The sequence below is a fragment of the Eutrigla gurnardus genome (assembly GCF_963514095.1).
Source record: "Eutrigla gurnardus genome assembly, chromosome: 4".
In the NCBI taxonomy this organism is placed as follows: Eukaryota; Metazoa; Chordata; class Actinopteri; order Perciformes; family Triglidae; genus Eutrigla; species Eutrigla gurnardus.
In genome coordinates, this window is record NC_139918.1 from 8,518,988 (window position 1) to 8,587,073 (window position 68,086).

Here is a 68,086-nt window from a genome sequence, read left to right on the forward strand (position 1 = left end):
AATCCCCGCCGCCATCTTAAGGGCTGTTCCATTTCCCTGAACAGCTGAAGTGAACTCCGTGAGATCAGCCCTTGAGGGCTGAGTGATCGAGTGAACAACGATGGTCACTTCAGAGCTGTATATCACCCACAATGCATTGCAGTGGTGCACGAAAAATATGTCCATGCGGTGGCGATAATGAACCTCAAACACCATTGTCTGCTGTCTATTCACCACCAAGGAAGAAGAAGAAAGAAGAAAGTAGAAAATGAATTAAAATTAATTCATTTTCTTAAATTGTGCAATTAGACTGTCTGTTGCAGAGTTATGGCAGAGCCCACCGTTTACAAGTGTAAGTATATAAGCCGACGTATTGCCATCCAGCGTAATTTGGAATAGGCAGTATAGCGCTACTCCAACAACGTGTCGTTGATCCATGATTGTCTGGGCTGTTAGTGAACGAGGGCAGGTGTGTTCCATTTACCTCTTTCACTCCCCCTCCGCCCACTTTCCCTCCGCCCTCCAAGTGGCCTCTGTGTGACGTCATAGCAAGGGCTGAGGGCAAGTGAGCGAGGGCGACTCAAACTGTTATTGAAACGCAGCTCGGGTCTATGCGACAAGAGCAGCGCGACTGGTTACGCTAAGTACGCAGAACAACGTGACTGGTTATACTTACGCAAGTTACGCGACTAGTTACAACTAAACAGAGCAACGCTACTTAAACAAAGCGAGGCTAATAAAACAGAGACTAAATACACAGAGCAAGGCTAATAAAACAGATGCTAGAAGAGAGAGAGAGAGAGACTAAATAACTGGGGGGTATATAAACCACCCCGCATTAGCGGCCGAGGCCACGGCGGCACTACAGGTGACGGAAAGGGGCGTGTCACACCTGCCGCGATTGCTGTCGCAAAACAGACTAACGAGGACACCAAAGAACCGAAATGAATAGATACCATATATCATCCGGTTACACTCATATGGATGGAACTGGTGGCACATCTTTGAGCATCTCCATAACTGTTTCCTCGTTGACAAAAACTTGATTGTGTCTGTCTTTTGCAACACAGCAGCTCTGTGGCGTCAGGAATATCTGTCCCTTTGCTGACCAGACCAGCCCTCCTCTTCAGGGCCACTCCCACACCGTCCGGGGGACCCTTCCCGTCGCTCGCCTCGAAGAAGATCCACGTTCCAGCAGTGAACCCTCATCTGAACAGCTCAGTACAAAACAGGATAAAAATCCCCTCGCTGTTTATACTGAGAGAAAGGGCCGTCCCTGTAAAAGTGGATTGTGGAGACCTCTGGATGTGCACTCTATACGTAATCAAGCACTGGTGACAAGTGCTGTCAGATTGCTGGTTGACACTGCAGAAGGACATTGGGCTGGAGGATGTGTGCACATAGAGGACCCCCGTGTGCAGTGTCGCCTGCTGGTGTGATGCTCTGAAGTGAACAGCCTGTATTTCTGTGCTCTACGTGCAGAGGTCATTTTCTGAAAAACCAACATGATTTAAGCATTCATGTGCTTCCTAGCCATGTCTCAGTGCCCTGTAGTGGACAAACTGATGTTTGATGTTGTCTGTCTTTTAAACCCTTTGCAGCAGCAGGTTCAGCTGTTTAATACTGTTCAGTACTGAACAATACTCAGTCCTGTTACTCACATAAGAGTAACAGGACTGAAAGTAACAGGAGTTTTTAGCATAGAATTAGAAAATTCACAAAAAATAGCCACATAGCATCTCTGCTAAAAACATGTGGACACAGAGCACAATGTAGTCGTTGACCAAAAAACGCTATTTTTAAAATGAACAAATAATATCTAAAAAATAATTTAGGTAACAGGAATGTACACTATTAATGACACCCTCAGTCAACACTAAAATATCATTAAAAATACAGAAAAGTGACTGTGAGAACTTGCTTTTGGTCTTCCCATGGCCTTCAGAAGATTCAAATGAACCAACTTCCTGTTGAACATGTGACTTGGGGAGTTATTTTCCAGAAGGGATTATGTGTCAGGGTAACAGGACTGTGTGAAAACCTGGGGACACGAATAAAATCTAGATTTTGATTGAATTAAAATGGACTATTTGGGAATTAAATGTGGACGGAAATGGCACCCATTCAATAGAATCCTTCATCTAACAGTAACTTTAAAGACGTCGTTTTCACCGAGCACTTAACTTCAGGGGAAATCAAGCTAATTTAGCAACGGTACTAGCTAGATAATAGTGACTTCAACACAGTTTCACTTTGGTAGCTGAATTAATTCACGTTCATTTACATCAGACACGTGAAGTGTTGACACTGTAAAGGTAAAAGGTTAAGTGTCTCCTTTTGTTCTAACTTAAGTTGGTGTCATTGAGGTCTGGTCAGCAACAGTTGCATTGCTGGTCTGTTCTGAAAGTGAACCTGGGATAAATGTATTTTACTTGATGTTTTTCAGTTTCATGTGTGTCGTGTTGCTGTTAAAGCCTTAAAGGTATTTTTGTTTGAGGCAGGCGTCTCTGAGAAAAGGATGAGGATCTCTTCAAAGAACACTTGGTAGGTAAATCAGATGCTTAGTTCTGACACACTGGACTTTGTGTTACACTCAAATACAATACCATGTTTTCAAATGGGATGACTTAAAACATGTTTATTCTGATCTACTTCCAACAGGATGGAGAAGTGCAGGTTACAGATGAAGGACCATGATGAGGGGCCATCATGTTGATCCAGCCAGTGCAAGGATAGTGACAGAGGGAACAGAAGTCCTGGAGAACCTGGATGTTCCAAGTGCCTTCACCATGTTAATGGTGCTGATATACGCCATCAACCTCAACTACCAAAACAACTGATGAAAACGTTTGAGGTGTTTCAAAAAATACTCCTTGAACTTGATGGACTGAAAACCAGCCCGAAGGTAATGTTGCAAAGGAATATACTGCTGTCCTAAAAAGTGTAATTATGAAGTGGAAGTTTTAAGTTTAGTTAACATACTAATAGAAATAAATGTGTTCATTGATCACATCCATCATGTGTACCTGCAGTTTGTTTGAAAGACACATATGGACGCTAGATGTTCACGCTGGATTCTCACACACTTGTTGGCACTAAGTTGCTCGTCTACTGGGTCCACGAAGCTAAAAGTACTGCACGTTTAGAGAGGTGTTGTTTACACTTTATGACCCTCCAATGCCGAAAGACTCATTCACGCCTTCATTTCCTCCCGACTGGATTACTGCAACTCAGTCCTCCATGGCATCAGCTCCAGCTCCATCAACTGACTCCAACTCGTCCAGAACGCAGCCGCAGGACTCATCACCCGCAACAAAACCTGGGACCACATCACCCCGGTCCTAAAGAACCTCCATTGGCTTCCCATCTCCCACTGCGTCACCTACAAATCCTGGTCCTCACTTTCAAAGCACCCCACCATCTGGCCCCCCCTTAACTGACTTTTGTTTGTTTGTTTTCTGTAAAGCGTCTTTGTGTGTGGAAAAGCTCTCTACAAATTAAATGTATTATTATTAGTATTATTATTTTGCAGAATGTCCTGATGTTGAACTGGTATTAAGTTCTCTGAGGTGTTGGACACAACATCAGAAGCACCTCAGTATAACGCAGTACAACTTTAGAACAAGCACAAACAACATTTGAACAAAGCGAGGTTTTGACCGATGGTGAGGTAAATTTCATCACAACAAACCTCTGAAGGCGCGTCTGTTCTCCACACTATGTGAGGAGATGGAGCTGAACATTCAGCTGTGGTGTTTCACAGCGAGGCTAGGTGGCTCTCAAGAGGGAAAGTGTTGTCCCGAGTCTTTGAGCTCACAGAGGAAGTTTGTGTGTTTTTGGAGGAGGAGCAGATTCATGACGTTGCAAACAAGTTTAGTGATGAACAATTTCTGATGAAACTGGCCTATCTCAGCGATATATTTAGAAAACTCAATGAATGAAATCTTCAGCTTCAAGGCAGAGACAAGCGCCTTCCTCACCTGGCAGATAATATTAGCACATTTACAGGAAAGCTTGAGATGAGGGGCAGACCACTTTCTCAAGGAAATACTGGTTCCTTAGAGAATCTGAGGGGTTTTGCTGAAACCAGTGATTCTGGAGCCACCACAGTGATTCCCATCTCTTCCCTTACCTGTATGACTGAGTGAGGGATCCATTCAATGCAGCAGCACTCACTGATTTCACCTCTGATGAAGAGGACCAGTTCATTGAGATGACATCTGCCTCCACCCTGAGGCTGAGGTTTACAGGCCAGACATGAGTGAGTTCTGGCTTGGTGTGGAGGGGAGCATTCACTCTGCTTCCCTTCACCACATCCTCTCTCTGTGAGATGGGCTTTTCTGCTGTCGCCTCACTGAAAACACAGATCTAAGACATGACTTGAGAGTGTCAGTATCAACCTGCAACCTCGCCTTGAAAAGATCCATCCATCCATCCATCCATCGACTACCGCTTATCCTGTATTCAGGGTCACGGCTTTGTTCTCATTCTAGCAAAGTGAAATGTATTCCATTTTTCTGTTTTGGAAAAAGCTCACAGACTGATGGAGCAATGACCAACATTACAAAAAGTTTAAATAGAAGTTGCTTTTTCATTTGTACAACATTGACAAATATCTGCATTTTTTTCTTTTGTACGTTATTTCAATTAAGTGAAACTTTGTTTTGTTGGGGGGGGGGGGGGGGGGGGGGGCATGACTGGAGACGCTTGAGAACCACTGGATTAGAGAAACATCGTGGAGATGGTTTTTGTATCACTCTGTTTCACTGTGGGGTGGACAAGACTTTATCTTTGGCTCTGGAAGTAAACTGTACGTAACAGGTAAGGAGAATATTTCATGTCCCTTCAGTTGTTTTATAGAACAAGTTGAAAATGTGTTTTAATGAGTTTCTGCTGCTTCAGGCTTCTCATGTTAGTTTTTCCATCATTAGTAGAGAATTCTTGTGGCCGTGAAGCTGTTGTTCTATTAAAAGGTTCATAATTCCTGAAACAACGACTCAAGTTATTTTTTAATTCTGCAGGAGATTAAACAGATTTTTATATATAAAGTAAGTATAAAGTATAAAGTATTTGATCCCCTCAATAATTCAGCAGAATATAATATTAGAAATGTATTAAATTACGTTGTAGAGGATCAAAATTCAATCATTTTTAATAGTAAAATTGACCTCATGACATTCATGTTATGTGATGGTACGGTATGTTTGTGGAAGACATATTTATACATAACAGCAAACAGATACTGCAGGTGATTGTACAATAAATCTAATTCATGCATATTAATTTATGTTTTTTAATATATGATTCAGAAAAATAAATGACACACGTATTTCGAGGCACTATTAATATAAATAGTATATGATACTCAACTTGATTTCAAATATAATATTGTAAATATAATTTTGAAAGTATATATTATATTATACTATATTATATTATATTGAATTTGCCCAAGTTATAAATAAAGTTACGAAAAAAAATGCATTGCGTATGCATATTTTCTTTTGTGTGTGTGTGCAGTTTGAGTATTTTTGTAAATATATATTATATGTAATATATATTGAAATCATTTTAATTACTTAGAGATGAAGGTAAATATGTCTAATATTATTATATCTATATTAACACTACTGAATCAACAAAATGTGATAACTATGAAGATATATAAATGTATCTTAAATATCATATTATATTATATTGTACCATATGATATATCAAAATTGTTATGAAATAAGTAAATACATTATTATTTGTATCATTTTCTTAAGCAAGATTAAAATAAATGGTGGGAAACATAATATTATCATATTAGCAACTATATTTTATGTGAAGGTGAATATGGAACTTGTAGTAATATGTAGATAAGCCCTAATATAGGAAATACAATTCAACTATATTAAGATACTTTTCATAGTTATAAAAGCTATATAAAGATATACAAATGTATCTTCATAATTATATTATATCATATTTAATGATATTATATGTAAATCCCCCTCATAGGTTAATAACATCTAAACATTTGTATGTAATAATATACAGCAGTCATTATTCCTATTTGACATTTCATTCATTTAAAATTATTCTGACAAACGTCTAAGTATATGATGGTAATTAAATAATATGTTATACATGTTGAAATCATCACAATTACTGTGATACGAAGGTGAATATTGTTATAATACGTGTATTAGTCCCTTCTGAATACACAAAGTGGTATAACTGTATAAAGGTATCTTCATAATGATATGATAGTATATGATAGTATGTTATTGTTGACTGTGTGAATGTGTGTCTGTGCTGCTTGTTGCTGCTGTCAAACTTCAGATGAGCAGGTAATGAAGCCCGTGGTGAGCGTGTACCCAGCAGCATCCAGAGCCCACCTGGAGGGGAAGAGCTCTCTGCTGTGTCTGGCCTCAGACATGTTTCCTCCTCTAGTCCGGTTCTCCTGGAAAAGACGAAAGGAGAATGGTTCTCTGGAGGAGGAGGTGCTCCCTGCTGTGGGAGAGCAGCTGGAGATCAGAGAGTCGGGACACGCCGCCGCCATCTTGCTGCTCCATCAACAAGAGATCAGCACATATAAATACCGCTGCTCCGTCCAGCACGAGGGGGGCACAGTGGAGGCCCAAGCAGAACAAGGTACTGAAGGCTTGGTGACTGTTCAGCAGTGATTCAGCATCATGTGGATGCACTGCTGTCCAAGATATCAGAGGAGCAGACGACTGACGTCGCTCACTGTCACTCCTTTTCCCTTCCAGAGGTTCCAGCTCCAGCTGCCTCCTGTCCTCCAGAGAGAGAGCCAGCAGACCTGCCAGCTCTGCAGCAAGCTGACTGTAAGATCAACTGCTGCCCCCTTTAATATAATATATATGATATGTTAGAATAATAAAAAGCTGCTTGGGGTCGCTGCAGTGAGGACTTAACCTCGATACATGGGGTGCCAACTCTACCGACTGAGCTATGCGGCGCCCCGTTATGCTGCTATTTAAATCATTGTCCTGGCTCCATCCCTACAACGCTTGGTGGGCCCTTATTGGTTGTTTTTAAGGAGGGCCTTTGAACTTTCATTCAAATTGTAGCCGACCTCTGACTTCATGCAAAGCTGGTTTTAAATAAAAGTTACTCTGATGAGAGAAGAGATGGGCATGAGGACTTAGGACACCAGTTCCAAATATCAAGCAACCACATTTATTGTTTAGCTTTTTTGCTCTTTGTTACTGTCTTAGTCGTCAGACCAAATGTTCTTCAAAAGAGGATAAACCCGATTGGCCTGACATTTCCTCCTCACATGTTTCTATCTAACAAAACATTCTGCTTCAATCCATATTTGTTGGCATTTAACCTTCAAACACTACATTTTCACTGTTGTGAGAAAGACAAAGGGAGGCAGCACCTGTATTAACGGGGAAGTCTAGCAGCCATCAAACAGCACCAGAAATTACATTTATAGAACCGAAAAATCATAATTCACCCACTTGTTTAGGACAATGACATCATCAAATTAACAATAGACATTCAAAACTTCAATCTACAACCTTAATAGAAGTAAAATATGAATGTAAAAATGTCTTATGAGGGCTGATCTGGGACAAGCTGTTACTACAGACTTGTGGACAGCTCTTACCACAGAGTCATATGTAACCATCACCTGTCATTTCATTCAGAACGGGGAGTTGAATACTCTTTAATCATTAAATAAGAGTACTGGAATATGGAAGTTACTTACGTGTGTGTGTGTGTGTGTGTGTGTGTGTGTGTGTGTGTGTGTGTGTGTGTGTGTGTGTAACAGTGTCCTTCCAGTCTCAGTGCAGGGTGAAGCTGCTCTGCCTGCTGTACACAGTGCTGATAGTGAAGAGTCTTGTGTACTGCTGTGGACTCAGTCTGCTGATGATCTCCAGAAAGAAGGGACGCTCCACCAACTGCTCACATGCTGACTGATCACCATCACATCTCATCAATTCATCTCATTCATCACTTTAATTATATTCACAAATATACATGATGACTTGATGAGGTTGGTTGTATGATGTGTCTTTTTATACAGGATAGATACAGTCATCCTAAAAATATAAATACATATTTAGACATTATATTTACAGTAATTCAGTGTAAACTCTTTGTAGTGTTACTTTGATAGTTAAGATGAATAGTTAGCTGACTGGTTGATGTTTTATTCTTTACAGTATTTTTCTGTGCTTGTGTTTGTTTTTAATACATGATTCAGAGTGTGGCAGATTTGTCAAATTATTTCACTGTAAGATTCTTAATAAACTGAAAATTCACAGTGTTTTATGGACATCCTTGTTTTTATGGATTTGAGTTTGGTTTCATAGCAAATAATCAGGAACAGAATCAAGTTTGTTGAGTTTGTTGGCACCAGTAATGTGACTGTGGATGTAAGTCGCTGTGAATATACTTTCACACAGCACCAAGAACAAATGTACAGGAAAATATGCATATAAGCACACAGCTAAACAAGGACAACAGAGCTAAACAAAGAGAAGCAAACATATACACACGGCTATTATATACAGCTATTATAGTCAATAGGTGTGGCAGTCCCACCAGGTTCAGTGCTGACCCCCTTTTATATTGGTGTCAGTGTGGATGTTAAACTCTATGCTGACGACACTGTCCTTTAAACACAAACAAACAGCAGAAGTTTTAGCTTTGAAGCATTTGATTGAAGCATGTATTTTTTGACACTGAACTATTACAGCTTCATCAGGATGACATGGATCGGCAGAGCTACTGATTATACCTAAACTAACATTCATATTCATGTACATTTCAAGACAGAATCACAGAAGTGAGCTGAGGATTTGAGCTGCTTCTCTCACAGATTCCACACACAGATCAAAGCAGTGAGTACTGAGCGCTGAGCTGAAGTTCCCAGAATGATTGTGTAACCAGAGTGGATGGTTGTAACTGTCGTTGTGTTATTAATGTGAGAAAGGATGCAGAGCAGAAACCCACACAGCCCGTCTGCTGCAGGAAAGGAAGTGTTGCTAGGCTGCCAACCGTCCTAATAACCACTGAGAACAGATTCCTATCTGCTGCTGTACACAAACATCAGTGTGTGACCTCACAAATACACTTCTGGAAGAATGGTGCAAAGGGTGGACTGACGTCATATTTAACCCTATGGATTAAGAATGGGACGTCACTTAAGTTCATATGCGAGTCGAGGCAGGTGAGCAAATACTTTTGGCAATATAGTGTACCTGGATGGAGATCTGCATTCATGCAAACACATTAATGTTCAGGTTCAAATAGTCTAAGAAGTGAGGAGGTCCAGGAGCTAAAGTCAGGATCTGAATCAGGAGCTCTAATTTGTTCCTGTCAGCATTTGGAACAAATACAAGATTCCAAAGCAGAAGCTTTGTTGTAATATGAATGTTTGCAGTAAATGATTATTGATGCATGTTGACAACAAGCTCAGCCAGTTGTCCTGAAAGAATTGAGACTGAACACTGAAATAAACTCTGAATTAATAAATAAATATAAAATAAATTGACTCCCTGATGTTCTGAAATTATTAAAGTTGATACTATAACACCATCTGACAGAAGTTTGATTTGCTAATTTTATTTCTCTGTATGTAATTGAAGACATGAATTATGTACTTGAGCACAAATATGTATGTTTATTTTACATAGAAAAAAAAAACTTTTAAAAATAGATTGTTTAATAAAGTGAATTCATCTTTTTTTTTAATCTGTACGTATATTGTAGTTTTAAATATAGTTGTGGTTCCTTTTTAATGAAATCCACATAGAAGATGTTCAGCAAATAATTTAGTTTGTCTTATCTGGAAAATAAAAGTGAAAAAAGGTTTTTGTTTCATTTATTGAAATTGCTTATAGACTCAAAGAACAACACAAAGACACAAATACAATTGTGACTGCTATGACTAATTAAAAACAAGAATGAGAAAACCACATTTTATTTACAACAGATTATATGAAATTTCAACAAAAGTCAATAAAATAGAGATTAAGGCAAAAAACTAAATTTTGAATAAAAACTAACTGATAACAAAATGAAAATTAATAGAAATAATAAATTATGTATAAAATAAGTGTGATATAACAGAATAATTGAGAGAGTTCTTAGTAAGCCAGTTATCTTCTGATCATATCTCATATAAATGTGTTTAATGAAGTTGACTATTTTCTATCATCAACATTTGTAATTATCTCCTGAGATCATTGAGATATTTTAATTGAAAATGTTTTAAAACATGGTGTGATTATTTCCAAATATATCTATGTATATTTGTATTTATATTTTTTAGACATCTGTATCTGAAAGACTTGTATACAGCAGACTGGTCACTATCAGCATGTTTACAGCAGACTGGTCACTATCAGCATGTTTACAGCAGACTGGTCACTATCAGCGTGTTTACAGACTGGTCACTATCAGAGAGACGGGACGGACGCTGCTGAAGGTGGAAGAGCTGGAACCTCTGAAAGAGAACAGGAGTGACAGTGAGCAACGTCAGTCCTTTCCTCCTCTGATCTCTCATATAATTATGAAGATACCTTTAAACATCTATACCATTTTATTAATTCATAAGGTAAATATACATATTATAATAATGGACATATTTACCTTTATTTCAAAGTAATTTTAACGAATTAAGTATATATAATATAATACATAATTACCACCATTTACTCACAAAATAATCAATTCCTTGGCAGAACTATTTTAAAATTCATACAGTTACAATATTATTTCATGAAATGTCAAATATAAATTAAGACTACTGTATATTATGATATAAAAACGATGAGACTATATCAACCTATGAGGGGGAATTTAAATATAATATAATGTGTTGTAATATAATGTATATGAAGATACATTTTTAAACCTAATTATATTTATATCATCTAAGAAAATATATTTATACGGTAGAATGTATTTCCTACATTAGAGGTCATATACATGTTACAATAAGTTCCATATCCACCTTCATATAATTGTTAGTATGATAATATTATACATTACCCACCAGACATGTTATTCTAATTGCTAAAGAAACAAAACGGTACATTAATAATACAATTTTGTATATTATTTAACTTAATATTAAAAATACGATTGAATATAAAAAAGTTTATCGACAACCAAAATATTCCAAAATATATTAATTTTATTATATTTGAAATTCAGTTAAGCAACATAAACTATTTCTATGAATAAGTGCATTGAGATAAAAAAAAAAGATAGCTCATGTGTGTTTTAATTATTTCTTTATGTTATATTGATTCATATATTTCAATATATGAATCAATAAACATGTAATCCATCCATTCATCGTCTACCGCTTATCCTGTATTCAGTGTCGCGGGGATGATCATATCTGTTTGAATTCATGCATACACACATTTTCCACTGAAAGACATATTTACCATTATATCAAATAAAAAGGTCATGAGGTCAATTTACCATAAAAATGATATCAATTAATTATCCAGCATATTTAAATGATATGCTTTTCAATATAAATGTGCTGACATATATTACATTTATTGAAATACAATATAGTTTCTAATATTATGGTGCTTTATTACTGAGATGATCAAATACTTTATACCTGTAACATTTCCAACATCATACTTTTTATATAAAAATCTGTTAAATCTGCAGAATTAAAGAATAACTTGAGTCGTTGTTTCAGGAAATATGAACCTTTTAATAGAACAAAAGCTTCACGGATTCTCTACTAATGATGGAAAAACTAACATGAGAAGCCTGAAGCAGCAGAAACTCATTAAAACACATTTTCAACTTGTTCTATAAACAGGCCTGGACTGGGACAAAGATTCGGCCCTGGACTTTTTGGTCCAGACTGGCCCACCACAATCCAAGCGCAGATACTGTACCAACTCGGCCCGTTGATGTACTGTACATATAATCACACAAGCCCTTAATAACACTACTATACTGAATAATACCCCTTTATATTCGGGATCCTTGAATAAAATAAATGATGACTACACAGTATGTTGCTCATTTGCTCTTAAGAAGGATACTGGAGAAAGTATTTAAGATTCAAGAGTGTTGTTTATTTAACTCACTCATATGTGGTGGAACTGATCATGGCATTGGCAGGCTGATAGCAAGGTACTGTGGTCAAACCACACCACATTGCAACATGTGAGTTTTAAGCTTGTAGATCTGCAAATGTGTGGCATGCTTAGATGAAAATATAAAATAGTGGTTAATAAAAGCAACTATTAAATAATCAGGATAGTATATTATTTTCCAACACCTTAGATAACTAGATTTAGTTATAACACCACACACTATGCAGAGATCTATTATGTCAAGTAAAGTTCATAGAAGGTTCTGAACATTTAGTGAATGAGTGTTTATCCACAACATGTTATCTAGCACACACACCTGCTATCACCACCACCATCTCCTCCTCCTCCTCCTGTACCACCATGGCAGCGGGAGCCTCACTTTCACTGTCCGCCTGCGACTCCTGCCTAGAGGGCCCCGCCGCAGCCGCAGCTTCGGAGCCGGAGGCCACGCCGCCGCCGGCCCCCGCCGCAACAAACATGTTTAATATGTTTCTGCTCTCAGCGGCATCAGCAGCGAGAGCATTTTTTTCTTCTTTTCCCTCAGTTTTTCTGCACCACCTGTTCCTTTTTTCTCCATTTTCGCTTTGTTTTTCGTGTGTGTTTCTCTTCTCTCTCATAATGATTGATCATCATTAAAGGTGATTGGACGAGGGGGGGGGGGGGGGGGGGGTAGTCTGGAAAATGGGTGGGACTACTGGGCCTCTGTAGCCTATCATAGGGCCACTGGGCCAGGTATTCTTTAGACAGACAAGCCACTGGGCTCTAATGTGTCTGTGGGCTGCAGCTGAGCTCTGTGGGCTGGTGCATGTCTCTCTCCCTGGGCTGCAGCAAAAAAATAAAAAAATAAATAAATTGTTAAAATATGTTTATGTCCTCAGTTGTATGTGATGTGATGCTGTATTGTTCTTATGTGTTCTGTACTGTGTATATGTTTATGCCACAAGGAGGCGCTAATGTGCAGGCTATAGAGGCAGGGCGCAAAAGCGTCATTCGTTTTTTGTTCCAGTTGATCTGCCGTAGTTTTTGAGACGAAGCTGTATGACCGTGAGACTGATGTGTCTACAGTTCGCAAATAAATATGCCAAGAAAGGCTGAAGAAAACCCGCTGACTCTTTTCATCCGAATGCAACGTTAAGCTGCAACAGTTAATATACAATAACTCAACAGGTTATGGGCCCAGGAGTCGTTCGGATGATAAGTTTGCTATCACCGTTTAGAAAGTCGCAACGGACCGCGTGCTGACGGGATTGCTAACTAGAAAAAGAGCAAGCTAACATGGCGGAACAACGAAGGAGATTACCTCGACTGACGTTCGACGGAGATGAGACTAAGTATGAGCTTTGGGAGACCAAAATGTTGGGACATTTTCATTTGTCAGAGCTAAAGAATACAGTGTTAAGAGAACCGCGGACAGAAGCAGAGATAGCAGCAGATCCAAAGAAAAATGCTGACGCTTATGCGGAGTTGATTTTGCTGTTAGATGACAAAAGCCTCTCTTTAGTTATGAGGGATGCGCCCAACAATGGAAGACAAGCTCTGAAAATATTGAGAGAGTATTATGCAGGGGGAGGAAAGCCCCGTATAATCAACTTGTACACCACGTTGACATCGCTTCAGAAGGCCATCGATGAAAGTGTAATGGACTACATCATCAGAGCTGAAACCGCCATCACAGCACTGCGAAACGCGGGTGAAACATTAGGAGACGGCCTGCTAGTGGCTATGGCCTTAAAAGGATTGCCTGAGAGTTTTAAGCCATTCGCAATACATGTGGCACATACAAACGATAACATCACGTTTGCAGAATTCAAGACTAAACTACGTAGTTTTGAAGAGACAGAGAAGATAAAAGCAGCCGACTCCAGCGACAGTGTGATGAAACTCAAGGGAAAACCGGATGGCGGCCCGCCAAGACGAGCGCGCGTGGCTGGAACAAAGACGACACAGAAATGGTGTGCTTCAAGTGTGGCACCAAAGGCCACAGAGCGAAAGCGTGTCGTCAGAAGACACACACAAAGACGCCACGTGTAGGCGTAAGGACAAGGACAGTAAAGACAAAAAGGATGGTGTGAGTAAAGCCTCAGAAGATGCTGAGGAGGACTACATGTTCAAGGTGAGAGACGGAGGGACCCAGCGGCAGCCGGCACGCAGCATTCAGGAGAGGGGCCTGATGGTGGACACGGGGGCTACCTCTCATATCGTCACCGACATCACCATGTTTAATAGTTTCGACTGTGCGTTCAGGCCAGAAATGCACACAGTCGAGCTGGCAGATGGGACCCGGTGCAGCGGGGTCGCTCAGCGGAGGGGAAACGCTGAGGTTTCCCTCATCGACAGCAGAGGACAACGACGCAAGGCGACGCTGAGAGACGCTTTGCTCGTACCGTCGTACCCCCAAAGCATCTTCTCGGTGAAGGCGGCGACTACGAGTGGGGCTACGGTTGTCTTTAAAGAAGATAAAGACGCCTTGATAACCAGAGACGGTACCAGATTTAACATTCATGTTTATGACAGGATGTATTATTTGCATACTGAAGCTGAGCCTAATGATAAGTGTAATGCATGTCACGACATACAAGCATGGCATGAGATATTAGGCCACTGTAACTATGAGGATGTCCTTAAGTTGCAAAATGTTGTTGAAGGTATGCAGATCAAGGGTAAAATGGGTAGACCTGAACAAGAGTGTGAGGTGTGTATTCAGGGGAAGTTTGCCCAAACCAAAAATAGGGACCCTGATACCAGAGCACAGGCTCCCTTACAGATGGTACACACAGACCTTGCAGGTCCTGTAGCCACAGAGTCGATAGATGGGTACAAATATGTGCAGTCATTTACTGACGATTACTCAAGCGCAGTGTTCGTTTATTTTCTGAAGAAGAAAAGTGACACAGTACAGGCTACGGAAAAGTTCCTAGCAGATATATCCCCTTACGGGAAAGTGAGGTGCATGAGATCCGACAACGGAACAGAGTTCACATGCGGTGATTTCCAAGCACTGCTCAGGAAAAACAATGTAAGACATGAAACGTCAGCTCCGTATTCCCCACACCAAAACGGAACTGCAGAGAGGGGTTGGCGTACTCTTTTTGAGATGGGTAGGTGCATGATAGTTGAAAGTGCACTGCCAAAGCAGTTGTGGCAATATGCAGTTCAAACGGCAGCAATGGTACGCAACAGGTGTTATAACAGGCGTACAGGGCAGACTCCTTATGAGCTGCTGACCAACAAGAAGCCCAATGTGTCTAAAATGCAAAAGTTTGGGTCTGCATGCTACACCTACAAACAGGACAAGGGAAAACTTGATTCCAGATGTGATCAGGGGCGTTTTGTAGGTTACGACAAGAACAGCCCGGCGTATTTGGTGTATCATCCAGATACGAATAAAGTACAAAAACACAGGCTAGTGAAGTTTGTGAGCAAGGCAGCTGTGGAGAAACAGACACAGACAGGTGAGCCAGATCCAAGCGATGGCGATGATAGTGTGAGACCCAGGACTAGTGAGATCACGCAAGGGGTTAGTAGGGGTACAGAAAATGCTCCAGAGCCAAGTGTACGAAGTAGAAGTGCACATAGTGATAGTCCAGGTACAGTACCTAGGTCTAGTGACCATAATCACACACAGCAGAGTGATGAACCCGAGAGTAGAAGGTATCCAGCTAGAGAAAGGAGAACACTGAGTTACTTAGGTGACTTCATAACTGATGACTGTGATAGTGATGGGGTTCATATCACGGTAGACTACTGCTGCAGAGCGGTGTGTGGCGTCCCACAGACATTTGGGGAAGCAATGGGGTCAGCTAACTCAAAAGAATGGGTAAAAGCCATGGAGGAGGAAATTCAGTCTTTAAACGAGAACAAAACCTTCACCCCGACAGCGTTGCCAATAGGCAAGAAAACAGTGGGGGGTAGGTGGGTTTACGCTGTTAAGACTGATGTAGATGGAAAGGATAAATACAAAGCACGGTTTGTGGCCAAGGGTTACAGCCAGAAAATGGGAGTAGACTATGGGGAGACGTTTTCACCCACTGCAGACCTGACGAGTGTAAGGGTAGTGCTACAGAAAGCGGTACAGGAGAATTTACTCAAGCACCAAATGGACGTGAAAACGGCGTACTTGCACGCTCCCATAGACTATGAGATCTACATCAATCCACCAGAGGGTTATCAAGAGAAAGAGGGTATAGTGTACAAACTAGAGAAATCACTATATGGTCTTAAACAATCCGGGCGAAATTGGAATAGGGTTTTGCATGATTGTCTAACTGAGAATGGGTTCACGCAAAACCCAGCCGACCACTGTGTTTATGCCCAAGAATCAAAAGAAGGGAAGGTGATCATAATCATATGGGTCAATGACTTGATTATTGCGGCAAGCAATGAAGAGAAACTGAAAAAGGTGAAAGAGACGCTTGCAGAACAGTTTAAAATGAAAGATTTAGGCAAACTCAAGCATTTTCTGGGAATCGATTTCAGTCAGTCAGATGGATGTATAAAGATGTCACAGGAAAGGTATACTAACAAGATACTACAGCGTTTTAATATGCAAGACTGTAGGATCAGATAGACACCCTGTGAGCAAAAGCTAGAGTATACTGAGGATGCAGTAAAGATGGAAGACGTCAGGCTCTATAGGGAGGCCGTAGGAAGTCTTATATACCTAACTACTTGTACCAGACCAGATTTAAGTTTTGTAGTGAGCAGGTTATCACAGTACTTTGCTGAGCCTACAGAGGAGCAGTGGGTCACTGTGAAGCACGTACTAAGATACCTCAAAGGCACTGCAGAGAAAGGGTTAAGTTTTAGGAGAGACGACAGTGAGAAGCTAGGTATACAGGCCTACAGTGATGCCGACTGGGCGGCTGATACCAGTGACAGACGCAGTACCACAGGCTACTGTGTGAGCCTTAGTCAGAACAGCTCCCTAGTCTCGTGGAAGACTAGAAAGCAACCTACCGTTGCGCTATCCACATGCGAGGCAGAATACATGGCGCTGGCATCCACCATACAGGAGTGTCTATACCTAGAGCAGTTATTGGGAGGCATAGATAACTACAGGTACACACAAACTGTAGTACATGAGGACAATCAGGGAACAATCGCTCTTGCCAAAAACCCTGTAAATAGAAGGAGGTGTAAACATATCGACATAAAATACCTCTTCATCAGGTCTACTGTGAATGAGGGAAGAGTGACTTTGATGTATTGTTCTACTGACAACATGGTTGCTGATGTAATGACCAAACCTGTAAATAAGTTGAAACTGGAGAGGTTTGCAGGTGCTCTTTTTGGGGAGTGATGTGTGTATGACAGGGGTCCACATTCATTCTGTCTTTGTTTTCTTTTTGCTTAAGAGTGTAGCAACCTGAGTACAAGTGGGGGTGTTAAAATATGTTTATGTCCTCAGTTGTATGTGATGTGATGCTGTATTGTTCTTATGTGTTCTGTACTGTGTATATGTTTATGCCACAAGGAGGCGCTAATGTGCAGGCTATAGAGGCAGGGCGCAAAAGCGTCATTAGTTTTTTGTTCCAGTTGATCTGCCGTAGTTTTTGAGACGAAGCTGTATGACCGTGAGACTGATGTGTCTACAGTTCGCAAATAAATATGCCAAGAAAGGCTGAAGAAAACCCGCTGACTCTTTTCATCCGAATGCAACGTTAAGCTGCAACAGTTAATATACCATAACTCAACATAAATAATTAGATGAATTTTTTTAATCGAGTCCCGGCCCTAATTTTATAAAATGCATTTTTGTATGCTTTCATTTTTAAATCAGGATCTATTTTCCACTCATCACCATGACAGTCAGCTGGACAGCTTTCTATAGTCACTTCAGACTATAGGATTACCACCATAATAGAAAGTCACAAAGATCAACTTATTGTGAGTGTTTTTATTGCAATCTGCAAAAAATATCGTCCCATCCATACATGTGACTGTGGTGTAGTTAGTTTAAAGCCAATCATCAACACTTCTACCGATTGCATTCATTTATTTCTTCATTAGCGTTTATTTTCTGCAATAATCCAAAATCCAATGGAGAAATCCCATTGGTGCTTTGTGGAGGGATCCAGTGTGAAGCTAACTGCAGCTCTATTTGTGACCGTGTTCCTGTAATGTGCCTTTAGGCAGCAACCTTCAACACAAGCCACATTTGAGCCGTAAGACTGTCGTCACCAGCAGAGGCCACACACGAGGAGTGTTGTGACAAAAGACAATAAACTGTGACAAGAGTATTATGGGCAAAGTCACTATGAAGTCATTTTGGATCAAACGTTTTAATATTCAGGTCCAATAAAGAAAACTGTAAGACACTTACAAGGATACTATCCACTTCTGAGTTGGGAATTAAATGACACCAGTATTGTAATTTGTCTTCAGTTTTTCCATTTTCTACTTCTACCAATAATGTACTGTTTACTCTAACACTACATCTATCTGACAAATGGAGTTACTTGATTACACATTTTACATGAAAGTACTATGCTGTTGCCAAGTAACCAGCAAATCAATATTTTCATGCATTTCAATGGTCAAAAGCCCCATTTGTTTGCCAAACACAAAATCAAAGCATCACATCTGTGCAGCTGCAGCTTCACCCTTTCAGGCCTCGAAGTATAAAACAGAAACAATCTGAGGAGAAGTCTTTGACTGTGAACAAACATGCAAACTGAGGCCAGAAGTGACCAGGAGAAGTTGCTTCATGTTAAAGAGCGTTTTCTTGGAATTAAATCAAGTTTAGAGTCAGTGTTTCTCACAAAATGCATTGTGTGCATCCTGCTCAGCACAATGGCGCCACCAGGGGGTGGCCTGGGGTGGCCGTGGCCACCCCTATAAATTTGCTGGCCACCCCACTGGCCAGTCACAGATATTGATATTGGTACTGATGATATTCTTCTATCGCCAGTTAAGCCCCTTTCACATTGAATGCACAAGCGCAAAGGACTCCATGTACTCCCTAAACTCCGTCATCACATCACTGCTTCTGTGACCTCCAATTATCCACACACACACACACACACACACACACACACACACACACGCACACACACAAACACACACACACACACACACACACACACACACTCACACACACACACACACGCCGAGCACGCGCACGCAGACGGCGCACCCGACACTGTGGTGGAGTGCTGTCAATCACGTTTTCACCTGACTGAATCTGATCCGCACCGAGCTGCACCGATCTCAAGAGTCAAGAAAACTATCTGTGAGTAAGTCAGTTATAATTTGCATCGTGACGTGTGATTTTTAAGTTTCAGAAGGTGCTCGTAACCGTTACAGCACTGCTATGTTGTTGTTTTTTTGGGACATGAGTTACGTTGCTAATGCTAACGTTAGCTGCTGCGCTGCTTGTGTTATATGAATTTTCAGACAATGAAGAGAAAGTCGACAGACATATCGACAGAGAGAGAGACGACAGGGGAGCAGCAGAGGCTTAGTGAGGAGGAGACGGAGGAGGATGGAGGAGAGGAGGAGCAGACAGTAGAACAGCATGGCAATACTCCAGCATCAGTTACAGAGGAGGAAGAACACGAGACAGCAGCAGACGAGGGTCAGATAGCAACAGTGGTCACAGAGGCGAGGCAGGAGGCAGCAAAAGCAGGTGTTCAACCTGTTTCTGGACCAACAGGTACAATTATGACTGTGTGGCCCTACTAATGAAATTGATTGCTAGGCTAGATATCATCTGGAGAAATTATGTGTTTAAAGTGTGTGTCCATTAAGTTACAAATCATGATATACTGGTAATCACTTAAAGCTTTTTGATTCATGTTTATTGGTGGTGAGTTTGATTAGTCTGTGTTGAGAGTGGTTTAAGTGTATGAATGCATGTAACTGTATTTGTCCATGGGGAGGCGCTGTTGCGCTGGATGTGGTCATGTGTCGCGTGGCCTGAAGGGAAAAACACTGCATTTTTCTCTCTCTCTTGTACCTGGCTCTCACGGAGGGCAACATGTTCTTGGGCACCGAAATAAAGTATGCCGGTTGGCTGAAGAGACACCGTTCTTCTATAGAATTATTATTCCGCTGTAGTAGGCAGTGAAGCCTACCAGTTAACAGGTTATGGGCCCAGCAACCGAGAATAATTCTAAAGTTTGACGGACACATGCGGCGAAAGCTAGCAAGGTTGCGCTAGCATACAGAAGTGTAAAAGAGCTAGCTTAGCATCGAGTACCCGGGAAGCTAAAGCTAGGCTAAAAACAAGTAAGAGCTACAAACACAAAAAGCCATGGCGACAGGAAGCAAGACCAAATGGCCCAAGTCCGACGGGAGAGCAGAGGAGTACGAGCTCTGGGAAGAAAGGATGCTGTGCTGCATGCACGGAGTGGGGCTGAAGCAGACAATCCTCACAGAGCCAGCTGGACCGCTAACGGAGGAAGAAAAGGCTAAAAACTACAAGCTAAACGCGGACGCCTATTGTGCATTGGCGCCGCTACTTGACAATACAAGCTTGGGACTGATATTCAGAGACACAAAGGACAATGGCAGAGAAAGTCTCAAAGTGTTAAGAGAACACTACATCGGAAAAGGTAGGCCCCGGATTGTCTCCCTGTACATAACCATGACTGCGTTGAAGAAGGCTGAAAGCGAGACTGTAACCGAATACATTATCCGAGCTGAGCAAATCTTCACAACGCTTAGGAGTGCGGGTGAAGCACCGAGTGAGGGACTGATGATGGCAATGGTGATGAGAGGGTTACCGGAGAAGTACAAGCCGTTTACGCTGTTGGTGACGCATGGCTCAGCGGACATGAGGCTGGCAGAGTTCAAGACAAAGCTGCGAAATTTCGAGGCTTCAGAAGATTCAGACCCTGTCGTGGAAGAGCCGGGAGAGAGGGTGCTCAGGGCTCAAGCGGCCCCCGCGGAAAAGGACCGGGCCAGCGGAGATGGTGTGTTGGCGTTGCGGAGAAAAGGGCCACAGAAGGGATGACTGTACAGAGAAGGTTTGGTGCAGTTTTTGCAAAAGCAGGGGGCACACAGACAAGGTGTGTAACAAGAAGGAACGTGAACGTAACACCCGGTGTGCGTGTGTCCATGATGGCGGGGGCGGCGACGGCGGTGGACGTAGAGCAGGTCGTGGACCAGATGGCGCCACGGGAGAGGACTACACCTTCCGCTCGCAAACAGGAGATGCCAGCCTCTCAGAGCAACCGCAGGAACGGAGAAAGGGACTGATCGTGGACACGGGCGCGACGTCCCATATCATCAATGACCGGAGCAAGTTTAAGAACTTCGACAGCACCTTCAAGCCAGAGAGACATTGCATGGAGCTCGCAGACGGGAAGCGTACAGCCGGAGTGGCACAAGGCAAGGGGGATGCACAGGTATGTCTCATAGACAGTGAGGGGCGCCGGTGTGCAGTGACTTTAAAGAACGCTCTCTACATCCCCTCATACCCCCAAGAACTCTTTTCAGTGAAGTCTGCTACTGCTCACGGTGCAAAAGTGTTCTTTGATGAAGGTAAAGATGTCATAGTGATGCCAGATGGCACTAGGTTTGATATTTATGTATGTAAGAGGATGTACTACTTACAAACCGAGTGTGATGTAGGTGATGTGTGCCATGTTAGCTATGATATCCAGACCTGGCACGAAGTAATGGGTCACTGCAATTACGATGATATCTTGAAGCTGCAGAATGTAACAGAAGGCATGCACATTAAAGGTGCAAAGCGTAAGCCTGATAAAGAATGTGTAGTGTGCATAGAGGGAAAGTTTACTCAAACGAGGAACAGAGATCCTACTGATAAGGTAAAGACACCACTCGAGTTGGTGAACACAGATCTAGCTGGCCCAGTAAGCAATCCGTCCATAGACGGTTACAAGTACATGCAGTCTTTCACAGATGTGTATACAGGGACAGTGTCCACTTACTTCCTGAAAGCAAAAAGCGATACAATCCAGGCCACTGAGAAGTATCTGGCAGACGTAGCGCCCTACGGCACTGTGAAATGTACAAAATCAGACACGAGACTTCCTGTCCTTACTCCCCGCACCAGAACGGGATAGCTGAAAGGGAAGGGCGTACTCTATTCGAGATGGCAAGGTGTATGCTTATTGACAGTGACCTACCTAAAAGTCTTTGGCACTATGCCGTCCAGGAAGCAGCCTATACCAGGAACCGGTGCTTTAACAAGCACACTGGCACTACCCCATATACTGCAATGACAGGTAAAAAGTGTGATCTAGCCAGGATGCATAAATTCGGGTCAGTGTGCTATGCTTACCAACAAGACAGAGGAAAGCTGGATTCTAGGTGCGAGAGAGGACTTTTTGTAGGACATGATAAGGGCAGTCCCGCCTACCTAGTCTACTACCCTAGCAGAGGAAAAGTGCAGAAGCACAGACTAGTAAAGTTTGTTACCAAGACAACTTGTGAAAACGAGACTCAGACACTGGAGCTGGGACTGGACCCCAATGTAGGTTGTGACGAGAGAATAGAGACCCCACAGCCTAGTATACTGAGTACAGATGTACAGACTGACGGTTCACAGTCAGCACCGCAGGATGATGGTGAGAAGCACACTAGGGCGACGCCACATGCCTCAGACAGTGGGAGATATCCCAGCAGAGAGCGTAAACGCCCAGGGTACCTGAGAGATTATGTGTCAGAAAAGACTGATGACGATGATAGTACACTCACTAGTGTAGATTATTGCTATCGAGCAGTCTGTGGTGTACCCCTGACCTTTAAAGAGGCCATGACATCAACTGAGTCAGAAAATTGGAAGAAAGCGATGGACGAGGAGATGAAGTCCCTAGAAGACAACCAGACCTTTACCCTGACTAAATTACCAGAGGGCAGTGAAACAGTGGGAGGAAAATGGGTGTACACGATCAAAGGTGACATTGACGGACACGACCAGTACAAAGCTAGGTTTGTAGCGAAAGGATATAGTCAGAGGGCAGGGATAGATTATGGCCAGACCTTCTCCCCAACAGCCAATCTTACAAGTATACGTGTGGTAATGCAGATAGGAGCCCAAGACGATTTAATCTTGCATCAAATGGATGTAAAAACAGCCTATCTGCACGCCCCCATTGATCGAGATATCTATATGGAACAACCTGAAGGTTACGAAAAAGAGGGAGAAAAGCTAGTGTGTAAATTAGAGAAATCAATTTACGGCCTGAAGCAGTCAGGGCGTAATTGGAATGAGATGCTCCACACATGCCTAGTAAATGACAACTTCATTCAGAACCCAACAGACCACTGCGTCTACACAAAGGAGTCGAAGGACGTAGGAAAGGTAATAGTAGTCATCTGGGTGGATGATCTCATCATCGCGGCCAGTAACAGCAACAGCCTAGAGGAAGTGAAAAACATGCTTTCTACCAGATTTAAGATGAAGGACCTAGGTAGTCTGTAGTGTTTTCTGGGCATGGACTTCAGCCAGTGTGATGGCTGTGTGAAAGTGACACAAAAGAGATATATTGAAAAGATACTGGAACGTTTCGACATGCAGGAGTGTAGAATTAGAGAAACACCATGTGACCAAAAATTAGAATACTCAGAAGATGTGCCCAAAATGCTTGACGTGAAGAAGTACAGAGAGGCTGTCGGCAGTCTCATTTACTTGACAACCTGTACACGTCCTGACCTATGTTTCGTAGTGAGCAAGTTATCCCAGCATTTTGCTGACCCTACAGACGAGCACTGGGTTACAGTGAAACATGTTTTGCGTTATCTCAGAGGTACTGCAGACAAACAGCTCTGTTTCAGAAAGAGCGACGAAGATCTAGGCCTACGGGCTTATAGCGATGCAGACTGGGCTGGGGACGCTAGCGACAGACGTAGTACCTCCGGGTATTGTGTGAGTCTGGGTAAAGACAGCTCCTTAGTCTCTTGGTAAGCCAAGAAGCAACCCACGATAGCGTTATCCACATGCAAAGCCGAATACATTGCCCTAGCCCTAACAATACAGGAGTGTATTTATCTGGAGCAATTACTGAGAGGTTTAGGTACCTGTGAGTATAGGAAAACTATTGTCTATGAGGACAACCAGGGGACAATTGCACTTGTTAATAACCCGGTGTGTAGACAAAGGTGTAAGCATGTGGACATTAAGTATCACTTTATTAGGTCCATCATAAGGGAAGATAAGATGTCACTTGCTCACTGTCCCACAGACAACATGGTGGCGGATGTCATGACAAAACCAGCCTCCAGAGTTAAGCTGAGGAAATTTGCTGGAGTCATGTTTGGTGTGTAAAATGTTGACACTTGACATTGTCATGTTTTTGTTTTGTTTTGCTTTGTTTATTTGAATTATGTAAACTCTGTACAGTATCCATGTCATTCATAAGTGGGAGTGTTGAGAGTGGTTTAAGTGTATGAATGCATGTAACTGTATTTGTCCATGGGGAGGCGCTGTTGCGCTGGATGTGGTCATGTGTCGCGTGGCCTGAAGGGAAAAACACTGCATTTTTCTCTCTCTCTTGTACCTGGCTCTCACGGAGGGCAACATGTTCTTGGGCACCGAAATAAAGTATGCCGGTTGGGTGAAGAGACACCGTTCTTCTATAGAATTATTATTCCGCTGTAGTAGGCAGTGAAGCCTACCAGTTAACAGTCTGAATAGAAATGCCTAGGGTATTATTAATTACTATAGAGAGGGGATAAGTATTATATTACTATCATTTTTATTATTGTAATGTCAGAATAATTGTTTGTGTCTCTTGTTTCTTAATAGATATCTCCCAATCAAGAGCAGAGCAGCCCAAGCAGCCACATCTCAAAGCCTTCCCTCGAACCCTTCAAGGGGACAGAAGTCGGTGCTTCTCTAAAGACTGGTACAACACACATAAATGGCTGGAATACTCACAAAGTAAAGACTCGGCCTTCTGTTATGCCTGTCGGCACTTCAGTCTCCCTAACTCAGGTGATTCAGTATTTACATCCGAAGAGGGGTTCAAAAATTGGAAAAAGGCAACCTTCAAAGATGGGGGACTTTTAGGCCATGCCAAATCCGAAGCGCATACTAATGCGATGTTAGCATGGGTAGAATTTGAAAAGTCCACTGCAAGCACATCCTCTCTCTCTGCCTCCTTAAATGCAGAATATAACAAGTTAGTGAGGGAAAACAGAGAGTACATCAAAATAGTTGGAGAAACCCTGCTCCTCACAGCTACACAGAACATTGCACATGAAGAATCAGAAGGTGAGAATAAAGGAAATGTTCTCTCTATTATGGAACTGCTAGCCAAACACAATCCCATTGTAAAAAAAAAATGACAGGTCAAAGAAATGCAACATACCTTGGGCATGATACACAAAATGAAATACTTGATTGTAGCTGAAATGGTCCGCAACTCAATAACTAGTGAAGCTGCCCAAAGTGAGGCTTTCAGCATTTTGGTTGATGAGACTAAAGACTTGAGCAAGAAAGAACAAATGTCCTTTGTAATTAGATACTATTACAATGGGTCAGTATGTGAAAGCTTCCTTGCCTTTGAGGCAGCACAGCGCCTGGATGCTGAAGCACTTTCACAGAAAATAGTACACATTTTGCAGAAACATGGTCTTGACTACAAAAAAAACCTTGTGGGGCAAGCATATGATGGAGCCTCAGTTATGAGCAGAAAGAACACAGGTGTGCAAGCACGCATTAAATCAGAGGCCCCATTAGCTTTCTATGTACACTGCAACGCGCACTGTTTAAACTTAGTATTAGTTGACAGTGTCGAATGCATCCCTGAAGCTTATTGCTTCTTTTCACTTTTGCAAAAACTGTATGTCTTTGTGTCAGGTTCATATGTGCATCAAAGATGGCTTGAGATACAGAGGGAGATGTTTCAGGGGCCCCCAAGAGAGTTACAAAGGCTGATAGACACATGGTGGGCATGTAGGCATAATGCTTGCAAGACAGTGAAAGACAGACTGCCAGCCATCGTACGTCTACTAAAAGAAATATCAGAAGAGCAAAATGGTGACAGAGCCACAGAGGCAAGGGGTTTATTAGCCCAGATAGATTTCAGATGTGTTGCTCACCTGGTCACATTCACTAGTGTTCTTGCTGATATAAAATATCTATGTGATATTTTACAGTCCCCGCAACTCGATTTGGGCACAGCTGTCACACTGGTTGATGCTCTTGTTGGCACATTGGAAAGTTACAGAGAGGGCTCTCTCTTTAATGACATCTGGGACAATATTCTGAGTCTTGCTGAGAAATGCAGCATAAGTGTGACACCTCCAGGCCGTCAGGTCAGACCAAGCTCAAGGCTTGAAGGACATTACATGTTCACTCCAATAGTTCAAAGACAAGTCAACACAGAGAAGGAGTCATTTCGGACAGGTTCATTTATTCCAGTCATTGATGTGCTTCTCTCTGAGGTGAGGAGAAGATTTTCTAAAGAAAACTGTGTCATCATGAAAGGGATACAGGCCCTGAATCCCTGCAGTCCCACATTTTGTGAGAAAGATGTTGTGTTTCCATTTTCATCACAATATAACTGCAGCTCTGAGGATCTGCAATATATGATCCCCCAGCTTAAGCGCATTAGAGGAAGCGAACTAGTGGTCAGGAAACACCAAAGAGTTTAATAGAGCTCACTGTCTTTCTGGAGCCATATAGGGAGGTCTTCCACGAGATGTTTCAACTGTGCAAAATTGCGCTTGCATTACCTTTAAGTACAGCATCCTGTGAGCGCAGTTTTTCTATGCTTAAGTTGATCAAAACTGCCTTGAGAAGTACCATGACTGATGAGCGTTTAAGCAACTTGGGGGTGCTAAGTGTGGAATCAAGAAGGGCTTAGGCCATAAATCTTGATGACTTTGTGGATGTTTGCCAAAAAACACAGCAACAGGCAAATAAAATTGTTCTGAAACATAATGTAAGCCTGGTAATCAGAAATACTATTGATCCCTGATGGGAAATAGCGAATCTATGACTGTTTCTGAAACATACTGTATAAGTCAAGTCAAGTGTTTCTGTTTGTATCTGAAAGTGCCTGCTTTTTCTGTTTTGATTACAATAAATGTGCACCTTTAAATTAAGCAGTTCATTTGTCTTTTTAAGGTAAAGAATAATTAGCCTATTTTAAAAAACAATGAATCACCTACAGTATCACACATAGCACAATGAAACGGGATTGTTGTGGGACTCAAAATGTTAACTGTACTATTATTAGTCTATGCACATTAGATCATTATTAATATTAAGTGTAACACAATCAAAGTATATCAGTAGGCATTTCCTCAAGTCTTTCTCATAGTTTTCTACTAGCCTATATACTCCAGTATAATAAAATATTATTAGTAATCGTACTAATATAATAAAATTCCTGAAATTATGGCTTTTTAGTTGTGGTGTGCCACCCCAAAATTTTAAGTGGCCCCACCTGGCCACCCCTATGAAACGTTTCTGCAGGCGCCACTGGCCAAACATAGAGAAGAAATCAATCAGAGCCTTCACAATGGCTGGAGCCTTAATTTTCCGTAAAGGGACAGCATGAGGGAACCGTGTTAACGTACACATAATTGTGAGTAAATGTTGACTGCCGGACTTCGTCCGAGGCAACGGACCAACACAATCCAAAATGACATGTTCAAACGGCTCGGAGGAGACAGGTATTGGCTGTAAAGGCGCAGGAGGAACAACCTTAGGTTTGACCTGACACACATGACACGTACGACAGTATTTTGCAACATCACGGTTAACACCTGGCCAATAAAAATATCGGGTGATACGATCCAGTGTCTTTGTCACACCCAAATGACCAGATAAATGGTGATCATGAGCAACGCTCAATATGTGATCACGATAACACACGGGGACAACAATTTGTAGAAAACCCTCCACTCATCTTGCGCCGAGGACGTAAGAGGTCTCCATTTGCGCATCAAGACACCCTCTCGCAAAAAGTAGCCGTGAGGAGAATGCTCAATATCTATTTCGGCCACAGCCTCGACAAAGAGCGAAGCGAGAGACGGGTCGTTTCTCTGTTCCTTAATTAAGTGCTCACGACTCACAGACACTTTAGGAACCTTGGACAGTGATTCAGAATCAGCCGGCAAATCATCGAGTGAGGGTTTTACAAAAAATGTATCGCAAAGACCAAATGATTCATCCTCAACCTGGGTTTCTTTTGCACGCTGTGCCATAGCACGCGTAACGACGCTAGCTTGAAAACCTCCAGGAAAATGTTCATTTAAATCGTCCGGACATTGAGAGATTGGAGAGTTAGTTACTACGGGTGAAGGAAACACCATGCCTCCCATAACATCATTGCCCAGCAACACTTGCACATTTTTAATTGGGAGAGTACGACGTACACCCATTTTAAAGTCACCAGCAACTAAATCCGAAACAAGCGCAACCTCATGGAGAGGGACATTCACAAAGCCCATTTCGAAACCTTGCAAAAGGATTTTCTCGCCAGCATAAGACTTTTCACTAAATGGCAAAACACTCTCCAGGATGAAACTTTGCGAAGCAGCTGTATCCCTAAGTATGTTCACAGGCACACGCACCTCGCGGTTGCCTGTTAAAGCAATGTAGCCCGTTGACACAAACGGAGCAAAGACGTCACTCACTTTCTCGTCTTTCCGAGACGTCGGAGGAAACCTGGAAACACAAAGACCTAACTCTGAGCCAGTCTTAGGCGTGAACTTAACCTTATTGTCACGTTTCAATTCAAAACAATTAGCGATAAGATGCCCACGCTTATGACAGTGCCCACAAACCATTGGATCCTTTGGACGAGTCACACGTTATCATCATTTTGAGCATGTTCCACTACAGTTTCTTTGGCCACATTAAAGTTCCGTTGCTGACCATAATTCTGAAACTTAACAGGATAAGAGATTGCATCTCTTCTTGCAAGCACATATTCGTCAGCAAGTACACGGCGCTAGACAGCGTAAGATCTTGGGTCATGTGTTGATTCCCGAGTGTCAAATAAACATGGATAAGAAGACGAGGTCAAAGCCATCAGGTGCCCAGTTCAGAAAAAAGAGAAAAGAAGAAGAGGAGAAACATGCTAAAGATAAAGGTATGGAGCCATGTCACCTACTCTTCATGAGTATCATCATGCATGTGATGAAATTAAATTACGTTAATTAGTACAGGCTAACTCCTGGCTGTTTGTTAGCCTCTTGACGACAGAATCTGTTTTCAGTCCAACTGACTAGCAAACATTATATCTAATTAATTTCACCCTAATAATGTGTATGTAACACAATGATGACTAGCTCACATATTGTTTGGTAAACTTGTTAGATCATGTGCTGCTCAGTAAAGTGAATTATCAATTCTGTAAGCTAATTCAAAAGACGTATATTGCACTGATGTTTTGTGATATAGCTTTCTGAGTCATTTGGAGTGTGTCATGTATATAATTAGCCATTAACCAAGGAGGTTGTGATATTAATTTGTTTCCTATTCTAAAAGTTGGATAAATTATGCGTAATAACATGTTTATTTAATTGTGCTATTCATGCATTGATCATTTATGTTATATTTTAATGCAAATGCAGGGGCACTATTGATACAAGGTGGGAAAGCAAGGTCAAGAGTGTGGAGCCCCTGTGATATCAGGCAGCTGCAGTGAGAGAGGCACTGATCGAGGTGAGGGACCACACCAAAGACACTGTTATAAAGATTGAGGCTCAATCTCTGTCAGAGGAGGTGGGGTCATACCGCTTCACCATTTGTTCAGTGGTGTGGTATGACCTGTTGTGCCAGATACAGCATGTGAGCAAGCAGATGCAGTCTCCTAGCATGCATGTTGATGTTGCGGTCAATCTCCTCAACAAAACCGAGAGAGGTCTCCGCATTATAGGGCAACAGGCTTTGTGGCTGCACAAATGGCAGCCACAGATATCTGTGAAGAAATGAATGTGGAGGCTGTCTTAAAACAAAAACGGCTGAGGTCCACAAAACGGCACTTCTCCTATGAAGCATTTGATGAGCCCTTCACTGATGCTCTGAAGAAACTGGAGGTGAGCTGGAGGTGGAGCTTTTCAAAGCTGAAGCTCATCAAAACGTACCTCAGGTCAACCATGTCACAGGAACGCCTTACTGGTCTGGCCATCATCAGTATCAATCATACAGTTGCTGAGCAGATTTCATATGATGATGTAATTGATGACTTTGCATCAAGGAAGGCAAGAAGAGTCAGGCTATAGATGGTAGTTGTGCTATTTATTTTGTGTTTCTTGTTCATGTTCAAAGTGTAATAAAATGATTACACTCTCTTAAGTGTGTTATTGTATTTGTGTGATATAGGTTTTGTGCAATTCAGAAATTTGATACTCTATTTTATTTATATTTTATTATAAATAAAATAGGGGGGGGGGGGGCGCTGGAGGTGAGGTTCGCCCAGGGCGTCATGAGACCTAGGACCGCCACTGGCTCACCCACATATGTAGCTACATTTTTAGGTAGGGAATTCCTGAAATCCTCAACAATGAGTAAATCACGGAGACCCTCAAAAGTCGTTACATTCTGTGAATTTAGCCAACGATTACACAGCAAAACAAAACAAAAAAAAGATGAACAAGGTGGTGATTTATGTAGTTGTAGGGGGTGTATGCTGTGTGAAACAAAACAGAAAATAAACCTAAGACTACCTAACTCAAAAGAAAAGCAGCCTGGCTCCCGACCCTGAACAGAAAACACAATGGAGTTAGGTGAGTCTTCTGGGAAACTATCTTCCCTACACTCCCTGAACCTAACATAAAACCGTGCCAAAAAGACCCGTCACCGATCACCACCCGCTCAGCAATGACAAAAATTCACTAAGGAGGGTTGACAGTGGGCAGCCCGCAAGGACTACGCACTAAGAAGTTTAGCTCAAGTTTCAAAAGAAAGCTAGGTCCAAACAAAGGACAATGGCGGCGCGTGGCGCCAACGCAGCGCCATTGCGCCCAGCAACGACCATAACCGGCAGAGACAGCAGCCTGCACTCGCAGAGAGACGGTACCGCGAGAGCCGTAAAAAAAAGGACCCGCCCGCCCCGGAGACGGCCGTCTTTTATAGACTCCGCCCCGCCGCGTAATTAGCCCCATCTCGGGCTGCCTGGGCTGGAGACAGACGCGGGTGACAGAAGATCGACGCATACAATATTCCCTCATAATACAGCGGTTAAGGACTCCAGCAGTATCTGCATAACACTCTCACAAAGTTGTTCAAGGTTCAAAAATTCACTATCTATTCACTCTTAATTCACTATCTCTCAAAAGGTCTCTCTCTCTCCAAACTCCAATAACTCCGCGCTGAGCTCTGTTCGCTGCTCGTATTTATACACTCAGGTATCACGTGATGTCACCAGTCATCAAAGACATCAAAGACATCAAAGCACATTGTACATTCCAAAATGAAAAAAAGAAAAGAACTTTCAGGTTGCCATAGTAACCACTGCTTTTAAATGTTTACATCGGTTTTTCATTGACTTCAGCACCACAAAAGTTCGCCATACTTTAACTTCCAAACATGATTAAACGTTTAAAACGTTCACAAGACTGTGGACTTTATTGGGTCAAACATTCATGTCGATGGTCCGTACGGTTTTCCTGATATCGCAGTTTGAGTTTGGTGAAGTTTCAGATGTTATAATGGGTGTGAATGGCATGGAATCTTCAGCTTGTGTCGATATAATATAATATTTCCAACTCGCTCCCAATGCCAAAATTATGTCAGTCAGTTTTGGGTGAAAACGTAGCTAAACTTGTGCCGGTCGCAGACATGTAACTATGGAATCCAACACACATACACATTTCAGTCATAGATGTCTAACCCAAAGGAGATTTAGTAATTCTACCAGAATTGTATTTGTTTTATGTTAATATTTCACGCATTTTTTTTTATATATACTGTATATATACAGTGTGTATATATCTTCCAGTCTCATATTAAGCACATTTATAATGTAACTGTACACTGCTCCAATACTTGATGGATGTGGCGGGCTTTGGGTCAGGATGCAAAAAGAGTCGACATGCAGAATGTTGGAGGTTACGGAGCAGGGAGGATGGGGAGGAGGAGACGTCAGTTCTGCACGTCCGGGTCCGGTGGCAGCTCCCCCTCCTTTGGGTGCAGACACCTCTTCACCCCGCTCTCGGCCCGCTTCCTCTGCATCGCCACGGTGGTGTCGTGGCGCTGGTGCCTCCGCTCTGCAGAGCGCTGCTGGACATCACAGAAGGAACTGTGATGTCACCGCCACACTTAAAGGCTCTGTTCATGCAAAACAACCGGAGGACTAATGCTGCCTTCACGTGCCATCGAAGTGATGGTAAATACGAGATGCAGACTCAGGAATTGCACCTGTATGCCCCCACAGATTAACTTTAAAAACATGTAGTTCATATTTAAAACATACGATGGCGTATTAGGGCCACTGTAGGAAAAAAACAAACAAACGGGGGAGGGGGGCAATATTCAGAGACTTTATAAATGTATAATCAATATGAACAAGTTGCTTGGTTCCACTAACACCGGATGTTTGCCGTTGCTATGACAACAAGTGAAAGCTACCGCTAGCATCTTAGCCCAACCGCCCGATCATTTAACACCCATAAGATGACAATTTGGCCTCATCTAAATAAAACCAACAATAGCCATCACCCTTAAGACCTTAACAAGGCGTTGTCAAGCGTTGCAATGTATTCAAGTGTGCTGTTCAGTTTACTATGTCCTATTCTTAATCTGCTCATTATTACCTGTTCTGTTCTATTATCTCCAGAACATCCCATCTCTCCTACTACTCCTTGTCATTTATATAAATGTCTCCCTTTTTCCTGGCTCTTCCAATACTGATTCCATTGACTGATTATTTCCTTCCATATTAAACTTTTCCCTTCTGCTTTTGATCATTTTACTTTCACTTCCACCTCCTCTTTCTTTACTGCCGTGTCAGTGACGGAGAGTCAATATTCACTCCTTACATGCAAAGGGTCTTTTCAAAATAAAGTTCCGTCTTTACAGGAAGTTAGTTTCCACATAGTTGGGTTTAGGAAGCTGCTTGCTTGGTTGACATTAACCTGACTGACTAACGACTCATTCACTTAAAGATACAGCAGACTCCTGGACAACGTAAGGGGGCTTTTGGTCCTTGCTAGGGGTGTGAATCTTTGGCTTCACAGCGATTCGATTAATGATACAGTGGCTGGCGATTCGATTCAAGGACGATTTTTCTTTTTTGTAACGATTCGATTCAGTAACTTGTAACCAAAATTCTATATCCATGAAATAAACATGCAATAATGCGAGTGAGACTATCTGTATTCTTCTGAAAGGTGAAAAAATAACATATTTATTCTATAAAAAAGTAAACCTGCATAATATTTTATGCTGAATACAAAAATGTAATTAAAATATGCTCGGTTATTTTTTAACATTTTCAGTAGACTACATGCTGGCAGGAGCTCAGTGTCTTAAACGTATTAAAACATTAATCATAAGTAAGAATCACGATTAATCCGATTAAATGCATTTATATCAATTATTGGTGAAGCCAAACAATTCATTCTATTTATTTATTGTAGCAGATCGATTACAGTTTTTCTCAATTGCTAAAACATTAAACCCCATTGTCTGAACCAAATGCTCCGTTGCCTGAACCCACTGATTGAATCAGTCACTCTTTTGGCAAAACCATAAGCACTTTTCACCTGTTTAGATACAACTTGCCAACACATTTTAATTGTGATGCACCTGTGTTGCATAATGGTGAGCACAGGTGGCAAAAGTCAAACACAAGTAAAGCACAGGTGTCACTGGTGGTTGAACACAACAACTCAAAATTGATCACACTTGTGGCTAACGATGTGAGGGAACATATATTCAGAGAGCACTGGCTTGTGAGGAACTACAATGGATAGAAATCTGAGAGGACGAGTTCGTGTGAGAGGTGGTCGAGGAGGTCGAGGTGGTCGAGGTGATCAGCGAAGACAAAGAACAGTAATATCTGATGAAATCAGAGCTCCTGTGATTGACCATGTTCTTGTCCATGGTATGAGCATGAGGGAGGCCGGACAAAGGGTACAACCAAACATCAGTCGATTCACTGTGTCCACCATAATCTGAAGATTTAGACAAGAAAACAGGTAATTACCTTTTTTGACATTATAGTATGTAAATGTTGACAGCAATTACTGTATGACTATACTATATACTGTACCACAGTATACTGTAAGTAAATATATGTTTCAGTACCTCACTGTGCCAATGTACTGTAGTATTGTAATGGAGGGTTAGTCTAATAGTTTCTAGGCCTAGTATTCATGTATATTTTTGTACTAAATGCACAGGATTTCTGTTTTTGGTACTTTTATTTTTTACTATGTACAAGTGCTAAATAAACAGGTTTTTTTGTTGTGTAACATGCATTTAGCCTACAGTGAACAATGAACATTTATTTCTACCGCTTCATGTCCCGAGCATTGTGTTTTCTATTTTTCTATGTAGTGTTTAGTGACTGCTCTGTAGTGGTTTTAATTTTGATTGACTCGGGGCACGATTTGACAAACTAGTTCAGTTTTGAGTTGAAAGTTTGGTTTTGCAAGAAGAGTCTGAGGTTTTGTGAATGTAGCTTGAAAATTGGGTTTTGTGTTCACAGTTTAGAGAAAAGGAGAGCAGCTTTCGAGAAATGTGTCTTAGCAATCGAGAAAAACTGTAAGTAGAATCAATAGGACTGACAATCGATTCATCGATTAATCAAATGAATCGTTACACCTCTAGTCCGTGAGGATCCCCCTTACTTAAGCCCAACGCAGCAAGTGGGATATATAAACGTATAAATGTATAGTCATATAAACTATCCATCCATCCATCTCTATACACATATACAGCTCTGGAAAAAATAAAGAGACCACTGCAAAATGATCTCGTTCTCTGGTTTTGCTATCTGTAGGTATGTGTGCAAATAAAAACATTGTTGCTTTATTCTATAAATGGCCACTGATGATGACACAGCAGCATGGCGTGTTATCAAACAAAGGATAAAACCTGTGATTTACACCACTATTGATGGCAGAACTATCGTGGAAGATGAACTGTTAGGCTTCCTTGCTGTCAAACTGATCCAAAGTGATTTACAGCCATCAGGATAATGTCATCCTGGGGCACAGTCTTCAGAGTGGATTGAAAGCTCCAAGCAGGTCCTGTTTGAGCTGTGTCCTGGCACGAGGCAGCGTTGTGTAGCTCACAAAGGACGGCAGAAAGATGCCAACAATGTTAAGAGTTGTCTGAAAATACTGAATGAGGTTGGTGAGAATGCTCCTCGCTTTATGTCCTATCACTTGGATGATTTACCACCAGGGACTTTCAAAAGCCTTGATGTCTCTCGCCTGGTTAGTAAGATTGAAGGTTTAAGTGCAGAGATAGCCTCCATGAAAAATGCTGAGTGAGCAGTCGACTGCATGAGAACCTTCGTGGAATAACCACCGACATTAACCAACGCCTGAGTGTGATTGAGCAACCCAGTGCCAGCAAGGGGAATGCAGCCACAACCATGGCCAGTGAGGGGGCCCAGCACCATGGTCCAAGTCACAGGGAGCCTGCACCTAGGCCCTCGGCGTTGTCCGTCACTGAGGACACAGCTGGCGGGGGGAGTGATGTGACGATGTCCCCTGCATGGAGTCATGCACTAAAGCATGGCAAGCGCAAGCAAGGTCCTGGAAAAGGGTCTACTGCTGCAGTACAGAACAAGACTAGTATGAATCCTCCCAGAGAGAAGAAGACCTACGGCACAGTTGGAACCGGAGCAGTGGGGAACACACATGCAGTGACCACTAAGCCCCGGACTCCCCCTTGCAAGGTGTTCAGGTCCGGTGGTTGGAGAGGAGAAACAGATATTGGGCCCCACGTTGGGCGCCAAAATGTTAAAAGAATTTGTTCGTGAACGGACAAATTCACCCAAGGAGGAGATCAGAGACAGAGGAATAAAGTCGACGTCGGACTTTAATCTTGTAAGAGGAGCAGTTACAATGCAACAACGTATGAGGATGCTACAGAGGAAGTGCTCAAATCACTGTTGTGACTTGTGTCTTTTAAAGGTCCAGGAGATAATGTGTCATTAACAGTTAATCTTCATGTAGAACAAGACATCATGTGCACAAGGCCCCTGATAACAATTAGTACACTTTAAAATATGGCTTTAGGGCTTTTAGGTAAAACTAGCAAGACCCTTAAGGCCATAACCTAAACAAAGAAGACTAAAATCATGAGGTTAGACAGAATTCTTATAACAATTCTCTTATAGTAATCAAGTATTCTGCTGAGTGTTCATTTAGTTTCATCCATGACAGTATTTAAAAACGATAAAGTTTATTCCTCCAGTCTATTTTCAGGCCTGTTAACATGTTATAAATGCACTGAAACCAGCATCACTCTGTGTCCTAGTAGCCTGTTAGCATCACTGACGTTACTGTATCTGTAAACACCACAATACTGTTTTAGGCTTTTAGTCTCTGTGAGGTCACAAGGTCCTGTGAGGTCACAAGGCCCTGTGAGGTCACAAGGCCCTGTGAGGTCACAAGGCCCTGCAGTCTCATGGCCTTTTATGGCGACTGGCAGGACGTTTACCTGCTCATTAAGATCAACTGGCACACGTCTTCAACTTACAAGGAAAGTGGGATTCATCGTTTTAAGAACACAGTTGTCACGGAGACCAAATTTAAGAAAAAACCTAGGATGATATCGTGAATGAGACCCAATGATCATCTTATCTTGTAGACCGACTGGACAATCAAAGCATTTATTGGCAGAAATGGAATATAATAAGAATAAGTATGTTTTCTTTTGTGTATAAACTCTTTAAAATAAACAATCACATGATGAGGGTCCAGAGTCGATGCTCTAAGGATGGAGGGTTTTGGAAGCACAGAAGACCTTGAGGCATTGTGATGAAAACATTTGACTTGACTTAAAAATGAAACAGAAACAAAAGACAAACAGTGAAATAAAAATAGTACATTTTATATATATTTATATTAAGACGTGGGCCTGAAATAAAAATGATGAAACACTAAACACAAGCAATAAAGCCAACGACATGAGAAGGCACTAACAGTAGAAAGAGGGAGAGTAGCAGTAGAGTTTGAAACAGTGTGGTGTTGCCGACACTAGAGGGCAGCAGCGTCAAGGTTTCATTCATCACAGCAGCAACACAGAACAGAGAAAAGTACTGAAATAGAAACTATGAGGTGATAACTACATGTTTAAAGTGGGAACATACCAGAACAACATAAAGATTATTTATAATATCATATATATTTTATTCATATTATCTTTTTCACAGACAAACGATGTTGTCCAGCTAATATTTTCATCCCATGAGAAAACACTTCTAGCATTGTTTCAGTTACAATGACATATTTGTTGATATAGTTTGGTTTTGTCTCCAACCTTGGCCTGAATACAACCTGTTTCATAGACGACGAGTGTTTAGAGGCAGAAGCACAGCTGTGTGGCTTCAACATGTCATCAACAGCCTGCTTCACTAGAACTGTGGATGGTGGATGGTACCAATGATGTTCTGGGTGGTTTTAATCCCCCGCTGTAGAGCGCTCCTGCCCTGGGCCGTGCACATCCCACAGCGGTTTGTAATGTTCCCATCAGGAGGATTTCTTGTGGCCCACAGGCCAGCAGCTTTACTCACAATCACTCTCATCAGGGTCTTTCTCACATGTGCTGTGGATACTCAAAGTGGCCGGTCCTCTGGAGGTGGGGCAGACCTGACAGCTGACTGTGCTGCTGCTTTTGTAGCCTCGGACATTCTGGACGGTCTGCCACATATCTTTAGTGTTTCTCTCTCTTAATGCCTCCGCTTTGCCTCCGAGGTGCCAGCGTTCGGTCTTGCTCTGGCGATGCGGTGTGCTTCATTGTCAGCTGACCGGAGGAGGCTTCTGTTTGCAACAACAGATACTGTATCTGAAGAAGAAGATTCAACACAGACAGAATTCTGTGAGATGGAAGGTCTCAGTTTGATGAATCACACAATGAAAAAGAGAAGCTATTCTACTATGAATATGATAGATATAAAACTAAAGCTTCCAGCTGTTAATTCATCATTATATGATCTTTTACAGTGGTGTCACAGTGTGGATGTTGGACTCGATGCTGTTGTTTTTTCCACACAAAAAACTGCTGCTTTAAAACCTATAAAAATGGAGACGGGCTTATCTGTCTGCTGCAGGGGCTGATGGGAGGTGTGAGGACCTGTTGGAAACCATGTGGCCCTCATCTGATCTCACAGCTGCTCTTTGTTTGGCCTCAGCTGCATCAGAGCGTCACTTCTCCCCAGGTTCACCAGAGGAAACATCACTGAACAAAATGCTGTTCCTCTCGGCTGCTGCTCTGTGCTGTCTGTGTTCAGGTGAGTGTTTCCAGCCAATCAGGAGCCAACAAAGTCCACCTTTAACAAACAATGTCACACTCACCTTCATCCACCTGTCTGTTTCTCTAAAGCGCTGGTTGCCATGGCAGCAGAGCTGATTCAGGATGATTTAACATTGACCAGGAGAGTTGGTGGGAGCGTGTCCTTCAGCTGCCGAACTAACCAGTGTGGCAGTAATCGCATACACTGGTTCCAGAAGAGAGACACAGAAACATTCAGAGGGATTCTGTATGTTTGGAGTAATGGTCAAGTTGATAAACCTTACAATCATCCTCAGGAAGGTGATTTCTCAGCTGTGAGGACACAGAACAACTGTGAGTTGAAGATCCAGAATGTTAAACTCAGTCATTCAGCCTCCTACTACTGCTTGTGTTGGTCGTCCCCACAGTGAGAAATGTTCCCTGCAGTCTGAACAAAAACCAACAGATGAAAAGATGTTACACCGTGTATGTGACAGGAAGAGAGCAGTGAACCACAGCCCAGGTTCACATATTTCACCAGGATATGAGCCACAGTCACAAACACACTGAAATGAGGGCTTATCATTTATTTCAATTCATATTCATTCATATTTTATAAGATATTCCAGCAGGTTTGTTGTTGTTCCACACAGTGAGGGCATTAAAGTGGCACCGAGGCACCATGATGAACCCAAATTAGTAGAACACAATAAACATAATCCAGATGAAGGGCTGCAGGGTGGTGGAGATGGTGTCACCACAGCCAGAGGGTCCCGGGTTCAATTCCCAGTTTGGGTTCAGGCTCCTTCTGTGTGGATTTACATGTTCTGTTACCTGTCTGTCTCTACATGTCAGCCCTGTGATAGACTGGTTACCTGTCTGTCTCTACATGTCTCCCTGTGATGGACCGGATACCTGTCTGTCTCTACATGTCGGCCCTGTGATGGACCGGTTACCTGTCTGTCTCTACATGTCGGCCCTGTGATAGACTGGTTACCTGTCTGTCTCTACATGTCGGCCCTGTGATAGACTGGTTACCTGTCTGTCTCTACATGTCAGCCCTGTGATAGACTGGTTACCTGTCTGTCTCTACATGTCGGCCCTGTGATTGACCGGTTACCTGTCTGTCTCTACATGTCGGCCCTGTGATAGACCGGTTACCTGTCTGTCTCTACATGTCGGCCCTGTGATAGACCGGTTACCTGTCTGTCTCTACATGTCTCCCTGTGATAGACTGGTTACCTGTCTGTCTCTACATGTCAGCCCTGTGATAGACTGGTTACCTGTCTGTCTCTACATGTCAGCCCTGTGATAGACTGGTTACCTGTCTGTCTCTACATGTCTCCCTGTGATAGACTGGTTACCTGTCTGTCTCTACATGTCTCCCTGTGATAGACTGGTTACCTGTCTGTCTCTACATGTCGGCCCTGTGATAGACTGGTTACCTGTCTGTCTCTACATGTCAGCCCTGTGATAGACTGGTTACCTGTCTGTCTCTACATGTCGGCCCTGTGATTGACCGGTTACCTGTCTGTCTCTACATGTCGGCCCTGTGATAGACCGGTTACCTGTCTGTCTCTACATGTCGGCCCTGTGATAGACCGGTTACCTGTCTGTCTCTACATGTCTCCCTGTGATAGACTGGTTACCTGTCTGTCTCTACATGTCAGCCCTGTGATAGACTGGTTACCTGTCTGTCTCTACATGTCAGCCCTGTGATAGACTGGTTACCTGTCTGTCTCTACATGTCTCCCTGTGATAGACTGGTTACCTGTCTGTCTCTACATGTCAGCCCTGTGATAGACTGGTTACCTGTCTGTCTCTACATGTCGGCCCTGTGATAGACTGGTTACCTGTCTGTCTCTACATGTCGGCCCTGTGATAGACCTGTTACCTGTCTGTCTCTACATGTCGGCCCTGTGATAGACTGGTTACCTGTCTGTCTCTACATGTCAGCCCTGTGATAGACTGGTTACCTGTCTGTCTCTACATGTCAGCCCTGTGATAGACTGGTTACCTGTCTGTCTCTACATGTCTCCCTGTGATAGACTGGTTACCTGTCTGTCTCTACATGTCAGCCCTCTGATAGACTGGTTACCTGTCTGTCTCTACATGTCAGCCCTGTGATAGACTGGTTACCTGTCTGTCTCTACATGTCTCCCTGTGATAGACTGGTTACATGTCTGTCTCTACATGTCAGCCCTGTGATAGACTGGTTACCTGTCTGTCTCTACATGTCTCCCTGTGATAGACTGGTTACCTGTCTGTCTCTACATGTCAGCCCTGTGATAGACTGGTTACCTGTCTGTCTCTACATGTCAGCCCTGTGATAGACTGGTTACCTGTCTGTCTCTACATGTCAGCCCTGTGATAGACTGGTTACCTGTCTGTCTCTACATGTCGGCCCTGTGATAGACTGGTTACCTGTCTGTCTCTACATGTCAGCCCTGTGATAGACTGGTTACCTGTCTGTCTCTACGTGTCGGCCCTGTGATAGACTGGTTACCTGTCTGTCTCTACATGTCGGCCCTGTGATAGACTGGTTACCTGTCTGTCTCTACATGTCGGCCCTGTGATAGACTGGTTACCTGTCTGTCTCTACATGTCAGCCCTGTGATAGACTGGTTACCTGTCTGTCTCTACATGTCTCCCTGTGATAGACTGGTTACCTGTCTGTCTCTACATGTCAGCCCTGTGATAGACTGGTTACCTGTCTGTCTCTACATGTCGGCCCTGTGATAGACTGGTTACCTGTCTGTCTCTACATGTCAGCCCTGTGATAGACTGGTTACCTGTCTGTCTCTACATGTCGGCCCTGTGATAGACTGGTTACCTGTCTGTCTCTACATGTCGGCCCTGTGATAGACTGGTTACCTGTCTGTCTCTACATGTCAGCCCTGTGATAGACTGGTTACCTGTCTGTCTCTACATGTCTCCCTGTGATAGACTGGTTACCTGTCTGTCTCTACATGTCAGCCCTGTGATAGACTGGTTACCTGTCTGTCTCTACATGTCTCCCTGTGATAGACTGGTTACCTGTCTGTCTCTACATGTCTCCCTGTGATAGACTGGTTACCTGTAATAAATACAGGCATACAATACATGTGGTTTGTACAAAATAGATCAAAATAGTAAAATATAAACATGAAGAATTCTAACAACTATGTTATAGATTGTAAACACAAGAAGAATATGAATCGGGGAGGACGTTGAGCAACAAATGTCATGAGTCTGCAGGTTTTTGATCATTAACCAACGTATTGGTCACATTCGAATGTTGAGATTAAAGTCAGAGGATCATCAAAGTTGTTCTGATTCATCCTGAGGGGAACATGAATTATGAACCACAGTTCATCATCCATCCATCCATTTTCTTCCACTTAACCGGGACAGGGTCGTGGAGGAAGAAGGCTTAGGAGGGCCTTCCAGATGCTCTTCTCCCCAACAACACTTTCCAGCTCTTCTTGGGGACCCAATGTGTTCCCAGGCTAGATGGATATACACTGCTCAAAACACGAAGGGAACACTTCAATCACACCTCACATCCTGATGAACAAATTATTCAACTTCAAAATCAGAAAGAAAATCTGCTCCTGATGAGTCCTGGGGGATCTCTCTCTACTGAAGGAACACAGATCTTAGAGATATACTAGTCCACAATGCTTATAACAAGGAAAACAACCGGACTTATGTAACCAATCTTAGTGATATAAAAGTGAATTACATAATAACAACTTGGACTAATAACTAGACCCTGGCCAGAATCAGAAGACACCAAATTTGTAAGGAGCAAATGTGTTGAGCAGCAATAATGGGGCAGGCACAGGAATAACTGTTGAGTAGCCACTCTTGTATTTTTACAGTGCATGAAGAGACATTCAATTTGTACAAACATACAAAATAATGTCCCAGATTTCCAAAAATAAAGGAATAGTGTGCACACTTAAATAAAAGAAAAGTGTCCGTTGGGGCCCTTATGAAATAAGAGTTGTTGCAGGTGCACTTGATTTTAAAGGTCCATGGAGTGTAATGTATGTGTGAGAGTGTGTACGTGGGTATCTCCTTTGTGGTCATTCTTTCTCAAAGTGGTTGGCTCACCATCTGTCACGACCGGAATCTCGTCCTGGTCCTCGGATTTTCTCCGTCCTCTCCACAAGGTCATATAAGTTCCATTCTATTCTCAGATGCATCATTAAGGTTTAAATGTCAAAAATCAATATATTGCATCAAACCTCATATGTAAATCTTCAATCTTATCAAATCTTGAAGCTTCAGTTTTAGTTTTTATAGTTGTACAACATTCAACAATCAGTGTATCAAATATGAGAACTAACCAAGTGCTCACCTATTTATCTGTTCATGTGAACAGTATTTCAACGATATTTATGGTAAGTAACCATTTACATTCAAACTATATCATAACCATATCAAAATAATGTGCAAATAACATAAAAAATACACATATTGAGATTTAGAGGTATCAAAGAAGTGTGCTTAATTACTCCAACACTATAGACCTATTTATGCGAGAGAAACTGCACCAAAAATGACCCTCTAAGTAACTTTAGACTCACATTGAAATGAAATAAATTCCTTCAGTAGTTCACATTACTAAATAAAATATTATTTTACTCTCATCATATGATTTATCAAATTACTTTCCCTGTAAATTGGCATTAGGAAAATAAAACAAACCTCCTTTTTACATTCAGATATCGGCATAAAATAATAGATACAATACACACATGTTCAAAATATTGCATCATTATTCACTTCAGTTCACTCTCATAGCCTTTAATATCACCGCTGCTCTCTTTCAGCACACTGAAAATCAACAGAGAAATAGCATCGGAGCAGCTTAAGAGAACAAATAAAAATAAGAAAATAAATACTCTCTCTTCTTTCTATTATCTAATTGTGTTCATTTTACACCTGGGCTACACCAAGGAATCACTTCCAGTACGGGACATTGGTTTTATCTGTCTCCCTGTTTTGAATGAAGACTCCAGAGTCGGTGTCGACCACAATCAGGTGCAAGGCTTGTGACAAAGTGAATTGGGGAGTACTACAAAGTGGATCAATGATCATTGGCCTCGGGTGTTCTGGTACCAAGAACACTTCTGAACCACAATATACTCCAACATGCACTCTAAGAAATGATTCATGGGCTTCATGGATGACACTTACAATAAAGACATTTAACAGCATCAAAAATGTACTTTAAGTAAGTTAACAACTAGTTTTAAGAAGTTGGTCAAACTGAAAAAAAGAACTTGACTTATTAATATCCATTTTGAATAAATATTACTTCGTTCACTCAACAGCGAACACTAAGTCAGTGTAACTTTATTGAGTTTCAACTGTGAACAGGTTGGAGCAATCCTCCGACATCCATGTGAGTGACAGGAGCAACGGCAATGTTTGTCCAATATCACTGATTTGGTCAGAAACGGTTTCTGCTGTGTTTCATTCACTACAGATGCTAACTGTATCTGAGGGATTCTAACGAATGAGTGCCATTTGCTAGTTGTAACTCTTCCAAATTGAACTTATTTTTAGCTTTTTTAAACACCAAATCTAAAAACATTCATATTTAACTGTTCAAAATGTGTATTGGTCCATCTCAGGCAACTGTATGATTATTTTAGAAGTGAAGTGAAAGATGGATGCATTTTTCTCAGTCCTGTTACCAAAACTCATGTGCCATTTAAAAAGCATCACTAAAAGCATATCAACTAATTCCTTTGCTTTCCCCTCAATTTCCCTTAATTGTTAATTTTGAAGAAATGTTTGGTGACATGTTGAAATAATTGATATTTGTGACAAAAAATGACTATATGAAGCTGATGACTGAAGATGAAACGTTTTGCATTGAAACAGTCGCAGCTCACATTGTGTTGCACAAGCAGCTGACATCCCTGTATGTCAGTTCTCCGGGCTATAGGGTCACTGATGTATCCTCATATGGATGGAACTGGTGGAACATCTTTGAGCATCTCCATAACTGTTTCCTCGTTTGCAACACGTGTCTGTCTTTTGCAACACAGCAGGTCTGTGAAAAACCAACATGATTTAAGCATTCATGTGCTTCCTAGCCATGTCTCAGTGCCCTGTAGTGGACAAACTGATGTTTGATGTTGTCTGTCTTTTAAACCCTTTACAGCAGCAGGTTCAGCTGTTTAATACTGTTCAGTACTGAACAATACTCAGTCCTGTTACTCACATAAGAGTAACAGGACTGAGTTTTGAGTATAGAATTAGAAAATTCACAAAAAATAGCCACATAGCATCTCTGCTAAAAACATGACACAGAGCACAATGTAGTCGTTGACCAAAAAATGCTATTTTTGAAATAAACAAATAATATCTAAAAAATAATTTAGATAACACGAATGTACACCATTAATGACACCCTCAGTCAACACTAAAATATCATTAAATATACAGAAAAGTAACTGTGAGAACTTGCTTTTGGTCTTCCCATGGCCTTCAGAAGATTCAAATGAACCAACTTCCTGTTGAACACGTGACTTGGGGAGTTATTTTCCAGAAGGGATTATGTGTCAGGCTAACAGGACTGTGTGAAAACCTGGGGACACGAATAAAATGTATATTTTAATGTAATTAAAATGGACTATTTGGGAATTAAATGTGGACGGAAATGGCACCCATTCAATAGAATCCTTCATCTAACAGTAACTTTAAAGACGTCGTTTTCACCGAGCACTTAAATTCAGGGGAAATCAAGCTAATTTAGCAACGGTACTAGCTAGCTAATAGTGACTTCAACACAGTTTCACTTTGGTAGCTGAATTAATTTACGTTCATTTACATCAGACATGTGAAGTGTTGACACTGTAAAGGTAAAAGGTTAAGTGTCTCCTTTTGTTCTAACTTAAGTTGGTGTCATTGAGGTCTGGTCAGCAACAGTTGCATTGCTGGTCTGTTCTGAAAGTAAACCTGGGACAAATGTATTTTACTTGGTGTTTTTCAGTTTCATGTGTGTCGTGTTGCTGTTAAAGCCTTAAAGGTATTTTTGTTTGAGGCAGGCGTCTCTGAGAAAAGGATGAGGATCTCTTCAAAGAACACTTGGTAGGTAAATCAGATGCTTAGTTCTGACACACTGGACTTTGTGTTACACTCAAATACAATACCATGTTTTCAAATGGGATCACTTAAAACATGTTTATTCTGATCTACTTCCAACAGGATGGAGAAGTGCAGGTTACAGATGAAGGACCATGATGAGGGGCCATAATGTTGATCCAGCCAGTGCAAGGATAGTGACAGAGGGAACAGAAGTCCTGGAGAACCTGGATGTTCCAAGTGCCTTCACCATGTTAATGGTGCTGATATACGCCATCAACCTCAACTACCAAAACAACTGATGAAAACGTTTGAGGTGTTTCAAAAAATACTCCTTGAACTTGATGGACTGAAAACCAGCCCGAAGGTAATGTTGCAAAGGAATATACTGCTGTCCTAAAAAGTGTAATTAGAAAGTGGAAGTTTTAAGTTTAGTTAACATACTAATAGAAATAAATGTGTTCATTGATCACATCCATCATGTGTACCTGCAGTTTGTTTGAAAGACACATGTGGACGCTAGATGTTCACGCTGGATTCTCACACACTTGTTGGCACTAAGTTGCTCGTCTACTGGGTCCACGAAGCTAAAAGTAATGCACGTTTAGAGAGGTGTTGATTACACTTTATGACCCTCCAATGCCAAAAGACTCATTCATGCCTTCATTCTTCTGACTGGATTACTGCAACTCACTCCTCCATGGCATCAGCTCCATCAACTGACTCCAACTGGTCCAGAACGCAGCCGCAGGACTCATCACCCGCACCAAAACCTGGGACCACATCACCCCGGTCCTAAAGAACCTCCATTGGCTTCCCATCTCCCACTGCGTCACCTACAAATCCTGGTCCTCACTTTCAAAGCACCCCACCATCTGGCCCCCCCTTAACTCACTGCCCCCCCCCCCCCCCCCCCCCCCCCCACCAACCCTCTCGGCCCCTCAGATCCACATCAGCCGGTCTCCTCTCCATCCAGAGATCCAACCTCTGTAGTTTTGGGGACTGAGCCTTCTCCAGGGCAGCTCCCAGACTCTGGAACTCCCTTCCCCAAACCATCCGTGATTCTGAGTCCCTCACCATATTTCAGTCCCACCTTAAAACCCATCTCTTCTCCTCGGCATACCACTAGCCCCATGCCCCTTCCCTCATTTCAGCTGATTGCTGCTCTGTTTTGGCTTTGTCTTATTTATTTATTTGGTTTGTTTGTTTGTTTTCTGTAAAGCGTCTTTGTGTGTGGAAAAGCTCTCTACAAATTAAATGTATTATTATTAGTATTATTATTTTGCAGAATGTCCTGATGTTGAACTGGTATTAAGTTCTCTGAGGTGTTGGACACAACATCAGAAGCACCTCAGTATAATGCAGTACAACTTTAGAACAAGCACAAACCACATTTGAACAAAGCGAGGTTTTGACCGATGGTGAGGTAAATTTCATCAAAACAAACCTCTGAAGGCGCGTCTGTTCTCCACACTATGTGAGGAGATGGAGCTGAACATTCAGCTGTGGTGTTTCACAGCGAGGCTAGGTGGCTCTCAAGAGGGAAAGTGTTGTCCCGAGTCTTTGAGCTCACAGAGGAAGTTTGTGTGTTTTTGGAGGAGGAGCAGATTCATGACGTTGCAAGCAAGTTTAGTGATGAACAATTTCTGATGAAACTGGCCTATCTCAGCAATATATTTAGAAAACTCAATGAATTAAATCTTCAGCTTCAAGGCAGAGACGAGCACCTTCCTCACCTGGCAGACAATATTAGCACATTCATGGGAAAGCTTGAGATGTGGGGCAGACCACTTTCTCAAGGAAATACTGGTTCCTTTGAGAATCTGAGGGGTTTTGCTGAAACCAGTGATTCTGGAGCCACCACAATGATTCCCATCTCTTCCCTTACCTGTATGACTGAGTGAGGGATCCATTCAATGCAGCAGCACTCACTGATTTCACCTCTGATGAAGAGGACCAGTTCATTGAGATGACATCTGCCTCCACCCTGAGGCTGAGGTTTACAGGCCAGACATGAGTGAGTTCTGGCTTGGTGTGGAGGGGAGCATTCACTCTGCTTCCCTTCACCACATCCTCTCTCTGTGAGATGGGCTTTTCTGCTGTCGCCTCACTGAAAACACAGATCTAAGACATGACTTGAGAGTGGCAGTATCAACCTGCAACCTCGCCTTGAAAAGATCCATCCATCCATCCATCCATCGTCTACCGCTTATCCTGTATTCTGGGTCACGGGGGGGTGGAGCCGATCCAGCTGACATTGGGCGGAGGCAGGTTCACCTGGACAGGTCGTCTTGAAAAGATGTGCAACGCAAAACAGGCTCATTGCAGCCACGAATGCAGCGATAAGACTTGAGCTCAACCTGATCCAACTTTGTTATCATTCTAGCAAAGTGAAATGTATTCCATTTTTCTGTTTTGGAAAAAGCTCACAGACTGATGGAGCAATGACCAACATTACAAAAAGTTTAAATGGAAGTTGCTTTTTCATTTGTACAACATTGACAAATATCTGCATTTTTTTCTTTTGTACGTTATTTCAATTAAGTTAAACTTTGTTTTGTTGGGGGGGGCATGACTGGAGACGTTTGAGAACCACTGGATTAGAGAAACATCGTGGAGATGGTTTTTGTATCACTCTGTTTCACTGTGGAGGATATCTTTGGCTCTGGAAGTAAACTGTACGTAACAGGTAAGGAGAATATTTCATGTCCCTTCAGTTGTTTTATAGAACAAGTTGAAAATGTGTTTTAATGAGTTTCTGCTGCTTCAGGCTTCTCATGTTAGTTTTTCCATCATTAGTAGAGAATTATTGTGGCCGTGAAGCTGTTGTTCTATTAAAAGGTTCATAATTCCTGAAACAACGACTCAAGTTATTCTTTAATTCTGCAGGAGATTAAACAGATATAAAGTACGTATAAAATAAAAAGTATAAAGTATTTGATCCCCTCAATAATTCAGCAGAATATAATATTAGAAATTAATTAAATTACGTTGTGGAGAATCAAAATTCAATCATTTTTAATAGTAAAATTGACCTCATGACATTCATGTTATGTGATGGTACGGTATGTTTGTGGAAGACATATTTATACATAACAGCAAACAGATACTGCAGGTGATTGTACAATAAATCTAATTCATTCATATTAATTTATGTTTTTTAATATATGATTAAGAAAAATAAATGACACACGTATCTCGAGGCACTATTAATATAAATAGTATATGATACTCAACTTGATTTCAAATATATTACTGTAAATATAATTTTGAAAGTATATAATATTATACTATATTATATTATATTATATTGAATTTGCCCAAGTTATAAATAAAGTTAAAAAAATATGCATTGCGTATGCATATTTTCTTTTGTGTGTGTGTGCAGTTTGAGTATTTTTGTAAATATATATTATATGTAATATATATTCAAATAATTTTAATTATTTAGAGATGAAGGTAAATATGTCTAATATTATTATATCTATATTAACACTACTGAATCAACAAAATGTGATAACTATGAAGGTATATAAATGTATCTTAAATATTATATTATATTGTACCATATGATATATCAAAATTGTTATGAAATAAGTAAATACATTATTATTTGTATCATTTTCTGTAGCAAGAATAAAATAAATGGTGGGAAACATAATATTATCATATTAGCAACTATATTTTATGTGAAGGTGAATATGGAACTTGTAGTAATATGTAAATAAGCCCTAATATAGGAAATACAATTCAACTATATTAAGATACTTTTCATAGTTATAAAAGCTGTATAAAGATATACAAATGTATCTTCATAATTATATTATATCATATTTAATGATATTATATGTAAATCCCCCTCATATGTTAATAACGTCTAAACATTTGTATGTAATAATATACAGCAATCATTATTCATATTTGACATTTCATTCATTTAAAATTATTCTGACAAACGTCTAAGTATATGATGGTAATTAAATAATATGTTATACATGTTGAAATCATCACAGTTACTTTGATACGAAGGTGAATATTGTTATAATATGTATATTAGTCCCTTCTGAATACACAAAGTGGTATAACTGTATAAAGGTATCTTCATAATGATATGATAGTATATGATAGTATGTTATTGTTGACTGTGTGAATGTGTGTCTGTGCTGCTTGTTGCTGCTGTCAAACTTCAGATGAGCAGGTAATGAAGCCCGTGGTGAGCGTGTACCCAGCAGCATCCAGAGCCCCCCTGGAGGGGAAGAGCTCTCTGCTGTGTCTGGCCTCAGACATGTTTCCTCCTCTAGTCCGGTTCTCCTGGAAAAGACGAAAGGAGACTGGTTCTCTGGAGGAGGAGGTGCTCCCTGCTGTGGGAGAGCAGCTGGAGATCAGAGAGTCGGGACACGCCGCCGCCATCTTGCTGCTCCATCAACAAGAGATCAGCACATATAAATACCGCTGCTCCGTCCAGCACGAGGGGGGCACAGTGGAGGCCCAAGCAGAACAAGGTACTGAAGGCTTGGTGACTGTTCAGCAGTGATTCAGCTTCATGTGGATGCACTGCTGTCCAAGATATCAGAGGAGCAGACGACTGACGTCACTCACTGTCACTCCTTTTCCCTTCCAGAGGTTCCAGCTCCAGCTGCCTCCTGTCCTCCAGAGAGAGAGCCAGCAGACCTGCCAGCTCTGCAGCAAGCTGACTGTAAGATCAACTGCTGCCCCCTTTAATATAATATATATGATATGTTAGAATAATAAAAAGCTGCTTGGGGTCGCTGCAGTGAGGATTTAGCCTCGATACATGGGGTGCTAACTCTACCGACTGAGCTATGCGGCGCCCCGTTATGCTGCTATTTAAATCATTGTCCTGGCTCCATCCCTACAACGCTTGGTGGGCCCTTATTGGTTGTTTTTAAGGAGGGCCTTTGAACTTTCATTCAAATTGTAGCCGACCTCTGTCTTCATGCAAAGCTGGTTTTAAATAAAAGTTACTCTGATGAGAGAAGAGATGGGCATGAGGACTTAGGACACCAGTTCCAAATATCAAGCAACCACATTTATTGTTTAGCTTTTTTGCTCTTTGTTACTGTCTTAGTCGTCAGACCAAATGTTCTTCAAAAGAGGATAAACCCGATTGGCCTGACATTTCCTCCTCACATGTTTCTATCTAACAAAACATTCTGCTTCAATCCATATTTGTTGGTATTTAACCTTCAAACACTACATTTTCACTGTTGTGAGAAAGACAAAGGGAGGCAGCACCTGTATTAACGGGGAAGTCTAGCAGCCATCAAACAGCACCAGAAATTACATTTATAGAACCAAAAAATCATAATTCACCCACTTGTTTAGGACAATGACATCATCAAATTAACAATAGACATTCAAAACTTCAATCTACAACCTTAATAGAAGTAAAATATGAATGTAAAAATGTCTTATGAGGGCTGATCTGGGACAAGCTGTTACTACAGACTTGTGGACAGCTCTTACCACAGAGTCATATGTAACCATCACCTGTCATTTCATTCAGAACGGGGAGTTAAATACTCTATAATCATTAAATAAGAGTACTGGAATATGAAAGTTACTTACGTGTGTGTGTGTGTGTGTGTGTGTGTGTGTGTATGTGTGTGTGTGTGTGTGTGTGTGTGTGTGTGTGTGTGTGTGTGTGTGTGTGTGTGTGTGTGTGTATGTGTGTGTGTGTGTGTGTGTGTGTGTGTATGTGTGTGTGTGTGTGTGTGTGTGTGTGTGTGTGTGTGTGTTTGTGTGTGTGTGTGTGTGTGTGTGTGTGTGTGTGTGTGTGTGTGTGTGTGTGTGTGTGTGTGTGTGTGTGTGTGTGTGTAACAGTGTCCTTCCAGTCTCAGTGCAGGGTGAAGCTGCTCTGCCTGCTGTACACAGTGCTGATAGTGAAGAGTCTTGTGTACTGCTGTGGACTCAGTCTGCTGATGATCTCCAGAAAGAAGGGACGCTCCACCAACTGCTCACATGCTGACTGATCACCATCACATCTCATCAATTCATCTCATTCATCACTTTAATTATATTCACAAATATACATGATGACTTGATGAGGTTGGTTGTATGGTGTGTCTTTTTATACAGGATAGATACAGTCATCCTAAAAATATAAATACATATTTAGACATTATATTTACAGTAATTCAGTGTAAACTCTTTGTAGTGTTACTTTGATAGTTAAGATGAATAGTTAGCTGACTGGTTGATGTTTTATTCTTTACAGTATTTTTCTGTGCTTGTGTTTGTTTTTAATACATGATTCAGAGTGTGGCAGATTTGTCAAATTATTTCACTGTAAGATTCTTAATAAACTGAAAATTCACAGTGTTTTATGGACATCCTTGTTTTTATGGATTTGAGTTTGGCTTCATAGCAAATAATCAGGAACAGAACCAAGTTTGTTGAGTTTGTTGGCACCAGTAATGTGACTGTGGATGTAAGTCACTGTGAATATACTTTCACACAGCACCAAGAACAAATGTACAGGAAAATATGCATATAAGCACACAGCTAAACAAGGACAACAGAGCTAAACAAAGAGAAGCAAACATATACACACGGCTATTATAAACAGCTATTATAGTCAATAGGTGTGGCGGTCCCACCAGGTTCAGTGCTGACCCCCTTTTATATTGGTGTCAGTGTGGATGTTAAACTCTATGCTGACGACACTGTCCTTTAAACACAAACAAACAGCAGAAGTTTTAGCTTTGAAGCATTTTATTGAAGCATGTATTTTTTGACACTGAACTATTACAGCTTCATCAGGATGACATGGATCGGCAGAGCTACTGATTATACCTAAACTAACATTCATATTCATATACATTTCAAGACAGAATCACAGAAGTGAGTTGAGGATTTGAGCTGCTTCTCTCACAGATTCCACACACAGATCAAAGCAGTGAGTACTGAGCGCTGAGCTGAAGTTCCCAGAATGATTGTGTAACCAGAGTGGATGGTTGTAACTGTCGTTGTGTTATTAATGTGAGAAAGGATGCAGAGCAGAAACCCACACAGCCCGTCTGCTGCAGGAAAGGAAGTGTTGCTAGGCTGCCAACCGTCCTAATAACCACTGAGAACAGATTCCTATCTGCTGCTGTACACACTCATGAACTCCTCTCCCTCTCTGTAGCTGCTGGTCTTTTCTCTTGTTGTCCGGAAGCCTTTTTTTCCACTGAGCCCTCCAACCACACACAGTTGAACTGAGCCAGGAGAGCAACAATGATGACGGACCTGGATGTCACATCCATACACTTTACAGTTTACACTTGTGTGTTGATACGTGCCAACAAGTCCTCATGAAACCATGAGCATGCCTTCTTCGTCAGTGCCCTCCAAAACAACACATATGAGAGTGTTCTGTCCGGATGTCTCAGTGATTCATGTCTGATTAGGATCTGTCTGTTAAACGACACTATAATGCCAAAAGTATTCACTCACCATCCAAATAATATAAATCAGGTGTTCAATCACACAGGTGTATAAAAGCAGCACCTCAGCATGCAGACTGTTTCTACAAACATGTGAAAGAATGGGTCGCTCTCAGGAGCTCAGTGAATTCCAGCGTGGTACTGTGATAGGATGTGTATATATATATAGATATATATATCCTGGTACTGTGATAGGATGTGTATATATATATATATATATATATATATATATATATATATATATATATATATATCCTGGTACTGTGATAGGATGCCACCTGTGCAACAAGTCCAGTCGTGAAATGTCCTCACTCCTAAATATTCCAGTCAACTGTCAGTGGGATTAGAACAAAGTGGAAGTGATTGACCATGGCGATCAGCTGCATCCAAGCCATAAATCAGCAAGTTGTGCCACATGTAAAGACTGAGAGCCAGGCCTTCCCTCCAACATCAGTGTGTGACCTCACAAATACACTTCTGGAAGAATGGTGCAAAGGGAGGACCGACGTCATATTAAACCCTATGGATTAAGAATGGGATGTCACTTAAATTCATATGCGAGTCAAGGCAGGTGAGCAAATACTTTTGGCAATATAGTGTACCTGGATGGAGATCTGCATTCATAAACATGCTGATAGTGACCAGTCTGTAAACATGCTAATAGTGACCAGTCTACTGTGCACACGCTGATAGTGACCAGTCTACTGTACACATGCTGATAGTGACCAGTCTGCTGTAAACATGCTGATAGTGACCAGTCTGCTGTACACATGCTGATAGTGACCAGTCTGTAAACATGCTGATAGTGACCAGTCTGCTGTTAACATGCTGATAGTGACCATTCTGCTGTACACATGCTGATAGTGACCAGTCTGCTGTAAACATGCTGATAGTGACCAGTCTGCTGTAAACATGCTGAAAATATTTCAGCAAATAGTCTAAGAAGTGAGGAGGTCCAGGAGCTAAAGTCAGGATCTGAATCAGGAGCTCTAATTTCTTCCTGTCAGCATTTGGAACAAATACAAGATTCCAAAGCAGAAGCTATGTTGTAATATGAATGTTTGCAGTAAATGATTATTGATGCAAGTTGACAACAAGCTCAGCCAGTTGTCCTGAAAGAATTGAGACTGAACACTGAAAAAAATGTTAAAATAAATTGACTCCCTGATGTTCTGAAATGATTAAAGTTGATACTATAGCAACACCATCTGACAGAAGTTTTATTTGCTGATTTTATTTCTCTGTATGTAATTGAAGACATGAATTATGTACTTGAGCACAAATATGTATGTTTATTTTACATAGAAAAAAAAAGTGAATTCATCTTTTTTTTTTAAATCTGTACGTATATTGTTTTAAATAAAGTTGTGGTTCCTTTTTAATGAAATCCACATAAAAGATGTTCAGCAAATAATTTAGTTTGTCTTAAAAAAGGTTTTTGTTTCATTTATTGAAATTGCTTATAGACTCAAAGAACAACGCAAAGACACAAATACAATTGTGACTGCTATGACTTATTAAAAACAAGAATGAGAAAACCACATTTTATTTATAAAACAGATTATATAAAATGTCCACAAAAGTCAATAAAATAGAGATTAAGGCAAAAAACTAAATTTTGAATAAAAACTAACTGATAACAAAATGAAAATTAATAGAAATAATAAATTATGTATAAAATAAGTGTGATATAACAGAATAATTGAGAGAGTTAGTAAGCCTGTTATCTTCTGATCATATCTCATATAAATGTGTTTAATGAAGTTGACTATTTTCTATCATTAACATTTGTAATTATCTCCTGAGATCATTGAGATATTTGAATTGAAAATGTTTTAAAACATGGTGTGATTATATCCAAACATATCTATGTATATTTGTATTTATATTTTTTAGACATCTGTATCTGAAAGACATTGTACAAACAACCTCCACGTCATAGATATGTGTGATAATCAAAGTGAGAAATGAAATGATTGATGAGATGTGATAGTGAGAAACGGTGAGGAGAAAACAGTCAGCATGTGTACAGCAGACTGGTCACTATCAGCATGTGTACAGCAGACTGGTCACTATCAGCATGTGTACAGCAGACTGGTCACTATCAGCATGTTTACAGACTGGTCACTATCAGCATGTTTACAGCAGACTGGTCACTATCAGCATGTTTACAGACTGGTCACTATCAGCATGTGTACAGCAGACTGGTCACTATCAGCATGTTTACAGCAGACTGGTCACTATCAGCATGTTTACAACAGACTGGTCACTATCAGCATGTTTACAGACTGGTCACTATCAGCATGTGTACAGCAGACTGGTCACTATCAGCATGTTTACAGCAGACTGGTCACTATCAGCATGTTTACAGCAGACTGGTCACTATCAGCATGTTTACAGACTGGTCACTATCAGCGTGTGTACAGCAGACTGGTCACTATCAGCATGTTTACAGACTGGTCACTATCAGCATGTGTACAGCAGACTGGTCACTATCAGCATGTGTACAGTAGACTGGTCACTATCAGCGTGTGTACAGCAGACTGGTCACTATCAGCATGTTTACAGACTGGTCACTATCAGCATGTTTACAGCAGACTGGTCACTATCAGCATGTTTACAGACTGGTCACTATCAGCATGTTTACAGCAGACTGGTCACTATCAGCATGTTTACAGCAGACTGGTCACTATCAGCATGTGTACAGCAGAATGGTCACTATCAGCATGTGTACAGTAGACTGGTCACTATCAGCATGTTTACAGACTGGTCACTATCAGCATGTTTACAGACTGGTCACTATCAGCATGTGTACAGCAGACTGGTCACTATCAGCATGTGTAAAGCAGACTGGTCACTATCAGCATGTTTACAGCAGTCTGGTCACTATCAGCATGTGTACAGCAGACTGGTCACTATCAGCATGTGTACAGCAGACTGGTCACTATCAGCGTCAGCATGCTGTATCAGCATGCGTACAGCAGACTGGTCACTATCAGCATGTTTACAGACTGGTCACTATCAGCATGTGTACAGCAGACTGGTCACTATCAGCATGTTTACAGCAGACTGGTCACTATCAGCATGTTTACAACAGACTGGTCACTATCAGCATGTTTACAGACTGGTCACTATCAGCATGTGTACAGCAGACTGGTCACTATCAGCATGTTTACAGCAGACTGGTCACTATCAGCATGTTTACAGCAGACTGGTCACTATCAGCATGTTTACAGACTGGTCACTATCAGCGTGTGTACAGCAGACTGGTCACTATCAGCATGTTTACAGACTGGTCACTATCAGCATGTGTACAGCAGACTGGTCACTATCAGCATGTGTACAGTAGACTGGTCACTATCAGCGTGTGTACAGCAGACTGGTCACTATCAGCATGTTTACAGACTGGTCACTATCAGCATGTTTACAGCAGACTGGTCACTATCAGCATGTTTACAGACTGGTCACTATCAGCATGTTTACAGCAGACTGGTCACTATCAGCATGTTTACAGCAGACTGGTCACTATCAGCATGTGTACAGCAGAATGGTCACTATCAGCATGTGTACAGTAGACTGGTCACTATCAGCATGTTTACAGACTGGTCACTATCAGCATGTTTACAGACTGGTCACTATCAGCATGTGTACAGCAGACTGGTCACTATCAGCATGTGTAAAGCAGACTGGTCACTATCAGCATGTTTACAGCAGTCTGGTCACTATCAGCATGTGTACAGCAGACTGGTCACTATCAGCATGTGTACAGCAGACTGGTCACTATCAGCATGTTTACAGACCGGTCACTATCAGCATGTTTACAGCAGACTGGTCACAATCAGCGTGTTAACAGCAGACTGGTCACTATCAGCATGTTTACAGACTGGTCACTATCAGCATGTTTACAGCAGACTGGTCACTATCAGCATGTTTACAGACTGGTCACTATCAGCATGTGTACAGCAGACTGGTCACTATCAGCATGTTTACAGCAGACTGGTCACTATCAGCATGTGTACAGTAGACTGGTCACTATCAGCGTGTGTACAGCAGACTGGTCACTATCAGCATGTGTACAGCAGAATGGTCACTATCAGCATGTGTACAGCAGAATGGTCACTATCAGCATGTGTACAGTAGACTGGTCACTATCAGCATGTTTACAGACTGGTCACTATCAGCATGTTTACAGACTGGTCACTATCAGCATGTGTACAGCAGACTGGTCACTATCAGCATGTTTACAGACTGGTCACTATCAGCATGTGTACAGCAGACTGGTCACTATCAGCATGTGTAAAGCAGACTGGTCACTATCAGCGTCAGCATGCTGTATCAGCATGCGTACAGCAGACTGGTCACTATCAGCATGTGTACAGCAGACTGGTCACTATCAGCATGTGTACAGCAGACTGGTCACTATCAGCATGTGTACAGTAGACTGGTCACTATCAGCGTGTGTACAGCAGACTGGTCACTATCAGCATGTTAACAGACTGGTCACTATCAGCATGTGTACAGCAGACTGGTCACTATCAGCATGTGTACAGTAGACTGGTCACTATCAGCGTGTGTACAGCAGACTGGTCACTATCAGCATGTTAACAGACTGGTCACTATCAGCATGTGTACAGCAGACTGGTCACTATCAGCATGTTTACAGCAGACTGGTCACTATCAGCATGTGTACAGTAGACTGGTCACTATCAGCGTGTGTACAGCAGACTGGTCACTATCAGCATGTGTACAGCAGACTGGTCACTATCAGCATGTTTACAGTAGACTGGTCACTATCAGCGTGTGTACAGCAGACTGGTCACTATCAGCATGTTTACAGACTGGTCACTATCAGCATGTGTACAGCAGACTGGTCACTATCAGCATGTTTACAGCAGACTGGTCACTATCAGCATGTGTACAGTAGACTGGTCACTATCAGCGTGTGTACAGCAGACTGGTCACTATCAGCATGTGTACAGCAGACTGGTCACTATCAGCATGTGTACAGCAGAATGGTCACTATCAGCATGTGTACAGTAGACTGGTCACTATCAGCATGTTTACAGACTGGTCACTATCAGCATGTTTACAGACTGGTCACTATCAGCGTGTTTACAGTCTGGTCACTATCAGCATGTTTACAGACTGGTCACTATCAGCATGTGTACAGCAGACTGGTCACTATCAGCATGTGTAAAGCAGACTGGTCACTATCAGCATGTTTACAGCAGTCTGGTCACTATCAGCATGTGTACAGCAGACTGGTCACTATCAGCATGTGTACAGCAGACTGGTCACTATCAGCGTCAGCATGCTGTATCAGCATGCGTACAGCAGACTGGTCACTATCAGCATGTGTACAGCAGACTGGTCACTATCAGCATGTTTACAGCAGACTGGTCACTATCAGCATGTTTACAGACTGGTCACTATCAGCGTGTTTACAGTCTGGTCACTATCAGCATGTTTACAGACTGGTCACTATCAGCATGTGTACAGCAGACTGGTCACTATCAGCATGTTTACAGTAGACTGGTCACTATCAGCATGTTTACAGCAGACTGGTCACTATCAGCATGTTTACAGACTGGTCACTATCAGCGTGTTTACAGTCTGGTCACTATCAGCATGTTTACAGACTGGTCACTATCAGCATGTGTACAGCAGACTGGTCACTATCAGCATGTTTACAGTAGACTGGTCACTATCAGCATGTTTACAGCAGACTGGTCACTATCAGCATGTTTACAGACTGGTCACTATCAGCATGTGTACAGCAGACTGGTCACTATCAGCGTGTTTACAGACTGGTCACTATCAGCATGTTTACAGCAGACTGGTCACTATCAGCATGTTTACAGACTGGTCACTATCAGCATGTGTACAGCAGACTGGTCACTATCAGCATGTTTACAGCAGACTGGTCACTATCAGCATGTTTACAGCAGTCTGGTCACTATCAGCATGTTTACAGACTGGTCACTATCAGCATGTTTACAGCAGACTGGTCACTATCAGCATGTTTACAGACTGGTCACTATCAGCGTGTTTACAGTCTGGTCACTATCAGCATGTTTACAGACTGGTCACTATCAGCATGTTTACAGACTGGTCACTATCAGCATGTGTACAGCAGACTGGTCACTATCAGCATGTTTACAGTAGAATGGTCACTATCAGCATGTTTACAGCAGACTGGTCACTATCAGCATGTTTACAGACTGGTCACTATCAGCATGTGTACAGCAGACTGGTCACTATCAGCATGTGTACAGCAGACTGGTCACTATCAGCATGTTTACAGCAGACTGGTCACTATCAGCATGTGTACAGCAGACTGGTCACTATCAGCATGTTTACAGACTGGTCACTATCAGCATGTGTACAGCAGACTGGTCACTATCAGCATGTTTACAGACTGGTCACTATCAGCATGTGTACAGCAGACTGGTCACTATCAGCATGTTTACAGACTGGTCACTATCAGCATGTTTACAGCAGACTGGTCACTATCAGCATGTGTACAGCAGACTGGTCACTATCAGCATGTTTACAGACTGGTCACTATCAGCATGTTTACAGCAGACTGGTCACTATCAGCATGTGTACAGCAGACTGGTCACTATCAGCATGTTTACAGACTGGTCACTATCAGCATGTGTACAGCAGACTGGTCACTATCAGCATGTTTACAGCAGACTGCTCACTATCAGCATGTTTACAGACTGGTCACTATCAGCATGTTTACAGACTGGTCACTATCAGCATGTTTACAGCAGACTGGTCACTATCAGCATGTTTACAGACTGGTCACTATCAGCATGTTTACAGCAGACTGGTCACTATCAGCATATTTACAGACTGGTCACTATCAGAGAGACGGGACGGACGCTGCTGAAGGTGGAAGAGCTGGAACCTCTGAAAGAGAAAAGGAGTGACAGTGTGCAACGTCAGTCCTCTGCTCCTCTGATCTCTCATATAATTATGAAGATACCTTTAAACATCTATACCATTTTATTAATTCATAAGGTAAATATACATATTATAATAATGGACATATTTACCTTTATTTCAAAGTAATCTTAACGAATTAAGTATATATAATATATAATACATAATTACCACCATTTACTTACAAACTAATGAATCAATTCCTTGGCAGAACTATTTTAAAATTCATACAGTTACAATATTATTTAATGAAATGTCAAATATAAATGAAGACTACTCTATATTATGATATAAAAACGTTGAGATTATATCAACCTATGAGGGGGAATTTAAATATAATATAATGTGTTGTAATATAATGTATATGAAGATACATTTTTAAACCTAATTATATTTATATCATCTAAGAAAATATATTTATACGGTAGAATGTATTTCCTACATTAGAGGTCATATACATGTTACAATAAGTTCCATATCCACCTTCATATAATTGTTAGTATGATAATATTATACATTACCCACCATACATGTTATTCTAATTGCTAAAGAAACAAAACGGTACATTAATAATACAATTTTGTATATTATTTAACTTAATATTAAAAATACGATTGAATATAAAAAAGTATATCGACAACCAAAATATTCCAAAATATATTAATTTTAATATATTTGAAATTAGGTAAAGCAACATAAACTATTTCTATGAAAAAGTGCATTGAGATAAAAAAAAAAGAGAGCTCATGTGTGTTTTATATATTTCTTTATGTTATATTGAAATATATGAATCAATAAACATGTAATCCATCCATCCATCGTCTATCCTGTATTCAGTGTTATAATAATCATATCTGTTTGAATTCATGCATACACACATTTTCCACTGAAAGACGTATTTACCATTATATCAAATAAAAAGGTCATGAGGTCAATTTACCATAAAAATGATATCAATTAATTATCCAGCATATTTAAATAATATGATTTCAATATAAATGTGCTGACATATATTACATTTATTAAAATACAATATAGTTTCTAATATTATGGTGCTTTATTACTGAGATGATCAAATACTTTATACCTGTAACATTTCCAACATCATACTTTTTATATAAAAATCTGTTAAATCTGCAGAATTAAATAATAACTTGAGTCGTTGTTTCAGGAAATATGAACCTTTTAATAGAACAACAGCTTCACGGATTCTTTACTAATGATGGGAAAACTAACATGAGAAGCCTGAAGCAGCAGAAACTCATTCAAACACATTTTCAACTTGTTCTATAAACAGGCCTGGACTGGGACAAAAATTCGGCCCTGGACTCTTTGATCCAGACTGGCCCACCACAATCCAAGCGCAGATACTGTGCCAACTCGGCCCGTGGCATCAGTGTACATATAATCACACAAGCTCTTAATAACACTACTATCCTGAATAATATCCCTTTATATTCGGGAGCCTTGAATAAAATAAATGATGACTACACAGTATGTTGCTCATTTGCTCTTAAGAAGGAAACTGGAGAAAGGATTTAAGATTCGAGAGTGTTGTTTATTCAACTCACTCATATGTGATGGAACTGATCATGGCATTGGCAGGCTGATAGCAAGGTACTGTGGTCAAACCACACCACATTGCAACATGTGAGTTTTAAGCTTGTAGATCTGCAAATGTGTGGCATGCTTTGATGAAAATATAAAATAGTGGTTAATAAAAGCAACTATTAAATAATCAGGATAGTATATTATTTTCCAACACCTTAGATAACTATTAGAGGTGTAACGATTAATTCGATCAATCGATGAATCGATTGTCAGTCCTATAGATTCTACTAAATCGATCTGCTAAAATAAATAAATATTTATTTATTTATTTAAATATTTATTTATTTATAAATATTTATCCGCAGACGAAGCCTCGGAGCCGGAGGCCACGCCGCCGCCGGCCCCCGCCGCAACAAACATGTTTAATATGTTTCTGCTCTCAGCGGCATCAGTAGCGAGAGCATTTTTTTTCTTTTCCCTCAGTTTTTCTGCACCACCTTTTCGTTTTTCTCCATTTTCGCTTTGTTTTTCGTGTGTGTTTCTCTTCTCTCTCATAATGATTGATCATCATTAAAGGTGATTGGACGAGGGGGGGGGGGGGGGGGGTAGTCTGGAAAATGGGTGGGACTACTGGGCCTCTGTAGCCTATCATAAGACCACTGGGCCAGGTATTCTTTAGACAGACAAGCCACTGGGCTCTAATGTGTCTGTGGGCTGCAGCTGAGCTCTGTGGGCCGGTGCATGTCTCTCTCCCTGGGCTGCACCAAAAAAATAATAATAATAATAATTAGATTCATTTTTTTAATCGAGTCCCGGCCCTAATTTAAAAAAATGCATTTTTGTATGCTTTCATTTTTAATCAGGATCTATTTTCCACTCATCACCATGACAGTCAGCTGGACAGCTTTCTATAGTCACTTCAGACTATATTTAGGATTACCACCATAATAGAAAGTCACAAAGATCAACTTATTGTGAGTGTTTTTATTGCAATCTGCAAAAAATATTGTCCCATCCATACATGTGACCGTGGTGTAGTTAGTTTAAAGCCAATCATCAACACTTCTACCGATTGCATTCATTTATTTCTTCATTAGCGTTTATTTTCTGCAATAATCCCAAATCCAGTGGAGAAATCCCATTGGTGCTTTGTGGAGGGATCCAGTGTGAAGCTAACTGCAGCTCTATTTGTGACCGTGTTCCTGTAATGTGCCTTTAGGCAGCAACCTTCAACACAAGCCACATTTGAGCCGTAAGACTGTCGTCACCAGCAGAGGCCACACACGAGGAGTGTTGTGACAAAAGACAATAAACTGTGACAAGAGTATTATGGGCAAAGTCACTATAAAGTCATTTTGGATCAAACGTTTTAATATTCAGGTCCAATAAAGAAAACTGTAAGACACTTACAAGGATACTATCCACTTCTGAGTTGGGAATTAAATGACACCAGTATTGTAATTTGTCTTCAGTTTTTCCATTTTCTACTTCTACCAATAATGTACTGTTTACTCTAACACTACATCTATCTGACAAATGGAGTTACTTGATTACACATTTTACATGAAAGTACTATGCTGTTGCCAAGTAACCAGCAAATCAATATTTTCATGCATTTCAATGGTCAAAAGCCCCATTTGTTTGCCAAACACAAAATCAAAGCATCACATCTGTGCAGCTGCAGCTTCACCCTTTCAGGCCTCGAAGTATAAAACAGAAACAATCTGAGGAGAAGTCTTTGACTGTGAACAAACATGCAAACTGAGGCCAGAAGTGACCAGGAGAAGTTGCTTCATGTTAAAGAGTGTTTTCTTGGAATTAAATCAAGTTTAGAGTCCGTGTTTCTCACAAAATGCATTGTGTGCATCCTGCTCATCACAATGGCGCCACCAGGGGGTGGCCTGGCCACCCCAGGCTAGGGTGACCAGATGTCCCGCTTTGTGTGGGACTGCACAGCATTTTCATCACATTTTCCGCGTCCCGCATATTGAGATGATGTCCCGCAATTTGATTGGCAGCTGTAGTTTTTTTATTTACGTCTGGCTTTTATCCAATGGCTGCGTAGAAAACAGAGAAGGCTGTCATTACCGTCATTACGGGGCTGTTTGTTTGATGCTGATGCTGTCAATCAAAAGAGGCGATGCAGCTACAACAACAAAGACTGGGAAACTGTATATCACTGGGTGAAACCGGTGCAGGGCGATTCACAGCGAGTTTTCTGCGAACTTTGCCAGAGTTATTTTTCTGTTTCACATGGCGGGGAATACGATGTCAAGCGACACAGTATATGCGACCAGGGGCGAGGCCAGGGGAGGAAAGGGCACAGGGGGCCCTTTGAGGGGCTAATAATATTATTTTAATAATGTTGCCCTGTTTAGGCTTTTGAAATAAAATGTATAATTTCGTCTGTTAAAATAAGAAAATTTAACATGGTTGTCGTTTTCTATAACATTTTTATAACAACATTTCATGTTGTCATTTACCCCGTCCCCCCTCTCTTTTTGGTACAGTCTGATTCTGGCAGAGGGGACGTGAAATGTGTATGCTCAGAGCATGATCAGCTGTTCTGACGTGAGCGCTACCGCTGCTTGCAGGTGCTTGCAGTTGCTAAGCAGGACTGATGGTGGGTCGTTAGGTGAACTGAACTATGAAGTCCGGTCACCAAAAGCGTAAATTGAAGCAGCAGAAAGCTGAGAGGGAGAAAAAGGGCAGACAACTTGTCACTCAGTTTTTCCCCAAAGAAAGGCATTAGTCACTCACCTTGGTGTTTACAATATGCTAGCGAATGATAGACCAACAGATTTCGTATTAACGTGGTTGGATTAGCCTATCAAGAGAACAATTTACAGTTAGCAGTGCCATTTTATTTAAATTCTCTACCTTTATTGCCACGGGAAATCAGATGAATATGTAATGTAGGTCTACACAAAACTAGATGAACTTGTGTGATAAACTAGGCTAATATGCAAGATAAAATATTATATTATGCTGGTGCTAATAACCAGTTTCATAACTAATAAGGTGCCCTCAACATGCACAGATTCAGCCTCAGGAGGACACCTGCTCTCAACCCAAAACCCAGTTGAAGGAGAAGGAGGTGAGCAATACAATCCATAGATAAAGGCTTTAGGGTTAAAACAGGGTTTATACAGGGAGCAGCTACCAAGGTAGTTGGCATATTAAAGTTTTGGTGATAACAGACAACAGGCTGAATTAGTGTCAGGGTTTTCGAGCTAGGAAGCAGGCGTGGACTCGAAAACAGGAGGTGAGGACCCAAATGCAGTAAAAGGTTTTATTTTAATAATAAACTAAATACAAAACCAAAAACTAAGACTAAAACAAAGTATCAACAAAGGAAACCACAAGGGCAAAAACGGTCATGAAAGAAACACTTACGAAAACAGGAACCAGAACTCAAAGGGACACGGAAGGCAGGACGCGGGTACAGGGAAACATCCAGGGACATGACATGGTGCAATACAGCGACAAACGACAACGACAGTGACAGCAACAATGATCCGACAAGAGACAGGGGAAACACACAGACTATATACACAGGGAGGCAGGGAGCTGACGAGGGACAGGTGAAACACATCAGGGCAGGCATGGTAATCAACACGAGAGGGAGGGGGAGTCAAGACAGCGGAAACAACAAGGACCAGGAAGTACGAGACAGGGAACCACACTGAGGACAAAATAAAACAGGAAATCAAAACCAAGGAAAACACAGATCAAACCAAACACAGATCATGACAGTACCCCCCCCTCAAGGGACGGATCCCAGACGTCCCCAAGGTTCGTTATACGTAGGGCGGGTGGAGGGGGTCTGGGGGCAGGGCTCAGGAGGCCGGGCATGAGGGCGACCTAGCGGGCGGGACCGCTCAGGAGGCCGGGCATGAGGGCGACCTAGCGGGCGGGACCGCTCAGGAGGCCGGGCGTGAGGGTGACCTAGCGGGCGGGACCGCTCAGGAGGCCGGGCATGAGGGCGCCCTAGCGGGCGGGACCGCTCAGGAGGCCGGGCATGAGGGCGACCTAGCGGGCGGGACCGTTCAGGAGGCCGGGCATGAGAACGACCTAGCTGACGTGGCCGCTCAGGAAGGCGACGTGGAGCAGGCGTAGGACGACCACCGGTCGGAACAGGAACGGGTGACGAGCGGACCTCCCGAAGGCTGCGTGGAGCAGGCGTAGGACGGCCCCCCATCGAAACAGGAACGGGTGACGAGCGGATCTCTCGAAGGCTGCGTGGAGCAGGCGTAGGACGGCCCCCCGTCGGAACAGGAACGGGTGACGAGCGGACCTCCCGAAGGCTGCGTGGAGCAGGCGCAGGACGGCCCCCCGTCGGAACAGGAACGGGTGACGAGCCGACCTCCCGAAGGCTGCGTGGAGCAGGCGTAGGACGGCCCCCCGTCGGAACAGGAACGGGTGACGAGCGGACCTCCCGAAGGCTGCGTGGAGCAGGCGTCGGACGGCCCCCCGTCGGAACAGGAACGGGTGACGAGCGGACCTCCCGAAGGCTGCGTGGAGCAGGCGTCGGACGGCCCCCCGTCGGAACAGGAACGGGTGACGAGCGGACCTCCCGAAGGCTGCGTGGAGCAGGCGTGGGACGGCCCCCCGTCGGAACATGAACGGGCGACAGGCGAACCCCCAATAGGCTGCGAGGAGCAGGTGTGGGATGGTCCCCTGTCTGGGCTGGTGCCGGACGATCCTCCGCCGGGACTGGTGACGGACGGGCCGCCGACTGAAGACCACTGGAGAGTGTCGACCGGGCCGCCGACTGAAGACCACTGGAGAGTGTCGACCGGACCGCCGACTGAAGACCACTGGCAGGTGTCGACCGGACCGCCGACTGAAGACCACTGGCAGGTGTCGACCGGACCGCCGACTGAAGACCACTGGCAGGTGTCGACCGGACCGCCGACTGAAGACCACTGGCAGGTGTCGACCGGGCCGCCGACTGAAGGCCAATGGCAGGTGTCGGCCGAGCCGCCGACTGAAGACCACAGGCCGGGACAAGGGCTGTGACCGAGGCGTGGGCTGGTTGCTTGGCTGTGACAGAGGCGTGGGCTGGTAGCTTGGCTGTGACTGAGGCGTGGGCTGGTAGCTTGGCTGGAACGGTGGCGTGGGCTGGTAGCTTAGCTGGAACGGTGGCGTGGGAAGGTAGCTTGGCTGGAACGGTGGCGTGGGCTGGTAGCTTGGCTGGAACGGTGGCGTGGGCTGGTAGCTTGGCTGTGGCTAAGGCCTGGGCTGGAAGCATGGCTGGAGCTGTGGCATGGGTTGGTAGCTTGGCTGTGGTTAAGGCCTGGGCTGGTAGCTTGGCTTTGGCTGAGGCCTGGGCTGGTAGCTTGGCTGTGGCTGAGGCCTGGGCTGGTAGCTTGGCTGTGGCTGAGGCCTGGGCTGGTAGCTTGGCTGTGGCTTAGGCCTGGGCTGGTAGCTTGGCTGTGGCTGAGGCCTGGGCTGGTAGCTTGGCTGTGGCTGGGGAGGGTGATGGCCGGGTATCAGCGGCGGAAACAAAGTTCGTAACCCAGTCAGGCAGAGAGCCCCTGAGCCACAGCCTGGAGGAAATCAGCTCCCCAGCCTCCTTTCGGACAGACATCCTCTCCTCCCTGGTGTCTTCGCACTCGAAGCAGACTTGGAGGTACTGGAGGTTGTCTAAAACCTCATTGAGTCCATTCAAAAAAAAGGCTGGGTCCATGTTTGGTTTCTGCTGGGTCCTTAATGGTCGGATCATTCTGTCAGGGTTTTCGAGCTAGGAAGCAGGCGTGGACTCGAAAACAGGAGGTGAGGACCCAAATGCAGTAAAAGGTTTTATTTTAATAATAAACTAAATACAAAACCAAAAACTAAGACTAAAACAAAGTATCAACAAAGGAAACCACTAGTGATGGGCAAATGATACCGAGGCTTTGGAGCTTGTGTCGCTCTTCCTGAAGCGGAGTGGTTCGAACCACTGTGTGACCGAAGCACTAAAGTGCTTCATTGCTTCGAAATGTTTTGAAGAGTTTCATTGGCTCATAGTGTCATAGTGTCTGTCAGTGCGTTTCATTGGCTCATAGTGTTCATGCTTCGTGAGCCAGAAGAGGAGCAGACTGAAGCCTGCCACAGTGGAAAAAAATTATATTTCTGAATAAAAACCTGTGAAGACCAAAAACCTGTCTGTTCTGTGCATAAACATTCCTCCTCGACCATACAACTTCTCCTATGACAAACTATTATCTGGACTCTGGTGTAAAACACTTAATACAAAAACGATCTGAGTTCACATACCATGATCAAATAAATAAACCCTTAACCAACATTTAACCCTTCATATCGTTTAGATTTATCCGTTGGCTTAAACTGGGATGTTTTACAGTATGGGCGAGTATGAATGAACAAAACACGTTAATGACCACACAGTCTTTTCTAAACTTTTATTGTTGACATGGGATTGAAACGGTGTCAGAGCGTCAGTCGCGCTCTTGAGAGGTTGCTATGGCTTCAGTTGTCCACCAGATGTCACCATCACTGAAGCGTTGAAGCTTTGAATCTTTTTCAACACAATTGCTAGGAAAGCCTCAGTGCTTCATAAGGCTTCACTTGCCCACCACTAGAAACCACAAGGGCAAAAACGGTCATGAAAGAAACACTTACGAAAACAGGAACCA

General features: G+C 42.1%; 1 protein-coding gene and 1 gene segment (V, D, J or C); both read left to right on the forward strand.

Annotated features, from left to right (window-relative positions):
- The first annotated feature begins 4,682 nt into the window (after positions 1 to 4,682).
- LOC311012272 (immunoglobulin lambda constant 6-like) lies at positions 4,683 to 8,275 on the forward strand. The segment is given in 4 exons: positions 4,683 to 4,800; positions 6,307 to 6,618; positions 6,738 to 6,812; positions 7,769 to 8,275.
- A 39,332-nt stretch (positions 8,276 to 47,607) lies between these two features.
- Positions 47,608 to 51,843, forward strand: LOC311012157 (immunoglobulin lambda-like polypeptide 5). Its single transcript, XM_084007494.1, has 4 exons — positions 47,608 to 48,181; positions 49,683 to 49,994; positions 50,114 to 50,188; positions 51,337 to 51,843. The coding sequence occupies exons 1-4, from the start codon at positions 48,112 to 48,114 to the stop codon at positions 51,483 to 51,485; spliced, it is 606 nt and encodes a 201-aa protein (XP_083863620.1). The 5' UTR covers positions 47,608 to 48,111; the 3' UTR covers positions 51,486 to 51,843.
- Positions 51,844 to 68,086: the final 16,243 nt, after the last annotated feature.

Coding starts and splice junctions, on each gene's coding strand:
- LOC311012157 (XM_084007494.1), top strand. CDS start 48,112: ATGGTTTTTGTATCACTCTGTTTCACTGTGGAGGATATCTTTGGCTCT. Junction 48,182..49,682: donor AAGTAAACTGTACGTAACAG/GTAAGGAGAATA, acceptor GTCAAACTTCAG/ATGAGCAGGTAATGAAGCCC. Junction 50,189..51,336: donor AGCTCTGCAGCAAGCTGACT/GTAAGATCAACT, acceptor TGTGTGTAACAG/TGTCCTTCCAGTCTCAGTGC.